Below are 72,089 nucleotides of genomic sequence, written 5' to 3' on the forward strand. Positions count from 1 at the left end.
CAAAAAGCATGCAGTCCCCTTTTGACAACATTGCAGTGCGTCTTGACCTTGTCTGCGATTCACTCTCAAATAATAAGAACATTGCACTCTTGTAATATAAAAAAGTTAGAAAAAATGACAAATGAATAATGCAATCTGTTTGCCTCTCTAATGCAGTGCGGTATTCAGACTGAAGCAGTGCAGTTTTATGTCCGATGCAGTGCGCCTCATCGATTTTGGTGTCATGAAAAACAGAATGTCCACATTTCGGTAATTTGGAAACTGCTCTTAAACCATAATGAATTAGAAAGAGTGTTCTACATGTAAAAGTTGCACCCCGTCGATATGTTTCCAACGATGTATCATTTGCATCATTCCGATGAATGGGTTGAACAAATATATGAAAATATGTTCACTGTCACTCGCCGGTAACCGCACCGTTTTCGAAATTAATTTAAAATCGTAAGGAATCTGAAAAAAAGGTCTACATATGAAAATTGCGCCTTGTACATAGCTTTCCAACGATGTACACGCCTCGTTTCGACAAACGGTTCAAAAACTAGAGCGAAAACAGTATCGAAAATTGCAAAAAATCGAAAGAACAGAATTCCGCGATTTACTAAATTAAAAACTGCTCTTAAACCGTAACGAATTAGAGGAAATAATAGATATGAAAAAGATGCGCCTCCATGATATCTTTCCAACGGCGTATCATTTGTTTCATTTTGATGAGCGGTTTAGAAAAAAAACGCGAACAAACGCTCGCTGCCACTCGTCATCCACCGCACCATTTTCAAAACTGCTCTTAAACCGTTTAAAATCTCGAAAAATGTTCAACATGTCGAAGTTGCGCCTAATCCATAGCTTTTCAATGGTATATTACACGCCTCATTCTGATAAACGGTTAAAAAATTAGAGCGAAAACAGTACCAAAAAAATAACGCGTGCAGTTTTTTTCGACGAGAAGTTCACTCGTATGAGTACTTTGGTTCAAAGAATGGCGTGCACTTGCGTTCAGCGTGCAGTGTGGGAGTGGTGTGCAGAATAGTTATTCTGCTAATATTATATATATAAACGGCCGCACAGGGGAAATAATCATATTTTCAAGCAAACAATATAAATATAGCCTCATAATCAAAATAAAATATTATTTTTACAATGATTCAAGTCATCACTCGAACAACACACCCTTCGAGCACTGCGCCTCTATCAGGCGGGCACCTTCTGTGACCTGCGCCAAGTAGTGCTCGGCCGGATATTGGCCCCCCGCCAGATCCTGAGTCACTATAACGGTGGCCTCCATATCCGTCCAATAGGCTTTAACACGGGCAAGGGCCATCCGTGCACCCTCTATGCACGCCGACCTCCTCATGGCATCGATCCGAGGCACGGACCCAAGAAATTGTTGCACCAAGCCAAAGTAACTGTCCAGCTTAGGCCCCTTTGGCCAAAGATGGTCTATTACAGACCGCATTGCAAGCCCGGACAGCCTGTGAAGCTCCGCTACAGCAACCATCTTGTCACTTAACGGCAGCGGGTGAGTGGGAGCATTGAATTGCGACCAGAAAAGCTTTTCCACTTCTTTGTCACCCTGATCTTCGAAGAACTTGGTAGTGTTAGTTGTACTCCTCGCCAAATCTGCATACGCGTCCACAGGACTCCAGCGTCCATCCAGGGGAGCGTACTTCGGATCGCAAAACTTCGTCCGCAGCAAGTAGGAGCCCCCGACCACAATTTTTCCGGCCTGTTGGAGCTCCTCCTGCGCACCCCTGAGTTCGGTCCGTATCTCCTTGGTGGCATTCAGTGCCTTGTTCAGATCGGCCGAACTATCCTTATGCTCCTTTTTCAGGAGCTCATACCGGTCAGCGGCATTTTTTAACTCAACAGCCATTTCGGCTCTCAATTCCTCGGCCGCCTTTAGGGCAGCTGCATTGCTCACCCGAGCTTGTTCCTTGGCTTTAGCAAGTTCCGCCCTCAGGGCCTCCACGACAGCAGCACCATCTGCAGTCCAAACACATTGCATTAATATCATGCCGCCTTCATATTTCCCCATACAACAGAAGGCGAAGCACATACCTTGTGATGTATCCAGCTGCTCGTTCACCAGCGTGATATCGGCATCAATCGATCCAATCCGCCTTGTTAGTTTGGCAACTTCAACGGACTGGTCGGCAGCTGGACCCATAGGTACCTGCACATATTTACAGCATAGTCATTGATTTATGATCCCCCATTTGCCGCCTAGGGCGGGCAACCAGAGTCTCAGGGGCTACTATCTATATGGAGCACACCTAGTGCGTGCCTCACAACGAAAAAATAATAGTGAATTCTTCACTACATACCTCAAAGCCTCTGAGCAGGCTTGTAAACGCTTCATTCAAACCGCTTGTAGCGGATGAAATCTTCTTGAGCACTTCGCTCATCAGTGAGTGGTGCTCCTCCGAGAGCGCAGCTCGCTCCAGTAGGCCAGTCAGTACGTCCGGTCGGACATCGAACTGTGTCGGACCCTTCCCATCGCTCCCCCGCGTGAGCCAAACGCTCCGGGCTCAGAGCGGCTGACGCATTGGCCTCCGGCTTCGGCAGATCCGGACTCCTCCGTGACGACACCTCGGTGTCGCCCACTTCATGAGTCTGAGAGGCGGGTGGAGTCTCACTCTCCATCATCTCCGGAGGAAGGTCCCCCAAAGACGAACTCTGTCGAGAAGCTGCTAGCCGGACTGCAAAGGACGAATCCTGGTTATTGATCTAGGAGAAACACAATACCTTCAAATTAAACGATTTACTTACGGCTTGGTGGAGGGCTGGCCCGTCGGTGGGCATGACGTGGTGAGGGTGCCCGTAGGGGCAGGGTCCCCTGGGGATACCTTTTTCCCTGGTTTGGGCATCTCCGCCTCCAACTCTTCGGAGGCAGCCCTCTTCTTCCCGCGCGAGGAGGAAGCCTTAGCCTCCCTTTCCTGACTATCCTCCCTACGGGAGGTAACAATTCCCCCGGTTCAGATGCGTAGCGTGTGGAGTTCGGCTTCTTTGTTCTTCCCCTTGTCTTTCCCTAAGGGCATTCTACTAAGTACCCGGTCGAGCATCTTGGCCATAGTGGGACCTGGTGAGCCTTCGGGAAGTGGCGCCGGACACCTGATTCTCTCTGCCCTGCTGAGCCATTCCTGGCCACAGAAGATTTTTAGAATAAACAACTATGGCAGATACAAAACAAGGTGTCCGGTGTCAAGGCTACTTACTTGGGTATCTAGGCGATTGCAGCTTAGGCCCGCATCCTTGGTGGTGTCCGAACATTCTACTTTTGGTCCGAAGAATAATTTGCACATCCCTTCGAGTTTCAAACCAAAGAAGTGCTTAACAGTCCGCGGACCCTCTGGATTAAACTCCCACATCCGGAGAGGCCGGCGTTGACACGGCAACATCTGTCGGATCAACATCACTTGCATTATGCTAACAAGATTTATGTCCCTCTCAAGAAGCTCCCGGATATGGCTCTGCAATACTAGTACATCGCCAGCGGGCCCCCAATTCCGTCCTACATCAGTCCAAGACGCCAGTTGTGACGGAGGGCCCGAGCGGAACTCGGGGGCGGCCACCCACTTTGTTCCTCTGGGAGCCATGACATAAAACCACCTCCGTTGCCATACATCGAATACCTCAGGGAAAGAACCCTCCGGCCATGGGGCATCGGCGTTCCTGCTTATTACGGCACCTTCACACTCCGCATGTTTCCCCTCGATCATCTTCGGCTCCACCTTGAAGGTCTTAAGCCATAAGCCGAAGTGTGGGGCGACATGGAGGAAGGCCTCGCACACTATAATGAACGACGAGATGTGGAGGATGGCGTCCGGAGCCAGATCATGGAAATCCAACCCATAATAAAACATGAGCCCCTCACAAAAGGACCGAGGGTGAGGCCCAAGCCACGGAGGAAGTGAGGAACCAACACAACGCACTCATTGGGCTCCGGTGTAGGGATGACCTGCCCTGGAGCGGGAAGCCTGTGCCGGATATCGGCGGTCAGATATCCGACCTCCCTAAGCTTCGCAATGTCTTCCTCTTGGATCGAGGAGGCCACCCACCGGCCTTGAAGGTTGGATCCGGACATATTGGAGGATTTGGGGGTGTTTGGGCTTAGGTCTTGGGCGTTGGAGCTCGAGGTGCGAGAAGGCGCAAGGGAGGTGGAAAAGAGGCATAGGCCCCGACCCCTTTATAAAGGGGATGAATATCAAGAGTCCTCTACGTACTGCTTGAGGCTTATCTAAAAACACGCGGAGTAATACCAACGGTCGTCGTGGGGTCACGCACGCCCATATTAATGAAAAATCCCGTAATAAGAGGAACACGATCTCTGCCTTGGCAGGGCGTGCCAATAAAACCGCCTCACAATACGAGTCGAGGTGGGGCAGGGAACGCTGGTTCGTGTTGGACCAGGTCACGATGCAAGGGCACGACAAAGATTGCCAGCGGATCAGATTCGTGTTATGTTTCCCACAACGGTATGTGAAAAGTGTTCGACGGTTATCTTGGAGTATTCAGAGAAGGAACCCGCCCTGCAATGTCGAAGACAAGATTGCGCGCCGGACTCATCGTCATTGAAGCCTGGTTCAGGGGCTACTGAGGGAGTCCTGGATAAGTGGGTATCCGGACAGCCGGACTGTATACATCGTCCGGACTATTGAAGCGTGAGGATACAAGACTCAAGACTTCGGCCCGTGTCCGGATGGGACTCTCCTTGGCGTGGAAGGCAAGCTTGGCGATCCGGATATTGTGTTTCCTTCCATGTAACCGACTCCATGTAAACCCTAGCCCTCTTCGATGTCTATATAAACCGGAGAGGATGGTCCTTAGAAGGCCGATCACGATTACAATCATACCATCATAGGCTAGCTCTTAGGGTTTAGCATCTATGATCTCGTGGTAGATCTACTCTTGTACTACCCATATCTTCAATATTAATCAAGAAGGAAGTAGGGTTTTACCTCCATCGAGAGGGCCCGAACCTGGGTAAACATCTGTGTCTCTTGCTTCCTGTTACCATCAGCCTAGACGCACAGATCGGGACCCCCTACCCGAGATCCGCCGGTTTTGACACCGACACCCGCCCCAGTGCTTGGCATCGCGCCTCCAACTGTGTCAGTGGCGTGCGCGGGGACATCACCCCCGCCCGGCACCCAGCAGTCGTGCCTCCATCTCCAACAGTGAGTGCCCAATTTGGAAGATGAGGATCGACGATTTTCCTCCCCGACAAAACATCTCTCCAGTGAAGTTCCTCGCAATGACAGTGGCCAAATCGCATGTCCCTCTCTTTTATCCTCACCTTTCTCCTCGTCCACGTTGTCACATCCCGCTATCGTGGTGGCGGGAGCCGTTACTGAAGAGGTGATCTTTATGGCGAACTTGGGGCTCTAGGAACGTTGATGTAAATGGTGGACACCGCCATGGCGATGGAAAACCTCATCTGAGCACTCTTAACCCCTCTTATCGTTGGCGTCCATGGCCCCATAGGAGCCCAAGGCCTCAACTTTGGACAGTGCCGACTAGTCGGCCCGGGCATCATGTCGGTATTGTGCGGTGATGCGACGCTGGCGCTGTCGTTTGCAACCTGCAAGGCTGACATGGCGATTGCAGTGGTGCTAGGCTTCGCCGCAAGGGGCCCGCTGCCTTTTCATCTAGTGCCTTTTCGACTTGGCATGGAGTATTCATCGGCCCGTGCAACTATCGAAAAATGCATCGCGAGATGGTGATTGGAGCATCACTTCATGTTCGAGGTAAAAACTCTAGTCCCCACCTTTATTGGTCGGGTTCAGAAGTGACGAACTTGGGTAGTTATCTCGTTGAGTACATTTTTCTCTTTGCTATTGTGTTGGACTCCATTTTTTTGTCTCGATAATCAAGATGAAAATTCTTATTCATGACATTCCGGTCGGACGTGGCAGTCGAATAAAACCCAGTGATCTACTCTTGCCATCCAAAGCCCCACACTGAAAACTTCTTGTCTGTGGATCCACAACTTTAGCTGCCATTGGTCGCCGTCATGCACATGATAGAACAAAAATCATCGAAGCCAACTCTTTTTTACCCTTAGGTGCACTAGATATCTATAGATATAAAGGAACCAAAGCTGAATCCGCCCTGTCTCTCCTTCCACCTCCACAAGGACGGAAAGAGAAGGCCTCCGTATCAACCAGTTGTAGCCCACCGTCGAGTTTATTGAAGCACCTCCCGCCAAATCCACCTCCAGCAGTTGGCTTCCACCGATGAATACGACCGATAGAAGAGATGGGAGGCCATTGGACGCAACCTGCATGCGCCCATGAGAAACTTTACAATGGCACTAAGGAAAACACTCGTAAGATAACTAGTAGCATGAAGATACTATGTATAGGGACGACCCAGGCTCCCCTCCCATTTTCACCCTGACCGACGGTGTTGTCCGAGGAGAAAAGGAGAGGAGCCGGGGACTGAAATGAGAGCCATGTCTGCTATTAGCCATTTGGTTATTTCAAGGCTTGTTCTTTTTCTACATATTTTTAAACACCCGTAGAAGTAAAAAAAAGAAGTTACCCTCCTAGAACTGGGATGTACCCTGGAGGCATTATGTGCTGACGCAGTCGGTAATGGCCAATTTGTGACAATTTTTATTGGACTTTAGTTAATAAAAACGCCTGAAATTGCATATAAATCGGTGAAAACCGAAAAACAGAACAAAAAACAACGGAGCCGGACGCATAGAAGCCTTGCCCGACCGCCTGCTCGTGAGTCGTGAGTGAGGCGCTGGAGTTGCCCCACTCCCCCAAAAAAACCGAAGAAGCACTGTACACCTCAAAGCGGGCGGCCTTCAAGATGCCGCCGCCTAACGCCGGCCGTCTCTCCAACCTCGTTCGGCGCTGCGCCGCCGCTAAGGCTCTAATCGCCGGCGCGAAGCTCCACGCACAGGCTCTCGTTGGTGGCCACCTACCCCAGGCCACCCTCGAGACTGACCTGGTCCTGCTCTATTGTCGCTGCGCTGCGCTCCCTAGCGCCCGCAAGGTGTTCGACGCGATGCCTTCTCCGTCCATGCACGCGTACAACATCCTCCTTGCCGCCTCCCCACCCCTCTTAGCTCTCGAACTACTCTCTGGCCTCCTCGACGCCGGTTTCCGCCCTGACTGCTATGCTGTCCCAGCGGCGCTCCGGGCGTGCGCTGAGCTCCAGGACCCGCTTCTTGGCGCCGCACTCCATGGATTTACCGTCCAGTTAGGATTTCTCTCCAATGTTGTTGTCTCCAGCGCACTTCTTGACATGTACGCCAAGGCTGGTCTCCTGGTCAATGCGGTTAGGGTGTTCGACGAGATGCCTGAAAGAGACCCTGTTGTGTGGAATTGCATGGTTACCGCTTATGCAAGGGCCGGGATGACAGCTGAAACCCTTGAGCTCTTCAGAAGGGCTCAGGTGGAGGCGGTGAACATGGCAAGGGATCTGCGGGCTGTGCCGAGCGTGCTAAATGTCTGTGGAAAGGAAGGGGAGATGATGAAGGGGAGAGAAATACATGGTAGGATGGTGCGAAGCCTTGTATTCGATTTGGATATCCCAATTGGGAACGCGTTGATCGACATGTATGCAAAGTGCGGGCGCGTGGACGCGTCACAAGCAGTGTTTGCAGGCATGCAGGAGAGGAATGTGGTGAGCTGGTCGACACTGATATCTTGCTATGGTGTCCATGGAAAGGGAAAAGAGGCATTGCATGTGTACGAGGAGATGTTATCTCAGAGAGTGAAACCGAACTGTATCACCTTCACATCTGTCCTTTCAAGTTGCAGCCACTCAGGGCTCGTGACTGATGGCCGGATGATCTTCGAGTCAATGAGGAAGGTTCATGGTGTAGAGCCCACTTCTGAGCACTATGCATGTATGGTGGACCTCTTGGGGCGTGCTGGAGCCATTGAAGAAGCTATCGGGCTTATAAAGAAGATGCCTATGGAACCTTGTGCTACTGCATGGGGAGCTCTACTCTCTGCTTGCGCCACGCATAATAATGTCGATGTTGGAGAGATTGCAGCATATAGGCTGTTTGAGTTAGAAAAAGGCAATGTCAGTAACTATATCACTCTCTGTGGAATTTATGGTGCAGTTGGTCAGTCTGATGGTGTTGCAGGATTAAGATTAAGGATGAGGGAACTTGGCATGGTGAAGACGCCTGGTTGCAGCTGGGTTGATGTGAAGGGAAGAGCTCATGCCTTTTACCAAGGGAGTGTCCCGAGTTATTTGAGGAGAAAAATGTTTTGGATTTTAGATCGGTTACGTAAGGATATGGGCAATTCAGAATCTGAATATGAGCATGCTGACCAGTAGTACAAGCCGACTTAGCACTGAAGTTGGTATGGTTAAGTCATGTACTACGGCAGTCAGATATTGGTTTGAGGATAAAGTAGTAACCAGCCTTAATTGCTACCATGAGTTCACATGAGCAATTCTTTTATTCAATGAAGGAGTTCTGGTAAATGTGGACGCTCGTGGCCTTGAATATTTTTGTGGCCAATATCTGAACCAAGATGCTGTGAAGATGAAGCGGTGATTGGGTGAGAATGATGCTGGTTCTTCAGTTTGAGGCTACGACTGTCTGCTCTGAAGTGACTTCCACAGTTGTACTAGTGTACCACATATCTGATCTGATTGTATAACACATGAATCACATGTTCTGAAGTGCGGAAAACGCAGTTGCATGCAAAATTTGTTAATGGCGGAAAGCTGGGATACAAGAAAAATTGCAACTGGAAAGAGTGAGCATTATGTTCTTCAGTCATCTGCTTTGAAGCTGACAAAGCACGTCCAAACTGAAGGTAAAATTATGTTATATTTTTATTAAGTTTCAATTCTTGTTGGAATTCTATAGTCTGCACTGAATCTACTGCCACCAGTGATACAAAATTTCATGGCAGAATATGTGGACATCACAAAGAGAATCATTAGGCCCATAGACAGTAGCAAGAAAGAATTTGCTTGGGGGCAAAGCGATGAAGGCAGTGACCAACTGGCCATTTTAATCAAGCCTGTAACCTCCAGAAAGAGATTGGTACAGTCATCATGAGTTTTTGTGCCTGGTTGCATGATTATAATCAGATTTGTAAGCTAATCAGTGGTTCTTTTGCTTAGACCCTTTATCTGTAATTAAGTTCAGTCTTCTGGACAATTTCTTTTCTCTCTGATGATGGGCAAATAAATGAACTATCCACTTATTGCTTTGACTATGGTTGTAGTCACTATGTTGGCTGGCCAGATTTCTGTCAGTATGAGTATTAAGGTACTGCTGTATACTTTGTAAAGTTGTGTACCATTTGGGGTGGCTTTCTTCTTAGTATTACATAGGAATATATAGTATAGCACTGGAATCTTATTTGCTAGCAGGGTAGGGATTCATGGTTAATATTTTCAGTCAAGATCAGAGTATTAATAAAGACAAAAGAGAAATCCAGTTTGGCTACACACTGATATGTATGCTATAAATACTACTCTTTCTATGTTTATACTCTGTACAGTGGTCCAAAGGAAGATACAACTCTTATTGTTTCCATCCAAGTTAACATTGTTCTCGAATGGTAATACTTTGTCACCCTACTATAGAGTTGTTAATGTAAATGGTGCCAAGGTGATCACTTGTCACCTCGTTTATACCGTCCAGATTCACTTCATGACAGCAATTTGGGACTGCCCAAGAACAACAAATATAGTATTTTATATGTATAAGAAAAATATTGTTACTGTCGGCTTTTGGCCTTTGGGGAGCAAAGAGACATCCAGTCTCCAACTGGGGCAGCTTCTGTGTGTTCCAGGTCTTAAACTACCATTGCAATGTATTCTTTGTGTCCTTCGATGCAGATTAGCTTGAATATTTTACTCTTGATGATGCAGTTCTACTTTCTGGACCTTTGTGTCCTTGCACACTGGTCAAGCAGAATTTGTTCAGGAATAACCCTGATTAAGGCAAGGAACTGCCCTGCCGACTGGCACAGCCGGTAGTTGAGCTCACCACAGCATGGTAGCAGGTAACTTTAGTAGAAGTTTGTTACATTGTCTTGAGTAAAAAAAAATCATGGATAAGGTGTGGACGATGAGATGATGTAGGCAGAGTTACATTTGCAAGTGCCCACCAAATTAACTACATCGACATAATTGCTTGTACAAATTACTCTGGAATCTGCGTTCCAGGTTTTAAGGGATGCAATCTAATAATCGTGGTAAAGATCATACTTGCTAACATGCATTACTTTTCCATTCTTTCTGAAGAATCAAGAACTTATTGATCAACTTATACATCCTTGAGAACTGAACTCTTGTAGCAAGACTGAAAAATCCTAAGCTATTTTTTTTCTATATCCAGCTGCTTTTGTAGGTATACTTAGTCGCCAATGGGTGGATAGGTTGTGTTTGGGAGCCTCTGTCCAAGCACAAATGAGCGAAATAGGCCGAGAGCTCGGTCTGGTTGTGCAAATGGCACCATGTGAGATGCGCCCCGCACTGTTGCAAAGGTCAGAAGATTACCATACTCTGTTGTCCAGCCTCCAACCTTGAAAATCAAATAGCAACAGATGTTACATTCATGTTTTATATCATCAAATTTGGCATCTGTAATTCAACTTGTATTCATAGCATAGAAGTATACCTGGCCTTTGCGGAACCAAGTACTGTACGGAACTGTGACAGGCAACCCCATGTCATGAGCTAGCTCTCGCACAAGGGTTCGGGAGCCCAAGAGGGGCACCACAGAGTCTTGATCGCCGCTGTAACGTAATTCACATTGTCATAACAAATTGCACACGGAATGAAACAAATTATCTGAATAGATATACTCGTATATGGGAGTATGAAAAGGTAAGTTATTTACCTGAATATCCAAACTGGTATCTTATGTTCCACTATTCTCTGAAGTAAAGGCAAGATGTTGATGTTACCATCCTTATCGGTGTAATTCAGCACACTGGGACATGATTTTAGATGATCCATGTGAGTTTGAGTTGCAAAGATGAGCAGTTCATTTACTCTGACACTCTCTTCTCTCTTTACATATTTACTGAAAGGACCAACATATGTATTTGGCAGACGTAGCAATAGAAGCACTTACTCACTGCACATGCCCCAGCCATAAGGTAGATGTGTTCTATTAGCATGAAGAGCATGCTGCACTTCTGGAAGATTGAAGTAGAAGTACCTTTCATATGACATGCAAACATCCACTCCTAAACTGATCTTGGTCACCTAAGTTGCACAAAAAACTAGTCACACAACAGCAATCAAAGGTTCTGACGGAAATATCATGTACCATCCATGAGGCAGTGAGCATACATATTTGCGCAGTCGTAGCTCCTGCATCACAATCGATGGGTAACATACGTCAAGAATGACATCATAATTGTTGACGTATTGTCCAACTATAGCATTTGCCTCCGCAATGGCATCATTGCATGACTTGCTCTCATTGTGGGGGCTACCGAATGTGTAATCCTCAAAATCACAACCCTTGTTTATGGCCAGAAATATCTCATCGGATATCATACCATGGGACCAGAAGTACTCATATGTCGCGGGGACATCCCTGTCAAGCTTGAGTAACGGATTCCCGATCTACTCAAGGTAATCTCAGAGTCAACAAAATAGTAGTAGTAAGTACCCCCTCCGTCCCATAATCTAAGAGCATTTTTACACTACACTAGTGTCAAAAGTGCTCTTATATTATGGGACGGATGGAGTAGAACATAGTTGATTCAAGAGATGACCAGGCTATGCTTGACTACTTACAGCTACCCCCTTGATATTGAACTTAAAACCCTTAGATTTCTCATTGTGTGTGAGAAGGACATCGGTGAGTTGCGGTATATAGTGCCCTGCATTATCGTCAGCGCAGAATCACTCGCCGTAGAAGAGAGGCAATCAAAACGCATATTCCTGAAGTAGAACTTGAAATGCTTTCTAACCTGCATAGCTCTCTCCCGAAAGAAGTAAGCTGCTTGATCTGTACTCCGGGAACTTCTTATACCATCCCAACAGAAATTTGTACATATCATTTGCTGCATAATTGAAGAAACATACGGTTAGATTGATGTGTTCAGGCTAACCGGTATTCTGTGATGTCACAAGATCGCATCGGTTTACCGGTCCGCGCATCTCCTGTATTGTAGTCTGATGAAGTGTTGGAGTAGGACCATCCAACTCCAGCGGGCGATTCAACAAATAGAAGATTGGACACTGCAAAAATAACAAAGGTAAAACAACTAAAGAGTTAGTAAGATGTACACTTTCTTTCACTGAAACATGTGATCAGAGAGATGGTTCCCAAAATCCAACCTTTATTCCACGACTTCTTGTTTAAACGAAGGCCTCTGCCATCACCTCTGGGATAAAATGGGCCGAGCTCCGTAAACGCGCCGCCTCCAACCGAAGAACAGCCAGGACCTGAAGGCCAGTGAAATTTTGCAGCAACATGCAGTTAGCAATCACATTTCCATATGTGGTAGTACTGAGATCTTTATCTGCATCATAGTGTAGCAAGGTACTGTTACATCAAAGAAAGAAGCATCTTTTTTTTTTTACCAAATGATGCCTCACCGCTTCTAAAAATCCTCAAGGACCACAACACACAAAGCCCAATGAGGCAAGGGTCCAAGGGAACATGGTGACCTCAAAGATACTCACAAAACTGATTAATTTTTTCCTTGGCAGGTGCGGAGCAGATGACGATTAACGAATGGGAGGAAGTTGTTTGTGTTTCCAGTTCAGGAAACACTACCTGTCATCATATGACCCCTGATGGGTGAACGAGCACTGAACGTGCACGAAAGGTACAGTGGAGGAGGAAAGGTACCAAGGAAATGAGTAGTATAGGATGCTAGATTAACTTCACCGTTCCAGTCATCAGGCCACTAATGGAACAGTGCTATTATTAGCCATGACAATTCCAGCACCATGGTATTTTTATTTTCTTTAAAAAACAACAACTATATAGTTTATTGAAAACTGTTTTGAGAAACCAAAATGATTTCCAGAAACTCTCGAGATCCAGACAGAAAAACAAAGTCGCTGTGAAGGCTGTATGTGTAAGATGTAATGCAGACCAGGTAGAAATTCCTGCGTCGTCCTAACTCCCAACCGCTAAAGTCGAGAGCTAATCAACCGTGCATATAGAAGTACTACTTTTAACACATTTTCTACCAAACTAAGGCAGTGCATGCCACTGTTGCTCCTCGAATCCAGCAAGAAAATTCAGATGCGAACATATTCCCTAATTCTGAAGCAAAACAAAACAAGGACCACGGCGCAAAGGCCAACGCTGCTCGGCAAACTGGCCGAAGAAACTCCAACAGAACGCTCTGGAGATCAGAGAGTGACAGCCCAAGAGCAGAGAGGGCCGCGGAGAAGAGAAGGCATAGGAAGACGAGGAAGCAGCACCGCAGCAGCAGTAGCCAGTAGGTACTGACCTCCGTTGAGCCAGAGCGTGAGCGGCCTGCCGGCGGCGTGGTCCTGCGCCTCGGCGAAGTAGTAGAAGAGGCTCCTCCCGGCCTTGACGTCGACGTCCACGTACCCGGCGAACTGCCTGAACCCCACGGTGGGCTGCCCGGGCAGCCGCCCCACCAAATCCTCCTCCGGGAACCCGAGCACGCAGCTGCTTGCTACCCAAGCAATCATCGCCACCGCCAGCGCTGCGGCTCGCCAGGAGCCCGCCATTGCAGCGAGAGCCTCGAGAGCAACCGGAATTGGCAGAGGCGAGGGAGGAGGGAGGGAAAGAGAGCCGGAGAGGTGGGTTGGGTTCTTGGGTCGAGAGTTCTGGGGATATATACCGGGGGCACGCAGCTTTTCCGCCCCTGACGTGGAAACAGCGCGGATTTTTAGTTCGTAGGTTGTTGCGGGTTTAGGTTTGGCTTCCATTGTTTCCTTTTGTTTAAGATTCTCTGTTAAGAGAAGATGATAAATTGGGTGGTTGCTGGAAAATGCTGTACTAATATTATCTCTTGAATTGAACCCTTATTTGTGATTTTGGATTTGGAGGATGTATATGGTACATGCTGTGAGAAGGTGATGAATCTAGACTATCTTTTGAGTGGAAAAGCCTCATCGTAAATGTTGGGACAGTCCAATTTTTTGCCGTCTGCGATGCCAATGCATAGTGATCCCATTTCGTTATGGCATGGAGTGATGTTTTTGTCCATACTAAAAAAAAATCTTTTAGGATGCGTCAACACTTTCCCCGTTTTTCCCAAAGCAATCAAGACTATTACAGCTTGCACTCGAACATCCAGCGGGGGATATTCTTCTAGCACGTCAAAACAATAGTATCCTTGCGGCCGAGTCAAGAATAGGTGACTTGTTTTTCAGCCGATCTGGTTGCTGTTTTCCTAACCGGGTCGCCGGCCGCTATCTCTTTCGCCGTCGACGGAAACATAGAGGGACCGACGGGGGTCTTGTGGCCGACAACACCCAGCAATCCAGCATGAGAAACCACTTCCAGCCATGGGACCAGAAACGGTCGAGGTTACTTAGAAGTTGATCTAGACCACGTTCTAGCTTATTACGGTTGACAAATAGCACTACACACGTCCTAGTTGATCTTGTTCGTTTTCCTATGTCGACATGGAAAAGGGTCACCAGCACAAGAAGAGCAGCATAGCGAATCACCTGGAATGAATAGTGTACTAGGTAGCCGTTGGGGGGGAGGCCCTGCCCCAGGAGGTGATAAGAAGCCATTTACTCCTATGCAGTTGGGTTGGTCGCCATTCAATCGCCCTGCGTCAGCGGGCTCCGCCCATGGCATTGGCGTGGCACGGCGCCGCAACCACGGCCGCACCCACAGCTCTGCTCATTCATGACGACGACAGATCGTCCTGGATCCCGTGAAACACATTCAGATCCATGAACGCATGGGCGCATACTTTATTTGAGTTCGACATACTATTGTGCGTTCGATAGTCTACACGCACCTTTGTTCGCATGCAAGACTAAATAAGGGCGTCTCAAGGCAAATGTAAAATGAAGACCCCTAAGAGCATCTCCAACAGACGTGCGATCGCGCGTTAAAAAACTTTTACAGCGCCGAAATAGCATTTTTGCGCCGGGAGGGGGGTTGGTTGCTTTTCCAGGCGCTGCAAATTTTAGCGCGCCTTTATAGCGCAGCAGGCGCTGCAAAATATAGCGCGCGCGACCAACCGGTGCTTGGCAAATATCAAACAACACATACCATTTTGACAATATGATGATCTCAGACATAAACAAATATGCAAAATAATGAGTTGGAGCAACATAGCATAGTTCAAATTAAACCCGGGCAAACGTCGGGCCGGGCCGGGTTTCAGGTCGGGCTTGTAAAAGCCCTACCTTCATTTCTCAAGGCCGAGCCTGGCCCGAAGCCCGAAATGCTCCCTGTTTTCAAGCCCGAGCCTGACACGAAATCAAGCCCGAAGCGCGAAAGCCTGACCCGAATGTTGTTTTCAAGTATGCGCACGTGCAAGCCCGACCCGAAATACAGAAAAATGGAAGCATGAGCCCGACCCGAACTATCTTTCGGGCTGCAAAACAAAGCCCGAGCCCGGCTAGAATGTCAAGCCGATTCGGCCCGGACCAGGCTGTCCATGCTCGGGTTTAGTTCAAATGCATGCTATAGTTCAAAATCACCTAAACCACAATCAAGTTCACACAAATGAATGAAACATCAATAATCATGCCACATCTTCCGACTCCTCTTCCGAAGACGATTATTCCTCCTCTTCTTCATTTTGAAGCGCCTCATCGTCATTGAAAACTCGGACGGTGTTGGCACTATCTTCAAAGGCATCATGCGAAGGCATGTGAGACACACCGGAAGCCATGCGTCCACCCATGTCACCCGGAGGTTCTTCCATGCCTTCCATGAGAGACCCAAAACTCATGCCTCACATGTCTCCCATGGTAGCTCCGAAGCCACCCATGTCTCCCGTAGGTGCTCCCATGCCGCACATGGCGCCCATGGCTCCCATGCTTGTTCCCAAGCCTCCCATCGTAGCTCCCATGCCTCCCAAGCCTCCCATGGCGCTTCTTCTTCTTCTTCTTCTTCTTATTCTTCTTCTTCTTCTCTCTTGCTTGTTTATCTCCATTTGGCCTTTTAGGCTTAGAGTAGGCAACCGAGTTTGGTGTAGGGCTCCTCTTGCCGCCATGACTTGATGCCTCCTCCTCCTCATCATCATCCAAATCAATAGTTCACTTGTGTTTCTTACTCTCCTCTAGGACATCGCGGGGCTTCCATTTCTCTTCATCCTTCAACATTTCATAGCAATGGGGTAACACAAATGCTCTCCCTTTCTTGACCTTGCCTTTCTTGGTCTTCTTCTCTTCTCCGCAAAACAAGTTTTTTTGCAATATTAAGCTACAAACAAAAGAACAAGTTACTACTTGAAACACAAAAGATGAAGCATGAACATGGATTAGAAAGAAATGACACTTACCCTATCTCTATTATTAGTGCCACTTGGGTTCATCATGTCAACCGACTTCATTGCCACCGCCTACTTTTGACAATCTTTGTTGATCGTCGACCACAGGGAGCGAAGAGATCTATCGGTGCGCTCAATTCCACTCTTGTTGTGTGCATCAAAGAACTCCTTCATCTAAAACCAATATGTGTCTATAATGGTCCCCTCCAACGGTGGCATCCATAGACACGGTCAACCATGTATTGCATAGCAAGACGTCTTCCTCAATGTTGTAGTTGCACGCCCTTCCTTTCGGTGCATCGACGATACCCTCATCATCCTCATCCACTTCATACTCATGATCATCTTCATGCACTTCATTGGTTTGATACCAATGAGAATTGTGGAGCCAACACCCATAGTTGAAATGTATGTGTCATCATTGAAACTACAAAGTATGCTGAAGAAAACTAATAAAGCTATTCATATGTATACATTTATCTAACAACAAGAAAGAAAAGGGAAAAAATCATACCGTGTGGGCATTTCATCAAACACCTTGTGCGCATCGGCTGCCACTGCAACAAATTGCGAGCTATCTGGTGCTTCGGGCGGCCGGACGCGCTGCAGGTTTCTTCTTCGGGCGCCTAGAAGCATTGTCCACTTTCTTCTTCTTTTCAGACGCCGCCGCCGCTGCCGCATTCAGTCGCTTGGAGACAGAGCCCTGTGGCTTCACGGCGGGCGGCGACGCCATTTTCACCACCCTGCGAGGTCGCCAGGGGCGCCATGAAAAGGTCGCGCACGAGGCCGGTGCTTGGAGGAGGGGCGCCGACTGCGAAGCCGAAGGTCAACCCCTCGCTAGGGTTTGCGGCGGCGGCGGCGACGAAGGGGTCCCCGGTGCAGGGAGGGGTTGGGGGCTGTCGCGCGGCCTTCCATCGGTGCAATTTCGCCGGCGGTGGTGGGAGGCGGGGTTGTCGGGCGGCGGTTGGTTGCTCGCGCGTAAATGTTCACTGTCCAGCGTGCGGGAGCTGGCGCACCAAATACACAGCATGCGATGCCGCTTCCCTCAACGCACTGAACCAACTTTACCGCGCGCGTGATTTTAGCCCGGCTGCTGGAGCGCCAGTTTTGGTCCCGCGCGCGCTTATTCGTTTTTTCCAGTGGGCGGCTAATCTGGCGCGTCTGTTGAAGATGCTCTAAACATGTTCATAGATAGTCATGCGGGCGCGGACCCTCATACCTCAAATATCTCCTACTATCCGTGTCTTTTTTTATCTATTTCATTTTTTTGAATATTGAAAATAATCATTGATAAGTATCATAATGCATCAATAATTTAGAGATAAACATTTCAATGTATTACATTTAAACATAAATATTTTAAGTAAGGGGAACCAGTAGACCCAGCAATATGTCTGCTTGAACAAGAATAATTCAGCACGTGTATATCCAGCGATGGAATGGATACGGGTCAGTGGCCACGCACTGGTGGCTACCAAGGGCTGCTCACTGGTAGATCTCGCTATGGGAGTCGCCGAATCAGGGGAACGTGTGGCTCGATGCAGTACTATGGATCAGGGAGGCTCATTCATTAATGGACAGTATGAGTATGGCAGACAGACCAAGGATCCTGTGCGCCAGCAGGCATTGCCCCGTGCCCACCGTTGGTCAATGACATTTTACTGGTCAACTTATCCATCTACATACTCCTGGGTGAGAGCATGGTTAATAGTATCGGAAATTCACTTAGGCTCATAGGTGTATATGCACCGTTGTCTAAATACACATTTAAAAAAGTTAAAAAAATCAAGAAAAAAATCCCATGTGTAAATCCGGACATTATATGTGTATGCACCAAGTTCCAGTGAAAACGGGCATTTTTTGTGGCTTGTGTAAAAAAGACATTTTTCGATGCTTAATTACAACTATTCACGAGGCATTTTTTTATCTATTTTATACAAGCCACAAAATATGTCTTTTTCACCGAATTTTTGTGTGCGAACATAAGATGTCCGGATGTATACACAGGATTTTTTCTTGAATCTATTTAACATTTTGAATTGTGTTTTTTATACATATCTCATAATAGGTGTATCTACACCTAGGAGTCCAAACGACATTCTCATTATAGCCAACTATCGGCTATATCGAGTTGCCATGTCACATATAGTCGACCTAATAGCCAACATGTATAGTAGCAAGTTGCTAACAAGTAGTAATTTATTAATACATGGCTCATCTTACATTCTCATAATGTTTTTGAAGCCCGTGCTACAGCCGGCTGTTAATCTGCAGCTCGCTTCTCTTCTCTCTCTTATTCTCTCTCATCCAACTCAGTAAAACTATAATAGTTTAATCCTTACAGCATGCTGACTGTATCTTATTATACTTGCTCTGAAATCATGGGCCAACGAACTTTTACGATTGTGCATGTTGTGCTAAATGGATTTTTTTCATGGTAATACATGTCTCATTTACTCCTTCCATTTTCAAATATAAGCCCTTTTAAAGATTTCAATATGAATTACATACAAATGTATTTAGACATATTTTAAAGTATAGATTCACTCATTTTGCTTCGTATATAGTTTATATTGAAATCTCAAATGAAGAGAGTATACCATAAGGATCATAGTACAAGTCACGTACCTATCGACCTAGCATAACTGAAAAAGAAAGTGTAGAAAGTTAGTATTTGTATAAAGGAACACCAGCCAAGAAATAAAAATACAAACAAGACTGAAGAATCCTCTCAGCTTGACACCGGCGTCTATCACCCGTCTGTGGCACCACCACAGTAACCACTAAAGGACAAAAATATTGATGGATCACCTCCACAACCAAACTGGACGTGGCTCTATCGCTGATATGCACTTTTGCGGACCTCTAAGGTGGCTCACCAAAGACGAAACCATTACCGTTGAACGAATCAGACCGGGGCAACACCCCAGACACGCCATCGAACTCCAGGTTTGACAACCCCCACATGACTAAGACGTTGAAGGAGAGAACCATATCTGCCATCGACGAACCACGAACCCAGCACACGTTCCACCATCTTCTAGATGTCGTCGATGCATACCATAATCTGCATCCACTCTTGGACTACCTCCCAAACTCTATGTCGCGCTGGAGCAAATGTCGTCGCAACCACAGAGCCCAAGGACACATGTCAACCATGAGGATGCCGTCGCCGTCGCACCATCTTTACTTGAACAGACTGGTTTCAAATCCATCCCCAACCATAGGACCGATCGCCTTGTCGAAGTAGGATCTAAAGAATTTTTATTCAGCACCGCCATTGCCGTCGTCGAAGCCACAATGACGAACATCCTACAAACCTAAACTATGAGAGTCTAAAAACTATCCACACCCGTGGATCCGGTAACCCCCTCGCCATTGACAATCGAGGTCACCGGCGGAGGGGAGCCATCGGAGTGCAACAACGGGGGAGACTCCTGGCGGCGATGACGAGTCGCCTTTTCTTTCTTTGGAGGAAAGAAAAGTGAACCATGCATCATATTTGTTCGGCAACATTTGTGTATGTGCTAAACGGAGTTTTTTAGGACATTAGGTTAATAATGGGTAGTATCATAAATTAGAATCATGTATATGATACTGGTGTATGATACTATCTTCGTAGTGCATATTATCATAAATTAGTACCTTAGATGATCTTATTTATTATCATGCAATACATATATTACTACAATATTTATTATGGTACGATATCATGATATGATACTCGACCCTCCTTTTGCTCATTTAATTCTATGACACCTCATAAAAATTACCTAGTTGGCATGCATGATACTAGTTATGTACTCTCATTACAGGCAGCCTTACCAGAGTCCAGTACTAGAGTATTGGATAACAAAATGCATTTGTTTTCTGTAGTCTTCACTAGCCTTCCAACCTTTTACATGAGCACTTTAACTATGCCTGCTAGAATTCCAGAATGAATCAATAAATAGGCATCGTTTCTAGAGAAAATAGGGCATGGAGGATAGAGGCACTACCCTCATTGCTTGGGAAAAGATTTGCCTTCCCAAAGACCGAGGTGGGCTTGGAGTACTTGACCTTGAAATCCATAATAGATGTCTGCTCATGAAACATTTTCACAATTTTTTCCTTTGTGAAAATCTACCCAGCGTCAAGCTCATTTGGGATACTTATGATCCTAATGGGATTGTTTCTAATAGGCTAGTGGTTCCTTCTAGTGGGAAGGGATTTCTAAATTAATCCCTCAGTTCAAGCAAATGGCCAAATGAATTGTTGGAGAGGGCAATTCTATCATGATCTAGCAAGATGTTGGGTCAATGGAATTTTAAGGGAAAGCACACTGAATTATATACTTTCACTATCAACCATAATACTTTTGTTTAACAGTTTGCCCAGACACCAGGTCCCATTGACTTCTTCCACACCCCCATTGTCTTCCTAGGCTTTCCTACAACTCGAGGACCTCCAATGTATTACACAATTAATTCAGTTGATAGGGGTCCCTGACAAATGGAAGTACCCACGGGGAAATTCTTCATATCCTTCCATCAATATGTATAAGAGTTGCAGTGCAAGAACTCCTGCCCCACCGACTTTTAAGAGACTTTGCAAAAATGTTGCAATGCCGAGATACAAAATATTCTTCTAGTTGATTCTCCATGACAGACTTAATACAAATAATCTTCTTCATAGAAAAACCTTTCATCTACCTTCTTGTAATTGTGAGCTATGCCAATCTGAACTGGAGGAAACTATTTTGCACCTTCTCTGGGACTGCCCTTTTGCCTTGAATTGCTAGAGGAGACTAGAGGAGATGAACTGGGGTGAATATATCCTTTTTGAAGCATCTCATCCAACTACTTCTTCAAATCACCAATTCAAACGAAGGCACTCGATAATACTTCTTGTAGATTGGTGTTGTCCTAGGAATAAGATCTATAGAAAACTCAAACTCCTAGCCAGGTGGCATTCCTGATAGTTCTTCTGGAAATACTTATGGAAATTCACTGACCACTGGAATCAACTCCATACCTGTGGCGATAGCTGCATAAGCTATACCTCTCTTTCACATGGTTCTACTGGCAAAGAACGGAGCTGGTTGTCCCGAGGGATTTACCAATGTAACTTCTCTGGTTGCACAATTGATACAAACTTGATGTTTTTTTTAACCAATCCATCCCAAGAATAACATCCAACTTCTAGGATTCAATGGATACCAGAGATGCGGGGAAAATGATTCCATTGATTGATATTTCCATGCCCTAGCATATGATATTTGTCCTGAGCATGGATCCGGGGGATTGTACCACCATTATTTTGTCCAAAAGAGTATAGGAAAGCTGATGTTGGGCAACAAAACTCCACAAAATAAAAGAATGGGAAGCCTCGGAATCGAATAAAATTGTTGCAGGTTTGTTATTAATAGGAAACATACCAATGACCACCTCAGGTGCTTCTTGGGCTTCTTCTACAAAGATATGATGGACTTGCCATTGAGTATACTTCTGGTTGGGAAATTGTCCCACATTATTGACTTGCGGCTTGAGGTTCTTGGGGCACTGTCCGGCATAGTGCCCATTTGGCCACAGGAGTAACATGCGTTGTTACGCTGACAGTCTTCCTTCATGGGGGTCATAACAATATTGTTGAGCGATTCTCAGTCTTGGTGTTACCCTACTGGCAGTTTGGCTTGAACTCAAATTGGGGTTGCTGCCAAGTACGAGTCTTCTGGGAAACCTGCCCTTCCTTCTTGGGTTCAAACCTGCCTTTGTGGTCTTCATACGCAGACTTGTGATCATTGGCCAGCTTGTGTTCCCTTTCTGCAATGAGTGCCTTGTTCACCAAAGTTTGGAAGTCGGGGAAGTCCAACATATTGAGTGCACATCAGAAGGTATGATTGAGTCCTCCAAGGAACCGATCTATCTTCTGCTCTTCGGTGGCTACATAATGAGTGGAATAACAGGCCAAATGATTGAACTTGTTTAAATATTTTTCTCACAGTTGAGTTCCCTTGAGTCAGGGGAAGGAACTCTCGCTGCTTGACCTTTATGATACCGGCAGGAATATAATACTTGCAGCATTTATCTTTGAAGTTATCCCAAGTAACTTCATCTTCAGCAGGCCACATAAGTTTGGTGTTGTCCCACCAGATAGCAGCGGGCCCTTCGAGGTAATGAGTGGCGAAGGGTACTTTGACAGTTTCGTCAGTACGAGCAATTTCTAGCTTCATTTCAATGGTCCTCAACTAGTCATCGACTTCCATAGGATCTACTGCTTGACTGAAACTTGGCGGCTTGGTCCTCTGAAAATCTGACAACTTGGAGTGTGTACCATTATGATTATTCTGTCCAACCGTAGTCTGCAAGCTTCTCAAGAATTCCATCATGTCCTGATTTATCTTCTCCTCAAACATCTGCATGATCTTCTCTGTTGTGGGTGCTTGAGGTGGAGGAGTGGGTGTCTGTCATGGTTCTGGAGAATGTCCTGCTTGTCTGGCAGATCGACGAACTGGGATGTCATCGCAACCATGACTGCAGCTATCACACCTTGTCATCCTATATTTGTTTCCCAATATGAAGCATCGAGATGAGCAACATCCATAAAGGGAAAAATGAGAAGGCAAAGCAACAACCCCCAAAAGGCGAGGGAAAAACCAAGGTGGATAAAATAAAGCAACATAATTATACATAGCATCACACATCATACAAGGAAATACAACATCATAGATGGTACCACTCCGCTACATGCATACGATAGTACATCAACGTCATACTCGTCTACTCGTGATTGCAGTAATCGCACCGACAAGCTGAAGGTCCTGCTGGTGTCTCCTCGGTCTCGGACTTGGAATAGAACTTATGATGCTAAGAGAGACCTCCAAAGCAAAGGAAAGATGACGACGCTAACAAGATGGCTCTCCCTCAGAGTCTAGAACAGGGCAGCTCCGTAACATCGGAGTGGCTGGGGTAGCGAGAAGTATAGCCCACTCGGCTAGAGACTCATAAGGATGTTTATGGGCTTTACTTTACACTTTTATATCATTTTTGGGACTAACCTACTAACCGGAGACCCAGCCCGAATTGCTGTTTTTTTGCCTATTTCAGTGTTTCAAAGAAAAGGAATATCAAACGGAGTCCAAATGGAATAAAACCTTCGAGAGCGATCTTTTTGGAACAAACACAATCCAGGAGACTTAGAGTGCATGTCAAGCAGCAAACGAGGCGGCCACGAGGGTGCCCGACATGCCCTAGGGAGGTGGGCGCGCCGCCCACCCTCATGGGCCCCTTGTGGCTCAACCGACCTACTTCCTCCTCCTATATATATATCCACGTACCCCGAGAACATCGAAGAGCACCACGAAAAACTATTTCCAACACCGCAACTTTCTGTATCCGCGAGATCCCATCTTGGAGCCTTCGTCGGCGCTCCGTCGGAGGGGGAATCGACCATGGAGGGCCTCTACATCATCTCCAAGGCCTCTCCGATGAGTTGTGAGTAGTTTACCACAGACTTTCGGATCCATAGTTATTAACTAGATGGCTTCTTCTCTCTCTCTTTGAATCTCAATACCAAGTTCTCCTCGATCTTCTTGGAGATCTATTCGATGCAACTCTTTTTGCGGTGTGTTTGTCGAGATCCGAGGAATTGTGGGTTTATGATCAAGTTTATCTATGAGAAATATTTGAATCTCCTCTGAATTCTTTTATGTATGATTGGTTATCTTTGCAAGTCTATTCGAATTATCAGTTTGGTTTGGCCTACTAGATTGATCTTTCTTACAATGGGAGAAGTGCTTAGCTTTGGGTTCAATCTTGCGGTGTCCTTTCCCAGTGACAAGAGGGGCAGCAAGGCACGTATTGTATTGTTGCCATCGAGGATAAAAGATGGGGTTTATATCATATTGCTTGAGTTTATCCCTCTACATCATGTCATCTTTCTTAATGTGTTACTCTGTTCTTATGAACTTAATACTCTAGATGCAGGCAGGAGTCGGTCGATGTGTGGAGTAATAGTAGTAGATGCAAAATCGTTTCGGTCTACTTGTTGCGGACGTGATGCCTATATACATGATCATGCCTAGATATTCTCATAACTATGCACTTTTCTATCAGTTGCTCGACAGTAATTTGGTCACCCACCGTAATACTTATGCTATCTTGAGAGAAGCCACTAGTGAAACCTTTGGCCCACGGGTCTATCTTTTATCATATAAGTTTTCAATCTATCTTTATTTGCAATCTTTACTTTCCAATCTATATCATGAAAATACCAAAAATATTTATCTTGTTTTATTATCTCTATCAGATCTCACTTTCGCAAGTTACTCTGAAGGGATTGACAACCCCTTTATCGCGTTGGTTGCGAGGTTCTTGTTTGTTTGTGTAGGTACGAGGGACTTTTGAGGAGCCTCCTACTGGATTGATACCTTGGTTCTCAAAAACTGAGGGAAATACTTACGCAACTTTGCTGCATCACCCTTTCCTCTTCAAGGGAAAACCAACGCAGTGCTCAAGAGGATTTTTGGCGCCATTGCCGGGGAGGTCTTCACTGAAGTCAAGACATACCAAGTACCCATCACAAACTCATCTCCCTCGCATTACATTATTTGCCATTTGCCTCTCGTTTTCCTATCCCCCACTTCACCCTTGCCATTTTATTCGCCCTCTCTTTCCCGTTCGCCTCTCTATCTCGCTTGCCTTTTGTGTGCTTGTGTGTTGGATTGCTTGTCACGATGGCATAAGATAATACCAAATTGTGTGACTTTTCCAATACCAATAATAATGATTTCCTTAGCACTCCGATTGCTCCTCTTAATGATGCCGAATCTTGTGAAATCAATGCTGCTTTGTTGAATCTTGTTATGAAAGATCAATTCTCTGGCCTTCCTAGTGAAGATGCCGCTACTCATCTAAACAACTTTGTTGATTTGTGTGATATGCAAAAGAAGAAAGATATGGATAATGATATTGTTAAATTGAAGTTATTTCTGTTTTCATTTAGAGATCGTGCTAAAACTTGGTTTTTGTCTTTGCCTAAAAATAGTATTGATTCATGGAATAAGTACAAAGATGCTTTTATCTCTAAGTATTTTCCTCCCGCTAAGATCATCTCTCTAAGAACGATATTATGAATTTCAAAAAACTTGATCGTGAGCATGTTGCCAAATCTTGGGAAAGAATGAAATTAATGATTCGCAATTTCCCTACACATGGTTTGAATTTATGGATGATCATACAAAATTTCTATGCCAGATTGAATTTTGCTTCTAGAAATCTTTTAGATTCGGCCGCGGGAGGCACTTTTATGGAAATCACTTTAGGAGAAGCCACTAAACTCCTAGATAATATTATGGTTAGTTATTCTCAATGGCACACCGAAAGATCTACTAGTAAGAAAGTTCATGCAATAGAAGAAATTAATGTTTTGAGTGGAGAGATGGATGAACTTATGAAATTGTTTGCTACTAAGAGTGCTCCTATTGATCCTAATGATATGACTTTGTCTACTTTGATTGAGAATAATAATGAATCTATGGATGTGAATTTTGTTGGTAGGAATAATTTTGGTAACAATGCTTATAGAGGAAACTTTAATCCTAGGCCGTTTCCTAGTAATTCCTCTAATAATTATGGTAATTCCTACAATGACTCTTATGGAAATTTTAATAAGACGCCCTATGATTTTTAGAATAGTGTTAAAGAATTTATGATCTCTCAAAAGAATTTCAATGCTTTGCTTGAAGAAAAATTGCTTAAAGTTGATGAATTGGCTAGGAACATTCATACACTTTCTCTTGATGTTGATTCTTTGAAACTTAGATCTATTCCACCTAAGCATGATATCAATGAGTCTCTCAAAGCCATGAGAATTTCCATTGATGAGTGCAAAGAGAGAACCGCTAGGATTCGTGCTAAGAAAGATTGCTTTGTAAATGCGTGTTCTTCTAGTTTCCATGATAATAATGATGAAGATCTAAAAGTGATTGATGTGTCTCCTATTAAATCTTTGTTTTGCAATATGAATCTTGATAATGATGGGACTGGAGATGAGTCAACTTTAGTTAAAAGGCGTCCCAATGATTCGGAGTTTTTAGATCTTGATGCTAAATTTGGTAAAGGTGGGATTGGAGAGGTCAAACTTTACATATTAATGAACCCAGTATTATGGATTTCAAGGAATTTAATTATGATAATTATTCTTTAATAAATTGTATTTCTTTGTTACAATCCGTGTTGAATTCGCCTCATGCTTATAGTCAAAATAAAGCTTTTACCAAACATATTGTTGATGCTTTGATGCAATCTTATGAAGAAAAACTTGAATTGGAAGTTTCTATACCTAGAAAACTTTATGATGAGTGGGAACCTACTATCAAAATTAAAATTAAAGATCATGAATGCTATGCTTTATGTGATTTGGGTGCTAGTGTTTCCACGATTCCGAAAACTTTATGTGATGTGCTAGGTTTCCATGATTTTTGACGATTGCTCTTTAAACTTGCATCTTACGGATTCCTCTATTAAGAAACCTATGGGAAGGATTAATGATGTATTATTGTTGCAAATATGAATTATGTGCCCGTACATTTTATCGTTCTTGATATAAATTGCAATCTTTCATGTCCTATTATTCTTGGTAGACCTTTCCTTAGAACGATTGGTGCAATTATTGATATGAAGGAAGGGAATATTAGATTCCAATTTCCATTAAGCAAAGGCATGGAACACTTCCCTAGAAATAAAGTCAAATTACCTTATGAATCTATTATGTGAGCCACTTATGAATTGAATGCCAAAGATGGCAATACTTAGATCTATTCTCGCTTTTATGCCTAGCTAGGGGCGTTAAACGATAGCGATTGTTGGGAGGCAACCCAATTCTATTTTTGTTACTTGCTTTTTGCTTCTCTTTAGTAATAAATAAATCATCTAGCCTCTGTTTAGATGTGGTTTTATGTTTTAATTAGTGTTTGTGCCAAGTACAATCTATAGGATAACCTACGGTGTTAGTTAATTTGATTCTGCTGAAAAATAGAAACTTTTGCACGCACGAGAATAATTTTAATAAATAACATAAACGTGATTTTTAGTTGATTATTTTTGCAGTAGATCAATAGACAAATTTCCCATGACTTCCTAGTTTTGTAGGATTTTTAGAGTTACATAAGTATTCTAAAGTTACAGATTGCTACAAATGTTCTGTTTTTGACAGATTCTGTTTTTCGTGTGTTGTTTGCTTATTTTGATGCATCTATGGCTAGTATCGGGGGGTATGAACCATAGAGAAGTTGGAATACAGTTGGGTTAACACCAATATAAATAAATAATGTGTTCATTACAGTACCTTATGTGGCAGTTTTTCTTTCTTGCACTAACCGAGCTTATGAGATTTCCTGTTGAGTTTTGTGTTGTGAAGTTTTCAAGTTTTGGGTAAAGATTTGATGGACTATGGAATAAGGAGTAGCAATAGCCTAAGATTGGGGATTCCCATGGAACCCCAAGATAATTCAAGGACAACCAAAAGCCTAAGCTTGGGGATGCCCCGGACGGCATCCCCTCTTTCGTCTTCGTTTATCGGTAACTTTACTTGGAGCTATATTTTTATTCACCACATGATATGTGTTTTACTTGGAGCGTCTTGTATGATATGAGTCTTTGCTTTTTAGTTTACCACAATCATCCTTGATGTACACACCTTTTGGGAGAGACACACATGATTTGGAATTTATTAGAATACTCTATGTGCTTCACTTATATCTTTTGAGCTTGATAATTTTGCTCTAGTGCTTCACTTATATCTTTTTAGAGCACGACGGTGGCTTAATTTTATAGAAATTTTTGATATCTCATGCTTCACTTATATTATTTTGAGAGTCTTATAGAACAACATGGTATTTTCTATGGTTATAAAATTGGTCCTAGAATGATGGGCATCCAAGTTGGGTATAATAAAAACTATCATAGGAAGTGAATTGGATGCTATGATCAATTTGATGCTTGATAATTGTTTTCAGATATGGAGGTGGTGATATTAGAGTCATGCTAGTTGGGTAATTGTGAATTTAAAGAATACTTGTGTTGAAGTTGGCAAGTCCCATAGCATGCACGTATGGTAAAAGTTGTGTAACAAATTTGTTGCATGGGGTGCTCTTTTGATTGCCTTCCTTATGTGTGGAGGTCGGGATCGCGCGATGGTTAACTCCTACCAACCCTTCCCCTAGGAGCATGCGTAGTAGTACTTTGCTTCGAGGGCTAATAAAACTTTTGCAATAAGTATATGAGTTCTTTATGACTAATGTGAGTCCATGGATTATACGCACTCTTACCTTTCCATCATTGCTAGCCTCTTCGGTACCGTGCATTGCCCTTTCTCACCTTGAGAGTTGGTGCAAACTTCACCGGTGCATCCAAACCCTGTGATACAATACACTCTATCATACATAAACCTCCTTATATCTTCCTCAAAACAGCCACCATACCCACCTATTATGGCATTTCCATAGCCATTCCGAGATATATTGCCATGCAACTTTCCACCGTTCCGTTTATCATGAGACACATCATCATTGTCATATTGCCTTGCATGATCATGTAGTTGACATCGTATTTGTGGCAAAGCCACCATGCATAATTTTTCATACATGTCACTCTTGATTCATTGCCCATCCCGGTACACCGCCGGAGGCATTCATATGGAGTCATATCTTGTTCTAGTATCGAGTTTTAATTCATGAGTTGTAAATAAATAGAAGTGTGATGATCATCATGATTAGAGCATTGTCCCTTATAAAAAATGAAAGGCCAATAAAAAAAGAAAGGCAAAAAAAGGCCCAAAAAAAGAGAAGAAAATAAAAAAAGGGGGGACAATGTTACTATCTTTTTCCACACTTGTGCTTCAAAGTAGCACCATGTTCTTCATATAGAGAGTCTCATATGTTGTCACTTTCATATACTAGTGGGAACTTTTCATTATAGAACTTGGCTTGTATATTACAATGATGGGCTTCCTCAAAATGCCCTAGGTCTTCATGAGCAAGCAAGTTGGATGCACACCCACTTAGTTTCTTTTGTTGAGCTTTCATACATTTATAGCTCTAGTGCATCCGTTGCATGGCAATCCCTACTCCTCATGTTGACATCAATTGATGTGCATCTCCATAGCCCGTTGATTAGCCTCATCAACGTGAGACTTTCTCCTTTTTTGTCTTCTCCACACAACCTCCATCGTCATATTCTATTCCACCCAAAGTGTTATATCCATGGCTCATGCTCATGTATTGCATGAGAGTTGAAAAAAAGCTGAAGTGCTTTAAAAAGTATGAACCAATTGCTTGGCTGAAACCGGGGTTGTGCATGATGGGAGTATTTTTGTGTGATGAAAATGAAACATAGCCTAACTATATGATTTTGTAGGGATAAACTTTCTTTAGCCATGTTATTTTGAGAAGACATGATTGCTTTATTAGTATGCTTGAAGTATTACTATTTCTTATGTCAATATGAACTTTTGTCTTGAATCATTTGGATCTGAACATTCACGCCACAATAAATAAAATTACATTGAGAATTATGCTAGGTAGCATTCCACATCAAAAATTCTGTTTTTATCATTTACCTACTCGAGGACGAGCAGGAATTAAGCTTGGGGATGCTTGATACGTCTCCAACGTATCTATAATTTTTGATTGTTCCATGCTATTATATTACCCGTTTTGGATGTTTATGGGCTTTACTTTACACTTTTATATCATTTTTGGGACTAACCTACTAACCGGAGGCCCAGCCCGAATTGCTGATTTTTTTTTGCCTATTTTAGTGTTTCAAAGAAAAGCAATATCAAACGGAGTCCAAACGGAATGAAACCTTCGGGGGCGATCTTTTTGGAACAAACGCAATCCAGGAGACTTGGAGTGGACATCAAGCAACAAATGAGGCAGCCACGAGGGTGCCCGGTGCACCCTAGGGGGTGGGCATGCCCCCCACCCTCGTGGCTCAACCGAACTACTTCTTCCTCTTATATATATCCACATACCCAGAGAACATCCAAGAGCACCACGAAAAACTATTTCCACCGCCGCAACCTTCTGTATCCGCGAGATCCCATCTTGGAGCCATCATTGGTGCTCCGTCGGAGGGGGAATCGACCACGGAGGGCCTCTACATCATCTCCATGGCCTCTCCGATGAGTTGTGAGTAGTTTACCACAGACCTTTGGGTCCATAGTTATTAACTAGATGGCTTCTTCTCTCTCGTTGAATCTCAATACCAAGTTCTCCTCGATCTTCTTGGAGATCTATTCGATGTAACTCCTTTTGCGGTGTGTTTGTCGAGATCCGATGAATTGTGGGTTTATGATCAAGTTTATTTATGAGAAATATTTGAATCTCCTCTGAATTCTTTTATGTATGATTGGTTATCTTTGCAAGTCTCTTTGAATTATCAGTTTGGTTTGGCCTACTAGATTGATTTTTCTTGCAATGGGAGAAGTGCTTAGCTTTGGGTTCAATCTTGCGGTGTCCTTTCCCAGTGACAGCAGGGGCAGCAAGGCACGTATTGTATTGTTGCCATCGAGGATAAAATATGGGGTTTATATCATATTGCTTGAGTTTATCCCTCTACATCATGTCATCTTTCTTAATGTGTTACTCTGTTCTTATGAACTTAATACTCTAGATGCAGGCAGGAGTCGGTCGATGTGTGGAGTAATAGTAGTAGATGCAGAATCGTTTCGGTCTACTTGTTGCGAACGTGATGCCTATATACATGATCATGCCTAGATATTCTCATAACTATGCAATTTTCTATCAATTGCTCGATAGTAATTTGTGCACCCACCGTAATACTTATGCTATCTTGAGAGAATCCACTAGTGAAACATATGCCCCCCGGGTCTATCTTTTATTATATAAGTTTTCAATCTATCTTTATTTGCAATCTTTACTTTCCAATCTATATCATAAAAATACCAAAAATATTTATCTTGTTTTATTATCTCTATCAAATCTCACTTTTGCAAGTTACTATGAAGGGATTGACAACCCCTTTATCGCGTTGGTTGCGAGGTTCTTGTTTGTCTGTGTAGGTACGAGGGACTTTTGAGGAGCCTCCTACTGGATTGATACCTTGGTTCTCAAAAATTGAGGGAAATACTTACGCTACTTTGCTGCATCACCCTTTCCTCTTCAAGGGAAAACCAACGCAGTGCTCAAGTGGTAGTAGTCATAGTCGAGGTGTCAAACAGGTGAATCTCGTTGTGTTGCAAGTCGGTGGAGCCTCCACGAACTGGATCTCTTGGTCAGGTGTAGATGCAGTCCCGCCCTTGGAGGAGTGGGTGTAGGTGTCCACCAAGGTGCTATTGTGCATAATGACCTCCTCATGGTACTCATACACACCGTCTACAAGCTGCTCTCGATACACCTGGTACACAGGGTCATCACCGTCGGGTAGAGTCGTTGCCACCTGCTGCGAAGCAGGTGCGGAAAAGTGGAAGGTGTCAGCTTAGGCTGATACGGATATGGAATTAGTGCCATCTACACTCACAACATTAGTTGGTCAGCAGCAAAAGTAAACTATATGCATGCAATGCAACAACCAAGTGCAAATGCACACTCAAATCACCACAAAGGCTCCTATCTACCGCTTTCTAATGTGTCGGCTGTCTAGGGTGTCCTACAGTCAGCACGGCTCTGATACCAAGCGTTGTGGCACCCCGCCTCAGAGAAACCAGTTTACCTTGCATTGCCAACCTAGAGATCAAGTCTTTTGGCAACACACAACAACTTGGTACAGAAAATAACCGCTTTATTGATCTCTTGTGGATACATAGGTTCGATGATTACATGACAAGCGAGGCCAAGCGGCACACACGGTGCGGTTGCACTTATGTACATTATTTAGTAGACAACTTAGGGGCCTCGACAATAGGGAAACTCCTACTCGGCAGTGGAAGAACAAGGTAGCGAAACTTCACTTCACAAGGACACTACTAGGAAACGGCCTAGAATGCAAAGTACTGGTAGACATCAACTCCTTGCACGGCTTCTCTTGCATATAGCATGACATGCCATGTGAGTACTTTGAATGTACTCGCAAGCTCACAGCAAACAAAGCAAACATGACAAACAATAACAAGGCATTTAACATATTAAAGCATGAGCATGAACATGATGCTATCATTTATGATGTGTACGTGGATTATTGTCTTCTTTCAAAACTTCATCACACTTATCAGATTCACGAATTTCAAGCAAAACCTCATAAAGATAATCTAGTGCACTCAACTCACTAGCAATTGGTTCATCATAATTGGATCTCTTAAAAAATTAGTGAGTGAATGAGGATCCATATCAATAGATTTTTAGCAAGCGAAGATGCAAGAAAAATAGAAGACACATGGCACAAGCAAAGATAGCAAACAAAAGAAGAACGAAAGAAGGCCGAATAAAAAAGACTAATCTTTTTGAAAATCGTTTTAGAATTGGGGGAGAGGAAGGATAATGTAATGCAAGAGATGAGAGTTTTATGATGGGTACTTGGTATGTCTTGACTTGGCGTAGATCTCCCCGACAACGGCGCCATAAATTCTTCCTTCTACTTCTTGAGCTTGCGTTGGTTTTTTCCTTGAAGAGGAAGGGTGATGCAACAAAGTAGAGATAAGTATTTCTCTCAATTAGAGAACCAAGGTATCAATCCAGTAGAGACAACACACAAATCACCAAGACCTGCACAAACAATCGAACAACTTGCACCCAACACGATAAAAGGGGTTGTCAATCCCTTCACGGTTACTTGCAAAAGTGAGATCTGATAGAGATAGAATAAACTAAACAAAATATAAAGTAAATATTTTTGGTTTATAGATTCGAAAGTAAAAGATTGCAAAATAGTAGATCGGAAACTTATATGATAGAAAATAGTAGATCGGAAACTAATATGATGGAAAATAGACCCGGGGGCCATAGGTTTCACTAGTGGCTTCTCTCAAGATAGCAAATAATACGGTGGGTGAACAAATTACTGTCGAGAAATTGATAGAATAGCGCAAAGTTATGACAATATCTAAGGTAATGATTATGAAATATAGGCATCACGTTCGTGTCAAGTAGACCAAAACAATTCTGCATCTACTACTATTACTCCATACATCGACCGACTCCTGCCTGCATCTAGAGTATTAAGTTCATGAAGAACAGAGTAACACATTAAGTAAGATGACATGATGTAGAGGAATAAACTCAAGCAATATGATGTAAACCCCATCTTTTTATCCTCGATGGCTACAATACAATACATACCTTGCTGCCCCTACTGTCACTAGGAAAGGACACTTCAAGATTGAACCCAAAGCTAAGAACTTCTCCCATTGCAAGAAAAACCAAACTAGTTGGCCAAACTAAACCAATAGTTCAAAGAGAATTACAAAGATATCAAATCATGTATATAAGAATTCAGAGAAGATTCGAATAATATTCATAGATAAGCTGATCATAAATCCACAATTCATCCGATGTCGACATACACACCGCAAAAGAAGATTACATCGGATAGATCTCCAAGAACATCGAGGAGAACATGGTATTGAGAATCAAAGAGAGAGAAGAAGCCATCTAGCTACTAGCTATGGACCCTTAGGTCTGAGGTAAAAAACTCACGCTTCATCAGAAGGGCAATAGAGTTGATGTAGAAGCCCTCCATGATTGAATCCCCCTCCGATAGGATGCCGAAAAAGGCCCCTAGATGGGATCTGATGCAGCTTGAACTACGTCGGTATTTCCCCAAAGAGGGAGGGATGATGCAACACAGCAACGGTAGGTATTTCCCTTAGTGATAAGACCAAGGTTACCGAACAAATAGGAGAACCAAGCAACACTACGTAAACGGTACCTGCACACAGAGAACAAATACTTGCAACCCGACGTGTTAAAGGGGTTGTCAATCCCTTTCGGGCAACGGTGCCAGAAATTAGCGAGTTGACGGGAGATTAATTGTAATAAATTGATAGATGCAATATAAAAGCAAATAAAATTCAGCGAGGTATTTTTTGTTTTTGGATTAATAGATATGAAAATAAAAGCAAATAAAAATAGATCTCGAAGGTAGATATAATAAAGAAGAGACACGGGGGCCGTAGATTTCACTAGTGGCTTCTCTCGAGAAAAATAGCATACGATGGGTAAACAAATTACTGTTGGGCAATTGATAGAACTTCAAATAATCATGACGATATCCATGCAATGATCATTATATATGCATCACGTCCAAGATTAGTAGACTGACTCCTGCCTACATATACTACTATTACTCCACACATCGACCGCTATCCAGCATGCATCTAGTGTATTAAGTTCATGGAGAAACAGAGTAATGCAATAAGAACGATGACATTATGTAGACAAGATCTATTTATGTAGAAATAAACCCCATCTTGTTATCCTTAATAGCAACGATACATACGTGACGGTTCCCCTTCTGTCAGTGGGATCAAGTACCATAACATCGAACCCATCACAAAGCATCTCTTCCCATGGCAAGAAAAATCGATCTAGTCGGCCTAACTAAACCAAAGATTCGAAGAAGAAATACGAGGCTATAAGTAATCATGCATATAAGAGATCAAAATACTCAAATAACTTTCATGGATAAAAACATAGATCTGATCATAAACTCAAAGTTCATCGGATCCCAACAAACACACCGCAAAAAGAGTTACATCAAATAGATCTCCAAGAGAGCATTGTATTGAGAATCAAGAGAGAGAGAGAGAGAGAGAGAGAGAGGAAGCCATCTAGCTACTACGGACCCATAGGTCTACAATGAACTACTCACGCATCATCGGAGAGGCACCAATGAGGCTGATGAACCCCTCTGTGATGGTGTTTAGTTTGGATCTGGTGGTTCTGGAACTTGCGGGGGCCGAAATTGATTTTCGTCGACTCCCCTAGAGTTTCTGAATATTTGGGTATTTATAGAGCAAAGAAGCGGTGCGGGAGGCGGCCGAGGTGGGCACAACCCACATGGGCGTGCCTGGGCCCCCAGGCGCACCCTGGTGGGTTTTGCTCCTCTGGGAGCTCCCCTCAGGTACTTTCATGGCCCAATAGGTGTCTTCTGGTCCAGAAACAATCCACAAAAAGTTTTGCTGCATTTGGACTCGTTTGCTATTGATTTCCCGCGATGTAAAAAACAAGCAGAAAACAGCAACTGGCACTTGGCACTATGTCAATAGGTTAGTCCCAAAAAATGATATAAAGTTGCTATAAAATGATTGTAAAACATCCAAGAATAATAATATAATAGCATGGAACAATCAAAAATTATAGATACGTTGGAGACGTATCAGCATCCCCAAGCTTAATTCCTGCTCGTGCTCGAGTAGGTAAATGATAAAAACAGAATTTTTGATGTGGAATGTTCCCTAACATGTTCATCACATATTCTTTTCTTTGTAGCATGGACATTTGGACTTTCATATGATTCAAAGCAATAGTCTAGTTTTGACATGAAGACTTTAATACTCAAGCATATCAACAAGTAAGCATGTCTTTCAAAATATCAACACTAAAGCAAGTTATCCCTAGCCCATTATGCTCAATCATTGATCCATTCATGAAACACACTCGCATATTAGCTACGCCCAATGCTCAAGTACGATCATAGTGCCCCTTAGTTGGTGCTTTATAAGAGAAGATCGAGACTCAAGTAAAAATAAAAATTGCATAAAATAAAGAAAGGCCCTTCGCAGAGGGAAGTAGGGGTTTGTAGAGGTGCCACAACTCAAAGCAAAAAAATAGAGATAAATCATTTTGGGTGGCATGCTTTTCCTGTCAACAAAAACAATCGAGTATTTCCCAATACTTTCCATGCTAGATATATCATAGGCGGTTTCCAAACAGAAAATAAAGTTTATTCCTTTTTCCACCATACTTTACTTTCCATGGCTAATCGTATGCACGGGTGCCTTCCATACCAACACTTTCCAAGGAATTTATTATTTGACAACATAAAGTAAATTCATTTTTCATTTCGGGACTGGGCATCCCTAATACATTTGTCGTAGTCTCATGCAATGACAAATGAATAAACAGTCATCTTGAGAATAACACATCTAGCATGGAAATATATCATCCACCCCCTACCGTTTCATGAGCGGTACGAGCACACAAAAGAGAAATATATTTTGAAAATTAGAGGTGGCACATACAAATTTGCTTAGAACGGCAAAATAATACCGCATATAGGTAGGTATAGTGGACTCATGTGGCAAAAACTGGTTTAAAGGATTTTGGATGCACAAGTAGTGATCATACTTAGTGCAAATGAAGTCTAGCAAAAGATTGTGAAGCATCCAACCAAGAAATGAAAAATCTCATAAGCGAGCATTAAGCATAACTAACACCGAATAATTTACCACAAGTAGGATGTAATTTCATTGCATAACTATTAACTTTCGTGCTTGCATAGGGAATCACAAACCTTAACACCAATATGCTTACTAAAGCATAATTACTCATCAGCATGACTCACATACTACTATCATAATATCTCAAAATTATTACAAAGAATCAAGTTTATTTTGTCCAATGATCTTCATGAAAGTTTTTATCATATCCCTCTTTAATATCTATCACTTTGGGACTAATTTCATATGTTGCTTTTGATAGCTCAAACAAATATAAGTGAAGAACATGAGCATAAAAAAATTCTTCTCTCAAAATAATTTAAGTGAAGCAAGAGAGAATTTCTTAAAGATTTTAATAACTCTAAAATAAATCTAAGTGAAGCATGAGAGCATTTCTTCAAAAATAGTAAAACACACCATGCTCAAAAAGATATAGGTGAAGCACCAGAGCAATTCCATAGCCCATAAAGATTTAAGTGGAGCATAGAGAGCAATTCTAACAAGTCATAGCATAATTTTGGCTCCCTCAAGTAGGTGTGTCCAGCAAGGATAGATGACATAAAACACAAAGCAAAACAAGTAAAGACTCATATCATACAAGACGCTCCAAGCAAAACTCATAATATGTGACGAATAAAAATATAGTTTCAAGTAAAATACCGATGGTTGTTAGAAGAAAGAGGGGATGCCACTCGGGGGCATCCCCAAGCTTAGTTTGTTGATACTTCTTGAATATTATCTTGGGGTTCCTCAGGCATCCCCAAGCTTAGCATTTTGCTAATCCTTATTCCTTCATCCATCACAATCTCACCCAAAACTTAAAAACTTCAATCACACAAAACTCAACAAAACCTTCATGAGATCCGTTAGTACAACAAAGCAAATCACTACTATAAGTACTGTTGCAAACCAATCATATTTTATTTTTGCATTATATCTACTGTATTCTAACTTTGCTATAGCTTATACCCTCCAATATAAACCATAGATTCATCGAAATAAGCACACAACGCAAATAAAACAGAATTTGTCAAAAACAGAAAATTCTGTAGTAATCAGAGAACTTTGTATACTTTTGTAACTCCAAAAATTCTGAAAAATTAGGAAAATGTGGTAAATTTGTATATCAATCTTGTATAAAACTTTCAGAGCAAAAGCACGTTTCTGTGATTTATGAAAATTATTTTTCTGACCACAAAAGTTTCTGTTTTTCAACAAGATCAAATCAACTATCACCCAACATGATCTCAAAGGCTTTGCTTGGCACACACACTAACTAAAACACAAAAAACACAATCATAAGAGAGGCATAATTGTGCAAACACTCAAGAATAGAAATAAAAAGACAAAAATAAATTTTATTCATTGGGTTGCCTCCCAACGAGCGCTATCGTTTTATGCCCCTAGCTAGGCATAAGATTTCAATGATGCTCAAATGAAAGATAGTAATTGAAACACAAAGAGGGCATCATGAAACATATGAAAAACACACTTAAGTCTAACATACTTCCTATGCATTGGAATTTTATAAGCAAGCAAATTATCAAGACAAGAAACATCTAACATATGCAAAGAAGAGGAATAAAACATTGACAATCTCAACATAACGAGAAGTAATTTAGTAACATGAAAATTTCTACAACAATATTTTCCTCTCTCATAATAATTACTTGTGGGATCATACTCAAATTCAACAATATAGCAATCACATAAAATTTTCTTTTGATGATCCACATGCATGCAAAGTTGACACTCTTCCAAAATAGTGGGATTAACATCAATAAAGTCATGACCTCTCCAAGCCCACTTTTATCAAAAATTTCATAAGATTGATCATTCTCCAAAGTAGTGGGATCATTATTAGCTAGAGTTGATACTCTTCCAAACCCACTTTCAATACTATTGCAAACATTATTATCAATAGCATAATCATCATGAGGCATAAACAAATTTTCAAGATCATAAGAAGCATTATCACCCCAATCATGATCATTGCAACAAGTAGGGGACATAGCAAAATTAGCATCCCCAAGGTTGGGGTTTTGCATATCATTAACACAATTGACATTAATAGAATTTATAATAACATCAGTGCAATCATGCTTTTCATTGAAAGAGATATCATGAATCACTTTATCAATTTCTTTTTCCGACACTTCACCACAATCTTCAAATTCATGAATTTCAAGCAAAACTTCATAGAGACAATCAAGTGCACTCAACTCACTAGAAATTGGTTCAACATAACTGGATCTTTTGAAAAGATTAGCAAGTGGATGAGGATCCATATCAATAGATTTTTAGCAAGCGAAGATGCAAGCAAATAGAAGGCACATGACAACACAAGCAAACATGAGATCCGACGAGAAAAACTGAGCAAAAAAAGGACGAATAAAACAGTGAATTTTTGTGAAGTGGGGGAGAGGAAAACGAGAGGTAAATGGCAAATAATGTAAATTGCAACGGGATGATGTCTCCCTGGCAACGGCCTAGAAATTGGTGACTTGTCGGGAGACTATCTTGACTTGATCCTCCCCAGCAACGGCGCCAGAAATTCCTTTTGATGCGGCTTGAACTACGTCGGTATTTCCCCAAAGAGGAAGGGATGATGCAGCACAACAACGGTAGGTATTTCCCTCATTGATGAGACCAAGGTTATCGAACCATTAGAAGAACCAAGCAACACTACATAAACGGTACCTGCACACAAAGAACAAATACTTGCAACCCGACGTGTTAAAGGGGTTGTCAATCCCTTTCGGGTGACGGTGCCAGAAATTGGCGAGTTGATGGGAGATTAATTGTAATAAATTGATAGATGCAATATAAAAGCAAATAAAATTCAGCGAGGATTTTTTGTGTTTTTGTATTAATAGATCTAAAAGTAAAACCAAAAAAATAGATCTCGAAGGCAAATATAATAAAGAAGAGACCTGGGGCCGTAGATTTCACTAGTGGCTTGTCTTGAGAAAAATAGCATACGGTGGGTAAACAAATTACTGTTGGGCAATTGATAGAACTTTAAATAATCATGACGATATCCAGGCAATGATCATTATATAGGCATCACGTCCAAGATTAGTAGACCGACTCCTGCCTGCATCTACTACTATTACTACACACATCGAACGCTATCCAGCATGCATCTAGTGTAGTAAGTTCATGGAGAAATGGAGTAATGCAATAAGAACGATGACATGATGTAGACAAGATCTATTTATATAGAAATAGACCCCATCTGGTTATCCTTAATAGCAACGATACATATGTGTCGGTTCCCCTTCTGTCACTGGGATCAAGCACTGTAAGATTGAACCCATCACAAAGCACCTATTCCCATGGCAAGAAAAATCAATCTAGTTGGCCTAACTAAACCAAAGATTTGAAGAAGAAATACGAGGCTATAAGTAATCATGCATGTAAGAGATCAGAAGACTCAAATAAGTTTCATGGATAAAAACATAGATCTGATCATAAACTCAAAGTTCATCAGCTCCCAACAAACACACCGCAAAAAGAGTTACATCGAATAGATCTCCAAGAGACCATTGTATTGAGAATCAAAAGAGACAGAGAGGAAGCCATCTAGCTACTACGGACTCGTAGGTCTACAATGAAGTACTCACGCATCATCGGAGAGGCACCAATGGGGATGATGAACCCCTCCGTGATAGTGTTTAGATTGGATTTGGTGGTTCTGGAACTTGCAGCGGCTGGAATTGATTTTCATCGACTCCCCCAGGGTTTTTGAATATTGGGGTACTTATAGAGCAAAGAGGCGGTGCGGGAGGCGGCCGAGGGGGGCACAACCCACCTGGGCGCACCTGGGCCCCCAAGCACGCCCTGGTTGGTTGTGCTCCCCTTGGAGCTCCCCTCAGGTACTTTCATGGCCCAACATGTGTCTTCTGGTCCAGAAAAAAACTACAAAAAGTTTCATTGCATTTGGACTCCGTTTTATATTGATTTCCTAGGATGTAAAAAACAAGCAGAAAACATCAACTGGCTTGGCACTTTGCCAATGGGTTAGTCCCAAAAAATGATATAAAGTTGCTATAAAATGATTGTAAAACATCCAAGAATTACAGTATAACAGCATGGAACAATCAAAATTTATAGATACATTAGAGACATATCAGAATCTCACGGGTACAGAAGGTTGCGGCGGCGGAAAAGTATTTTCATGGATGCTTCTGGTGGTTTGGGGATATTTGTGAATATATAGGGCCAAGGGTTAGATCAGAGGAGTCTCGAGGAGGCGGCAAGACAGGGGGCGTGCCCTCCACCCTTGCCGCCGCCTCGCGTCTCTTATGACTTCATCTCCAAGTCTTCGCGGTGTCTTCTGGTCCAAGAAAAATCATCACGAAGGTTTTATTCTGTTTGGACTCTGTTTGGTATTCCTTTTCTGCGAAGCTCAAAACAAGGAAAAAACAGAAACTGGCACTGGGCTCTAGTTTAATAGGTTAGTCCCAAAAATAATATAAAATAACATATTAACGCATATAAAACATCCAAAACAGATAATATAATGGCATGGAACAATCAAAAGTTATAGATACGTTAGAGACGTATCAGTAGCCCAATCCTTTTTGTAACAAAGGACAGGCCGGAACGGTATCTTATAATAAGCAAAGCATTCTTGAGGGCACACGGGAATTTCATCTGGTCACTTTCATCATGTTGGTTTGATTCGCGTTCGCTACTTTGACAATTTGATATGTGGGTGGATCAGTGCTTGAGTGTTGTTCTTAGTTTAACAAGCCTCCCACTTATGATTAACCCCCTCGCAAGCATCCGCAACTACGAAAGAAGAATTAAGTTACAATCTAACCATATCATTAAATATATGGATCCAAACCAGTCCCTTACGAAATAGCGCATAAACTTGGGTTTAAGCTTCTATCACTCTTGCAACCCATCATCTAATAACTACTCCACAATGCATTCCCTTAGGCCCAAAGATGGTGAAGTGTCATGTAGTCGACGTTCACATAACACCACTGAGGGAATCACAACATACATATCATCAAAGTATCGAACAAATATCAAATTCACATGATTACTTGCAACATGACTTCTCTGTGGCTTCAAGTACAAGGGCAACTACTCATAAATAATATTCATGCTCAAGATCAGAGGGATATTAAATAGCATAATGGATCTGAACAAATACTCTTCCATCAAAATAAACCATCTAGCATCAACTACAAGATGTAATCAACACTACTAGTCACCCACAGGTACCAATCTAAGGTTTTGATACAAAGATTGAACACAAGAGATGAACTAGGGTTTGAAATGAGATGGTGATGTTGAATATGTTGATGAAGATTGGCCTCCCAAAGATGAGAGGGTTGTTGGTGATGATGATGGCTTCGATTTCCCCCTCCCGGAGGGAATTTTCCCCGGTGGAATCGCTCCACTTGAGGGCAAAAGTGCTCCTCCCAAGTTCCGCCTCGAGACGGCGGCGTTCCATCCAAAAGTCCTCACTTGATTTTTTTTCTAGGTCAAAAGACCTCATATACGAGAAGATGGGCACCGAAGGTGGGCCTGGGCCCCCGCTACCCACAGGGTGCGCCTGGAGAGGGTGACGCGCCCTGGTGCCTAGTGGGCACTTGGGTGGCCCCCTCAGGTAGTTCTTTTCTCCAGTATTTTTTATATATTCCAAAATAGTTCTCCGTGAAATTTCAGCTCATTTGGAGATGTGCAGAATAGGTATCTCTGACATAGCTTTTTCAGGTCCATAATTCCAGGTGCCGACATTCTCCCTCTTTGTGTAAACCTTGCATATTACGGGAGAAAGGGCATTAGAATTACTCCACAAAGTGTAAAAGTGCATAAAAATACTATAAATAACAGTAGGAAAACATGATGCACAATGGACGTATCAAGGAAATAATGGAATAGATCCATGGATATTTAATTGGTAGGGATTAGGAGGATACTCATCTGACATAGTGTCATCATCCCCTTGTTTTGCTTGTTATTCCATGATCTGCACCACCTCGACTTTCTCGTCAAGGTCTTTCTTCTTCAGACATGGTTCGTCCTTGAGGCTTAGCTTCCTCAAGTCTTCCCATCCCAAGGGCACGACATCATCCAAGTTGGGGATGAGGATGATGAGAGCACAAGTGGATGAGGTCTTATTGCTCATGGTGGTGGTTGGACTTGTGATTTGTAACTAAAAGTTTTTGGATGGAGATGGGAAGCAAAAGAAATATGATATTAGATGGTTTAGGGCTTAATGAAATGCCCCTTCCCTCCTTACAAAGGCTAAGCTTACAGGTAATCATGAGATCAAGGATAAAAAGATAGTTAGAAGGAAATCAAAACAAAATCAGGAAAGGATCGCGAGAACAGACCAAAAGACGGCCTTCCATACGGGTGCTCGTGCTCGTATGACCGCTCGTTTGGTGTGCTACCGATCTCTCTCTCTCTCTCTCTCTCTCTCTCTCTCTCTCTCAGCTGTTACGGCGACCAAATCAAGCAAGCGCTTATACAGGCACTTGCGGTCGTTTGATACGCAGTCGTTCGTTCTGTGGTTGCCCTCTTTGCCGAGGACAACTCAAACGACCGCTCAAATGGGCGATGCCGTCCATAGTAAATGTCTTCTTTCATGTTGATATTTTATCCACTTCCGTCTGTCATCCGTGCGACCGCCCAAATGGCTGCCTACGATCGTTTGGAATGTCGTCTTTCTCCCTGTTGATCGCAGCGTCAGCTTCTCCCTTAGAAATTTTCCTCCTCCTAAAAGGTTAGTGACAAAGCTTCAACCTATTGACGAACATTCCAACTACTCAAACTTAAGTTTTAACAAGGCTAAGGAAATAGAATCCTAATCTCTAGACTTATATTTACATTCATCTTGCTGGGGTATTATTTCATACCTTTTGTTCCATCCAAAGGGCTTCGACTTGCTCAAGAGTGAGAAAACTTACCTCTTCCACCTCTCGGTCTTCCTTTTGTTTATCTGTGAGGTACAGCTTCAAGTGTTGCCCATTCAAAATCCAGGGTCCATCTTTTCCTCCTTTTAGCCTAACCGCTCCGGAGTTATATACCTCCTATATCTCATAGGGTCCTTCCCAACGGGACCTGAGCCTCCTTGGAAACAACTTTAGACGGGAATTAAATAGGAGGACCTTGTCCCCAGCAGTGAAAGTTCGTTTTAGTATCTTATGATAATGCCACATCTTAACCTTCTCCTTGAACAATCTGGCACTCTCATAAGCACTATTACGAAGCTCTCCTAGAGCATGTATATGTAGCAATCTTTTCGCTCCGGCTTCCTTAAGATGAAAATTAATATTCTTGATAGCCCAAAAAGCCTTATGCTCTAGCTCCAAAGGTAAATGACAAGCCTTACCATACACCATTTTATATGGTGACATTCCCATGGGATTCTTGTAGGCTGTGCGGTATGCCCATAATGTTTCGTTTAGCTTACCTGCCCAATCTTTTCTGGATTTCTGCATTATCTTCTACAATATAGTTTTTATCTCTGGCTGGAGAGTTCCACTTGACCACTAGTTTGTGGATGATATGTAGAAGCTACTCAGTAAGTTACCCGTACTTACGGAGTATCCTTTCGAAAATTCCCTGTATAAAATGAGATCCACCATTAGTGATAATAATTTTAGGAACTCCAAACCTGGGTAAGATGATGTCCTCTATCATCTTCAATGAAGTGCGTCAGCACGTTTGGTTGGTAAGGCTTCAACCCACTTGGTAACATAATCTACAGCCACAACAATATGAGTGTATCCATCTAAAACAGAAAAATGTCCCAAATAGTCCAATCCCCAAACATCAAAGGGTTCACAAACTAGACTATAATTCATGGGCATTTCTTGCCTTCTTCCTATGTAACATGTGCACTGACACGCATCACAATTTTTAACAAACATTTGAGCATATCTAGAAAGATTTGGCCAATAGAATCTAGATTGAAGCACCTTGGTGGCGGTCCTGTCACCAACATGATGTCCTGCATATGGGCTGTTGTGGCAACCTTCAAGTATAGCATTCATCTCATGCTCTGGAACACAATGCCTTATCATGTCATCTGGTCCATGCTGATAAAGGAAAGGATCATCCCATAAATAATACTTCATATTACGGAAGAACTTTTTCCTCTAATGATAACTCATATCACGTGGCATGTACTTTACTACAAGAAAGTTAGCATAATCTACAAACCAAGGTTCTATGTTTTAATCATAGCCAAACTCTCACTAGCAAATGGTTCATTTATAGGGATTGGATCATATGGTATCCTTTCCATGTGTGACAGATGATATGCCATCGGATTATCTTCTCCCTTATGGTCTACTATCTGCAAGTCAAATCCTTGAAGTAGTAATATCCATCAACTAAATCAAGACTTAGCGTCCTTCTTTGCAAGGAGATAACGAAGGCACGATGATCCGCATGAACTATCACTTTAGAATTAATAATGTAAGGATGAAATTTATCACATGGAAAGATAATCGTAAGCAGCCCTTTCTCAGTAGTAGCTAGATGTATTTGCTCCTCATCCAAGTTCTGACTAGCATAAAAGACAACATTAAGTTTTTTATCATCTCGCTAGCCAAGGACAGCTCTAACAACACAATTTCTAGCATCACACATAATCTCAAAGGGTTCATCCCACTTTGGAGGTTGGATGATAGGAGCTGTGATTAAAGCATCCCTCAGTTTTTCATATGCATGCACAAAAATTTTGTCAAAAGAGTATGGCATGTCTTTGTGCAAGAGGTCAGTTAAAGGTTTTGATATTTTGGATAAATCTCCGATAAACCTTCTGTAGAAACTAGCATGTCCCGTAAAATTTTGCATACTGTCGTGGTTTTGTCATGACAAATGTCCTAGTGTGAGGACTTTAGTCATGAGGCCAACGCATCTAACTGATAGCTTGAGAGGGGTTGAGTGGGACGAGAGACACGATATTTTACCTAGGTTCAGCCCCTCATGGTGGAGGTAAAAGCCTACATCCTGCTTGATTGCTATTGATAATCATGACGACATTGGTTACAAGGGCGAGGTTTAGCTACCTCTGTCTCGAGAGCATCTACTTTGATCTTGTCTAAGACTTGTCTGTCTCAAAACTTGTCCCTCTTGGGGTGCCCTGCCCCTCCTTATATAAGTTGGAGGGATGGCTTACATGACTAGTCCTAGTAGGATTAGGACTACTCTATTACAAGTGGAATCCTAGTCTTGCTTCTTGCTTCCATTATAAGGAAAATATTCCTTATGCCTTTCCTCTTAAGCTGGCCCACCATAACATGAGTCGGCCTTCCCATGAGCCACTTTATGGGCCTTTGGGTCTTATCGTTCATTTGACCCGCCCGCCAGGTCATTAAGGAGTCGCAAAGCTCCAGCAGGTCATCTGTGAGTCGCCAAGTCCGGGCGGGTCACCAGTGAGTCGCCAAGCTCCAGCGGGTCATACATCAGGCCAGGTTACACCGCGAGGTATAGCCCTGACACATGCCTTTTATGTCCTAGGGGTAAGGTAAATTCTCTATTACCTCAAATCTTTCTTGGTCTATCTCGATGCTCTTTCCCAAGACTGTGTCCCAACACTACTCCTTCTATGACCATGAAGTGACTCTTCTCCCAGTTTAGCACAAAACATGCTTCTTCACATCTATGCAAAACTTCTGTAGGATTATAGAGACAATTAATTAGCGAGGGATGTACCATGGAAAACAAAGTTGTCCATGAACACCTCGACAATTTTTTCCAATAAAATCATGATTTTTTTTAGAAATGCAGTTCTGAAATGAAGGGGGTCCATTACATATACCAGATGGCATTCTACGATATGTGTATGTACTGTACGGGCAGGTGAAGCTAGTCTTTCTTGGTCTTCAGGTCAGCCAGGTATTTGTGAAAACCCAGAATATCCATCAAGATAGAAAAAATAAGAGTTGTTGATCAACCTCTCCTGTATTTCATTCATGAATAGTAGCAGGTAATGACAACATCAGTGGGCTCCAAAGTACAAGGAGAAAGCTCATTATAGATTTTTGCATAAAGACTGCAAAGAATATTATTGATTGGGGAACCAGGGTCACACAACCCAAAATAGGATTTGCACTCGAAGGAACATGATAAAATTTGTTTACCTACATTCTTACCTTCAGTACACCCTTCAAGATAAGAAGTTGTGTCTTTGTCTAGGTGGACTTGTTTGTTCACAACTGGTATAGGTGTAGCAAGTTCTTTTACTATATCAACATAAGGTGGCGTCCCGCATTGTTCTAACTTGACATTCTTCTTCCCCTTAGCTGAAGTTGTTCCCTCTGGCTTCTTGTTATTTGGCTTATGATAAGGTTCTCTCCATCTCCCAGGTGGAGTATTTTTCTTTGTTATAGCCTCCACCATGCGAATGGCTTTAGACTCCCTGTTGTGCTTCAAGTACTTTTTCTCTGGTAGACCCAAGAACTTAGAAAAATCTTTCAAAACATGCAACATGGGGTCTGTTACAATATTTAACTCATGACGTAAGTCTTTTACTTTCAAAGTTCTAAGGAAAGATTTAATGCTATCATAAACAGGATCAACCTAACTCTTTTCCTTTGAACAAAGGTACCAATTATCAACATTATATACCTTATCCTGTCAAGTAAGCCCAAGCCTTCGATATTTCAGTTCCTAGAAAAGAACCTCTAGAAGCAACATCTAAAGCTTGTTTACTTTGTGAGTCAAGTCTAGCATGAAAGAAGTTAACAATTAAATAAACAGGATAATGGCGTTCAGGACATGCAAAGAGTATTTCATGATACCTTATATATGCATCGACCAATTTCTCTCATTCTCTTTGTCCAAAGCAGTTGATTTTCCTTCTTAATGTATATAACTGGGGCCAATAATGAGTGAGGAATGATTTCACCAATTCTTGCCAGTTCCTCAAGATGTTCATTGGCTGGCATTCTAACCAATCGTGAGCTCCTCCATATAATGAATAAGGAAAGATTTTTGCCTTTATTATTCATTAGTCAAGTCCTGCAACTAAAGATTTCCACATGCAAGCTCATTATTTTTAATATGCTTATACGACATTCACTTGAAGGAATATGCCCTAGAGGCAATAATAAAGTTGTTATTTATATTTCCTTATATCATGATAAATGTTTATTATTCATGCTAGAATTGTATTAACAGGAAACTTAGTACATGTGTGAATACATAGACAAACAGAGTGTCACTAGTATGCCTCTACTTGACTAGCTCATTAATCAAATATGGTTAAATTTCCTAGCCATAGACATGAGTTGTCATTTGATGAACGGGATCACCTCATTAGAGAATGATGTGATTGACTTGACCCATTCCGTTAGCTTAGCACTTGATCATTTAGTATGTTGCTATTGCTTTCTTCATGACTTATACATGTTCCTATGACTATGAGATTATGCTACTCCCGAATACCGGAGGAACACTTTGTGTGCTACCAAATGTCACAATGTAACCGGGTGATTATAAAGGTGCTCTACAGGTGTCTCCGATGGTTTTTGTTGAGTTGGCATAGATCGAGATTAGGATTTGTCACTATGATTGTCGTAGAGGTATCTCTGGGCCCTCTCGGTAATGCACATCACTATAAGCCTTGCAAGCAATGTGACTAATGAGTTAGTTATGGCATGATGCATTATGGAATGATTAAAGAGACTTGCCAGTAACGAGATTGAACTAGGTATTGAGATACCGACGATCAAATCTCGGGCAAGTAACATATCGATGACAAAGGGAACAACGTATGTTATTATGCGGTTTACCAATAAAGATCTTCGTAGAATATGTGGGAGAATATGAGCATCCAGTTTCCTCTATTGGTTATTGGTCGGAGACATGTCTCGATCATGTCTACATAGTTCTCGAACTCGTAGGGTCGCACGCTTAAAGTTCAGTGATGGTCGGTATTATGAGTTTATGTGTTTTGATGTACTGAAGGTAGTTTGGAGTCCCGGATATGATCATGGACATGATGATGAGTCTCGAAATGGTCGATACATAAAGATTGATATATTGGATGACTATATTCGGACACCGGATGAGTTCCGGGGGTCACCGGATATTTATCGGAGTGTCGGGAGGTTATCGGAACCCCCGGGGGATCTAATGGGCCAACATGGGCCTTGTGGGAGAGAGAGGAGAGGGCCTAGGGCTGGCCGCCGCCCCCCCTTGGGAATCCGAATTGGACAAGGAGGGGGCGGCGGCCCCCTCTTTCCTCCCTCTCCCCCTCTCCTTCCTTCCCCCTTCCTCCTTCCTAGTTGGACTAGGAAAGGGGAGTCCTACTCCTACTAGGAGGAGGACTCCCCCTCTCCTTGGCGCGCCCCAAGGCCAGGCCGGCCTCCCCCTTGCTCCTTTATATACAGGGCAGGGGCACCCCATAGACACACAAGTTGATCATTGATCTCTCCTAGCCGTGTGTGGTGCCCCCTCCACCAGAATCCACCATGGTTATATCGTTGTGGTGCTTAGGCGAAGCCCTGCGTCGGTTGCATCATCATCACCGTCATCACGCCGTCGTGCTGACGAAACTCTCCCTTGACACTTTGCTGGATCAGAGTTCATGGGACGTCACCGATCTAAACGTGTGCAGATCGCGGAGGTGTTGTACGTTCGGTACTAGGATCGGTCGATCGTGAAGACATACGACTACATCAACCACGTTGTCATAACGCTTCCGCTTTCGGTCTACGAGGGTACGTGGACAACACTCTCCCCTCTCATTGCTATGCATCACCATGATCTTGCGTGTGCGTAGAATTTTTTTGAAATTACTACGTTCCCCAATAGTGGTATCAGAGCCAGGTTTATGCGTAGATGTTATATGCACGAGTAGAAAACAAGTGAGTTGTGAGCGATAATAGTCATACTGCTTACCAACATGTCATACTTTGATTCCGCGGTATTGTTGGATGAAGTGGCCCGGACCGACATTAAGCGTACGCTTACGCGAGATTGGTTCTATCGATGTGCTTCGCACACAGGTGGCTGGTGGGTGTCAGTTTCTCCAAATTTAGTTGAATCGAGTGTGGCTACGCCCGGTCCTTGTTGAAGGTCAAAACAACACATACTTTATGAAAAATCGTTGTGGTTTTGATGCGTAGGTAAGAACGGTTCTTGCTCAGCCCGTAGCAGCCACGTAAAACTTGTAACAACAAAGTAGAGGACATCTAACTTATTTTTGCAGAGCATGTTGTGATGTGATATGGTCAAGACATGATGCTAAATTTTATTGTATGAGATGATCATGTTTCGTAACAAAGTTATCGACAACTGGTGATACGTCTCCAACATATCTATAATTTTTTATTGTTCCATGCTATTATATTACCCGTTTTGGATGTTTATGGGCTTTATTATACACTTTTGTATTATTTTTGGGACTAACCTATTAACCGGAGGCGCAACCCAAATTGTTGTTTTCTTGCCTATTTCAGTGTTTCGAAGAATAGGAATATCAAACGGAGTCCAAACGGAATGAAACCTTTGGGAGAGTTATTTTTGGAACGAAAGATATCCAGGAGACTTGGAGTAGACGTCAGGGAAGCAACAAGGAAACCACGAGGCAGGGAGGCGCGCCCTACTGATACGTCTCCAATGCATCTATAATTTATGAAGCATTCATGCTATTATCTTATCTATTTTGGATGTTTATGGGCTTTATTAAGCACTTCTATATTATTTTTGGGACTAACCTATTAACCGGAGGCCCAGCCCATATTGCTGTTTTCTTGCCTATTTCAGTGTTTCGAAGAAAAGGAATATCAAACGGAGTCCAAACGGAATGAAACCTTCGGGAGCGTGATTTTTGGAATGAACGTGATCCAGGAGACGTGGAGCTGAAGTCGGGGAAGCTTCAAGGTGGCCACGAGGCAGGGGGCGCCCACCCTCCTGGGCGCGCCCTCCACCCTCGTGGGCCCCTCATGGCTCCCCCGACCGACTTCTTTCGCCTATATAAGTCCATATACCCTAAAAACTTTGGGGACAACAATAGATTGGGAGTTCCGCCGCCGCAAGCCTCTGTAGCCACCAAAAACCTCTTGGGAGCCCGTTCCGGCACCCTGCCGGAGGGGTGGATCCCTCACAGGTGGCCATCTTCATCATCCTGGCGCTCTCCATGACGAGGATGGAGTAGTTCACCCTCGGGGCTGAGGGTATGTACCAGTAGCTATGTGTTTGATCTCTCTCTCTCTCTCTCTCGTGTTCTTGACTTCGCACAATCTGGATGTATCCCGAGCTTTGCTATTATAGTTGGATCTTATGATGTTTCTCCCCCTCTACTCTCTTGTAATGGATTGAGTTTTCCCTTTGAAGTTATCTTGTCGGATTGAGTTTTTAAGGATTTGAGAACACTTGATGTATGTCTTGTCGTGCTTATCTGTGGTGACAATCGGATATTCACATGATCTACTTAATGTATGTTTTGGTGATCAACTTGCGGGTTCAATGAATCTATGCATAGGGGTTGGCACACGTTTTCGTCTTGACTCTCCGATAGAAACTTTGGGGCACTCTTTGAAGTACTTTGTGTTGGTTGAGTAGATGAATCTGAGATTGTGTGATACATATCGTATAATCATGCCCACGGATACTTGAGGTGACAATGGAGTATCTAGGTGACATTAGGGTTTTGGTTGATTTGTGTCTTAAGGTGTTATTCTAGTACGAACTCTATGATAGATTGAATGGAAAGAATAGCTTCCTGTTATTTTACTACGGACTCTTGAATAGATAGAACAGAAAGGATAACTTTGAGGTGGTTTCGCACCCTGCCGTAATCTCTTTGTTTGTTCTCCGCTATTAGTGACTTTGGAGTGACTCTTTGTTGCATGTTGAGGGATAGTTATATGATCCAGTTATGTTATTATTGCTGAGAGAACTTGCACTAGTGAAAGTATGAACCCTAGGCATTGTTTCCTAACATTGCAATGCCGTTTACGCTCACTTTTACCGTTAGTTACCTTGCTGTTTTTATATTTTCAGATTACAAAAACCTATATCTACTATCCATATTGCACTTGTATCACCATCTCTTCGCCGAACTAGTGCACCTATACAATTTACCATTGTATTGGGTGTGTTGGGGACACAAGAGACTCTTTGTTATTTGGTTGCAGGATTGTTTTAGAGAGACCATGTTCATCCTACGCCTCCCACGGATTGATAAACCTTAGGTCATCCACTTGAGGGAAATTTGCTACTGTCCTACAAACCTCTGCACTTGGAGGCCCAACAATGTCTACAAGAAGAAGGTTGTGTAGTAGACATCACCTACCCCCCTGGGCGTGCCCCCACCCTCGTGGGCCCCTCGTGGCTCCCCTGACCGACTTCTTTCGCCTATATATATCCATATACCCTAAAAACATCGAGGAGCACAATAGATCGGGAGTTCCACCGCCGCAAGCCTCTATAGCCACCAAAAACCAATCGAGACCCTGTTTCGACACCCTCCCAGAGGGGGGATCCATCACCAGTGTCCATCTTCATCATCCCGATGCTCTTCATGATGAGGAGGGAGTAGTTCACCCTCGGGGCTCAGGGTATGTACCAGTAGCTATGTGTTTGATCTCTCTCTCTCTCTCTCTCTCTCGTGTTCTTGAAGTGGTATGATCTTGATGTATCGCGAGCTTTGCTATTATAGTTGGATCTTATGATGTTTCTCCCCCTCTACTCTCTTGTGATGAATTGAGTTTTCCCCTTGAAGTTATCTTGTCGGATTGAGTCTTTAAGGATTTGAGAACACTTGATGTATGTCTTGTCGTGCTTATCTGTGGTGACAATGGGATATTCACGTGATCTACTTGATGTATGTTTTGGTGATCAACTTGTGGGTTCCATAACATTGTGAACTTATGCATAGGGGTTGGCACACATTTTCGTCTTGACTCTCTGGTAGAATCTTCAGGGCACTCTTTGAAGTACTTTGTGTTGGTTGAATAGATGAATCTGAGATTGTGTGATGCATATCATATAATCATGCCCATGGATACTTGAGGTGACATTGGAGTATCTAGGTGACATTAGGGTTTTGGTTGATTTGTGTCTTAAGGTGTTATTCTAGTATGAACTCTATGATAGATCGAACGGAAATAATAGCTTCATGTTATTGTAACATCCCAAATTTTCAACTTGGAATGTTATACAATAGATCATCATTGCATATCATATTTTATTGCTTTTCGGCCTGATCCAGAAATTCTACGCAACTCGAGGACCCTCGGAGAGAGTTGGGATTTTCGTTATTTTCATATTTGAGTTTTCTCAAATTTGAAAATAGGATCATTTGATTTTATTTATTTTATCTTCAATTATTTCAATTATAAAACTATGAGAGAGGGAATAAAATGACTTTCCCAAAATAAAAAAATACTGAGGATTTAATAAAAAAATCAAATAAGATTTTATTTCGGAGTTTTTGGCTATTTTATTTGATTTAGGAAAATTGCATGTTTTTTTAAAACTGCATTTTAGGGCCAAGAAAATGTTCATCTCGTTCTAAATATTTTATTTAGACGATGAAAATTTGTTTTGGCATTTTTAGATTTTTATTTATTTTTGTAGGATTTTTTTCTGTTTGGCGGAATTGTTTAAAAAAAAGTTCCGTGCGCCCGACTAGTCCAAAGGCCCAGCCGAGCCAGGCCAGGCCCGCGCCGCCGCCGCCTTCCGCGCTGCCGCCAAGTCCGGCAGGGGCACGCCTCCCGAGGCCGACCCTGACCCGGCGCCCCTGCCCCTTCCCCAAGCCGGACGCCGCCCCCACCCCTCCTCCATAAATAGCCGCCGCCGCCCCACACCGCCACCCGACCCGCCTCGCCTTCCGCCGCCGCCATTCATGCCGCCACCGCCGTTGCCGCTGCTTCCGCCGCCGCCGCTGCTTCCCACCGCCGCCCGGAGCCCCGGACCTTGCCGGAGCCGAGCCGAGGTAGCCACCCCGCCGCCCCAGTTTTCTAAAGAAAACCGATCCGTTTTTTTAGAAAATCCTAGGTTTATTTTTTTTAGATCGGTTCATTTTTTCCGGTTTATTTATTTAGCGAGCGTTCGCTCGTTCATTCGTTTTAACATGCGAGTTCACCGTTTAGTTTCAGTTAACAAACATCCGTTCGTTAAACCGTTCGTCAGTTTTTCTTTTTCTCGGATTTTCCGCGATTTTTCCATATCGTGATTTCTGATCCGATTTTCGTTTTAGTTTTTCTTTGTGCTCGTTTATCGGAATCAAGCGATTCAAGCGCCTAGAGTTTCGTCTCGAAACCCTCTTTCCGTTTAACCAACTCAAACAAGTTTTTGCTTCTGTAAAATTTGACTTAGGTCCAGATTAGTAAACGAAGTTTGTTTCTTTCGTCGTTTGACTTTCGTTGCTTCGTTTGATTTGATTCTTTTTGCAAACCGGAGTCCTTAAGTTGAACTTTCTGGTTAGATCTTTTGTTTGAGTTTTACCTGTGCATTAGATGAGTACTTATTGTATGCTTGTTTGTTTGCGATAGAATACCCGGAGTGCGCCGCTTGCTACTTCGAATCCCTAGGTTTCACGGATCATCAGCAAGGCAAGTAACACTTTGATCATACCTCTTTACTACCTAGTTTTATTGCATTAGATCAATCCTCAAACAATTGCATGATTAGGATCTGATTAACATGTGGGTATGAGAAGTAGATGAGGTAGTACCTATTACCTATTTTAATATTAAACCCTTGGGAGTTACTTCTACATTTGCTTATATTGCCATGCTATGCTAGTAGACGTGGATTGGGTGAGTGTATCCATGACAGATGTGAGATTGTTATTTAATGGTTTGTTTAAGGTGGCAACTTAAACACACATCTGGGTGGATTGAGGCACCTGGGTATTCCAGCGATTGTCTGTTTTCTTTATGGACCGCCACCCACGCTCAAAGGGATCATGAGATTATTCATGCTAGAAACTTCCGTGTGCAGCCACAAGCTGCTATGGGCTCTAGCATAGTTGATTAAGTCGTGCGAACTCTTACAGTGGTAGACTAGCAGATGTAGGGGAAAGTAGGTGTAACTGTCTACCCGATCGTAAGGTGCTAGTGCTTCTGAAAGACTATGTCTCGGTCATCCGTTTCTCAAACACCATGTAGTGCGAGAAACCCAGCGGAGGAGATCGAGTCTTGTGGGGAAAAGTGTGCAAACCTCTGCAGAGTCTATAAACTAATCATGGTTAGCCGTGTCCCCGGTTATGGACATCTTGAGCATCTAGTACTTGGATTATCATGTGAATCTCATCATGTTACTTTAATTAATTTTGTTGGGTTTAATGATGATGCTTAATTGGGATTGAGAGGATGTCTATCTTCTCAATGTTTAACAACCACCATGATAGTTAAATAAAATTTATTCCTTTGTAGTAGGAAAAAATTGGCTTTATGCAAAACGGTAACCATAGAGCTGTCCACCAGCCATATATGCATGTAGTATAGCATATTTCTGTTCATTACTCTCTATGTGTTACATTGCCAGCATATTCCATGTGCAGACCCGTTTTCGGGCTGTAACGTTCATGTCGCAGACTTTTCAGACGATGAGTAAGGTGCCTTAGGTCGTGGTCTTATACTCGGTGATGCCGTTGGAGTTGATGGACTCACTTATCTTCCAAGCCTTCCGATGTTATCGTTTGTTTGATGGCCTTAAGCCATATTTATTGTAATAGTTCTCTTTTGAGATATTTGATGTAATAAGTGTGTGATTGCTACTCTGTTATAAATCCTTCAAGTACTGCGTGTGTCAGCATTGCTGATCCAGGGATGACACTAAAGCACAGAGATCAGTCTGTTTGAGGTTTGGTCGCTATAGCTATTTTACTATGAACTCTTGAATAGATCAATCAGAAAAGATAACTTTGAGGAGGTTTCGTACCCTACAATAATCTCTTTGTTTGTTCTCCGCTAGTAGTGACTTTGGAGTGACTCTTTGTTGCATGTTGAGGGATAGTTGTATGATCCAATTATGTTATTATTGTTGAGAGAACTTGCACTAGCGAAAGTATGAACCCTAGGCCTTGTTTCGAAGCATTGCAATACCATTTACGCTCACTTTTACCATTTGTTACCTTGCTGTTTTTATATTTTTAGATTACAAATACTTATATCTACCATCCATATTGCACTTGTATCACCATCTCTTCACCGAACTAGGGCACCTATACAATTTACCATTGTATTGGGTGTGTTGGGGACACAAGAGACTCTTTGTTATTTGGTTGCAGGGTTGTTTGAGAGAGACCATCTTCATCTTACACCTCCCACGGATTGATAAACCTTAGGTCATCCACTTGAGGGAAATTTGCTACTGTCCTACAAACCTCTGCACTTGGAGGCCCAACAACGTCTACAAGAAGAAGGTTGCGTAGTAGACATCAAGCTCTTTTCTGGCGCCATTGCTGGGGAGCTGAGTGCTTGAAGGTATATCTTTAGATCTTACAATCGAATCTTTTTGTTTCTTGTTTTATCACTAGTTTAGTCTATAAAAGAAAACTACTACAAAAAAATAGAATTGAGTTTGCCTCATACGCTTCATCGTTTTAATATCTTTTGTGAGAATGAAGGAAAGGAAAATTGTGCTCAAGTGCTAGAAGAAGAAGTCTATAAAATGTTGTTGGAAATATGAGCAATTTACCGAATGATTTTATTAACAGAAATACTAGATAAAGCATGACTAGTATAGCAGTAATAAAACCAGCCATACGATTTGACAAAGAGAAGGTAAATAATATCTGCATATATGAGCTAGAACCTATCATCTCTATAGCAGACAGTAGATCAAGATGCATATATGAGGTAGATCCTAACATGTCTAGGGCAAACACTAGAACAAGGAACTGTGGCAGGACCTCTAACAGGAAAAACAAGAACATGTAGGGGCAACAGCCGGAGCAGAGGCACTGGTCTTGGGTTCATTGTCCTCCATGTCGTCGAGGAGGTTGTCGACGTCGGGGAAGTAGTCGTCGTCGGGGAAGAAGTCGTTGGAGTCCGGGGCATCCATAACGAAGAAGTTAGCAGTCGCGCAGAGCACTCCCCAAAAACCTTATCACCCTTCTCCTGTACAAGACTCAAAAGGTGCGGTTTCGGAGGCCTACTGTCCCGACATGCGGTGCACGCCGCAAGCCGGGATGAGGAAGATCGTAGGAGCAGCGCAGTGTTTAGGAACCGGTGGCGAGAGGAAGAATGAGTTCTGCTGCGTCTCTCTGAGAGGAGAGACCTCCCTTTTATAGGCGCAAGAGAAGGAGGCGACAGAGGAGCGACGGAAGGTGAAACGAAGAGACGAAGACGAAGCAAACAACCAGCAGTCGAAGGGCTGCACCGTTCGCATTCAAACTCCACTATCGCAAAAACTTTTCAGCTTCCGTGTGACCTTTCGTATACCCGTAGTGCATGGCAAAAATTTAGACATCGACTCGGCTCATTCCCGCAACCCGCGGCGCGGCGCGGCGTGACGAGGCGTGGCATGGCGAGGCGGGCGGCGGGGGAGGAGCGCGCGTGGATGTCCCTCTTGTTCTCATGCTCATACAAGTGGGGAAAGAGCCTCCCTTATAAAGAGGTCCAACTCCCTCTAAACTAGCAATGTGGGACTAAACTTTAGTTCCACCTCTTGCCTTGCACGAATGGGCTGCGTGGGCCTCTAGGATTTATTAGGAATTTCTGAAATTGCTATTGGTCTAGGGCCAAATAGACAAAAATTCCAGCAATCCCCCACCAGATCCCAGGGGCACAAAAAATTTTCCTTTGGTTCCAAAACATTGTTTTATATACCGGTACTGCAGTGGAGACTATTAAGTTGAACTTCCACCTAGAACACTATGCTACTCTAGTAAGCAACTTGAACAGTGGACTGGGCCTTGAACTACAAGTTTTCTGTGAATCTAGCTTCACATAAAACCTTGACCTATGCGTGGCTACCGTGGGTCTTCCCCACGGGTGTAGATTATGCGTCATACTCCGAGACCTTTCATGAGTTTACTAGAGATAACCCTACTCTCATAGATTGCAACGTTTAACAATCAGACTCATATAGGTGCGTTCTTCAAAAGATGTTCTGCAGGACAACATCTCTGCTTCAAAGAGCCACTTAGAACACATTAAGATATACATCAACCTGCCATGCAGATTAGGAGAGTATTGCATCTTCATGGAGTGGTATTTTAACAGTAAGGGTACTCTCCTCCCAGTTGACCAACAACTTGTCTTCCACATCTAATTCATGGGATCTCCGATCACAAAGAATAGGTTACCACTGTGAACAACTCATATTGTGGGTCTCACACCCATCTCCCTCGATGCATTATCTATCACATTACGTGATAGACCCTTAGTGAAAGGATCTGCCAGATTTTTAGACGTTTGGATATAATCCAATGCAATAACTCTGGAGTTTCTCATTTTTCTGACAGACTTTAACATTCTCTGAACGTGTCATGATGACTTCATGTTATCCTTTGAGCTGTTCACTTTCGTGATCATAGTTTGATTGTCGCAGTTCATAAGGATACCCAGTAGAGGTTTCTCAACAATCGACAAGTCATTAAAGAGCCGGTGAAGCCAATCTACTTCGACCGTAGCTGTATCTAGTGCTGTGAGTTCTGCTTCCATTGTTGACCTCGTTAAGATGGTCTGCTTGCAAGACTTCCAAGAAACAGCGCCACCTCCATGAGTGAATACATATCCACTCGTGGCCTTTATCTCATCAACATCTGAGATCCAGTTTGAGTCACTATACCCTTCAAGCACCTTTGGGTGCCCAGTGTAGTGAATTCCATAATTCGCAGTGCCTTTAAAATAACGCAAAACTCTCTCTAGAGCTTTCCAATGCACATCTCCTGGTTTTGAGACAAACCGGCTCAGTTTGCTAATAGCAAAAGAGATGTCAGGTCTTGTAGCACTGGCTAAGTACATAAGCGAGCCAATAATCTGAGAATATTTCAATTGGTCTCTAGCAATTCTTCGATTCTTTCGAAGCAATACACTAGCATCATATGGTGTTGGAGAGGGCTTGCAGTCACTGTAGCCAAAGCGACTCAAGATCTTTTCCACATAATGAGATTGAAGCAATGTAATCCCACCATCATCGTCTCTCAACAACTTGATGTTCAGAATGACATTAGCCACTCCTAAATCCTTCATCTCAAAACAGCGAGATAGGAAATCCTTGACCTCCGTAATAACATTCAGATTTGTTCCGAAAATCAGTATGTCATCAACATACAAGCAAAGCATAACTTCCTCGCCCCCACCATGGCGATAGTACACACATTTGTCAGCTTCGTTCACAACAAAGCCTGCAGCTGTTAAAGTTCTTTCGAACTTCTCATGCCACTGTTTGGGTGCTTGCTTGAGTCCATACAAAGACTTCAACAACTTGCACACTTTCCCTTCCTAACCATCTATTAGAAACCCATCTGGTTGTTCCATATAAATTTCCTCGTCCAATTCCTCATTTAGGAAAGCAGTCTTAACACCCATTTGATGAACGAGAAGACCATGCGAGGCAGCTAGTGAAAGTAGAACTCGAATAGTGGTCAGTCGAGCCACAGGTGAGTAAGTATCAAAGAAGTCTTCACCTTCCTTTTGGGTATAACCCTTAGCCATGAGCCGAGCCTTGTAATTTTCAATAGTACCATCAAGCCTAAGCTTCTTCTTGAATACCCATTTGCATCCTATAGGTTTGCACCCATAAGGACGATCAGTTATCTCCCAAGTTTCATTCGCCAAGATGGAATCCATCTCGCTATGAACTGCTTCCTTCCAATAGTCAGCATCTTCAGATGCATAGGCCTCTGAAATAGAACTGGGAGTGTCATCTATGAGATACACAAGAAAATCATCACCAAAGGACTTTGCAGTCCTCTGTCTCTAGCTCCTAGTAGGAACTTAATTGTTCTCCTCCACAGGACTTTTAAAGTGTTCCATCGAAAAGTCAGGTTTAGTAATTGTAACTAGTTCCTGATTCGATGAACTAGGCATCTCCTGATTAGATGAGGTAGCCATATCCTTCATGGGAAAGATATCTTCAAAGAAAGTCGCATCATTCGACTCCATGATCGTACCGACATGCATGCCAGGTACCTTAGATTTTAAAACCAAGAATCTATAACCAATGCTATGAAAAGCATATCCCAGGAAAACACAATCCACAGTTTTTGGTCCCAGCTTTCGCTTCTTTGGAATTGGCCATTGACTTTCGCCAAACAACCCCAAGTTCGTAGATAAGAAAGCTTTAACCTTTTGTTCTCCCATTCCTTGAATGGAGTTATCTCTTTGTTCTTTGTGGGAATTCGGTTTAGGACATGGCATGCAGTCAATATCGCCTCCCCCCATCATGCCTTGGAGAGACCCGATGTGTCTAACATGGCGTTAACCAAATCAGTTAGAGTACGGTTCTTTCTTTCCTCCACCCCATTTGACTGAGGTGAATAGGGAGGCGTCCTGTCATGGATTATACCATGTTCCACACAAAAGGAATCAAATTCATTTGAGAAATACTCTCCACCACGATCGTACCTAAGCCTCTTGATTTTTCGATCAAGTTGGTTTTCCACTTCAGCTTTGTAGATCTTGAAAAAGTTCAAAGCCTCATCCTTAGATTTCAGAAGATACACACGACAATATCTAGTGGAGTCATCAATTAATGTCATGAAATATTTATTTCCACCTTTTGTTAAAACACCATTCATTTCACATAGATCTGAATGTATGAGTTCTAGTGGTGCAAGATTTCTCATTTCCGCAGTCACATGAGACTTACGAGGTTGTTTAGCTTGCACACACACTTGACACTTAGATCCCTTGACAGTGGTGAAACTAGGTATTAAGTTTAACTTTGCTAACTGTGTCATGCAACCAAAGTTAACATGACGAAGACGTGAATGCCACACATTTGATTCACTATTGTTGCAAACATGATTAACAACTTTATTGCAAACGTCTGACAAGGATAAACGAAACAGGCCTCCTGACTCATAGCCTTTACCGACAAAGGTTCCATACTTGGATATTACAAATTTATTCGACTCAAAGACAAACTTGCAGCCATCTCTACACAGAAGAGATCCGCTAACAAGATTTTTATTGACGGAGGGGACATAATGCATGTTCTTCAGCCGCACGATCTTCCCTGAAGTAAACTTGAGATCGACCATGCCAACACCACGAACAGAAGCACTTGAACCGTTGCCCATCAGCACGGTTGAAGTCCCTGCAGTCTGATAAGACAAAAACATGGAAATATCACAGCATACATGCACATTAGCACCCGTGTCAATCAACCAATCAGGAGAATGACATACTGAAAGAATAGTGGGAAATATACCATACCCAGCATCCTTCATGTCAGTGTCTCCAATGACAACATTGGTGGTCTTGCCGCCTTTCCCAGGATGACGCTTGTCATAGCGATTAGGGCAACTTGGAGCCCAATGATCAGGATCTCCACACACATGACAAACACCTTTCTTCTTGTCATTCTTCTTCTTGAAGTTCGTGTGCTGCACAGCCTTGTTCTTCCCATCAAACTTTGCTTTACCATCAAAAACTTGCCCTTGTTCTTGAACTTGTGGGGCTGGAAGTTCTTCTTCTGTACCAGATTGGCACTAGAACCTCCCTCAATACCTCGAGCATGGTTGTCCTTTGCTCTCACATTTTCTTCCACATCAAGAGTACCAATGAGATCCGGAACGGAAAACTCCTGCCTCTTATGCTTCAGTGAGGTAGCAAAGTTCCTCCACGTGGGAGGAAGCTTAGTGATGATACCTCCGGTAATAAACTTGTCCGGTAGGATACAATTGAAGTGCTCAAGTTCTCTAGCAAATGACTGTATCTCATGAGCTTGCTCAACCATGGAGCGCTCTTCAGTCATCCTGTAGTCATAGAATTGCTCCATGATGTATAGCTCAGTGCCAGCATCCGAGACCCCAAACTTGGCCTCGAGTGCGTCCCACATATCTTTTCCATTATCAATTGACGCATAAGCATCAACTATGTTCTCACCAAGAACACTCAAGAGAGCAGCCTTAAACAAGGTATCCATTTTCTGAAAAGCTTGTGCCTGTTGGGCATCTTGCTCTCCTTCAGGTTTGCCAAGAGTGGCGTCATAGCAACTCATGGTTTGAAACCATAAGACTGCTCTCACGCGCCACCTCTTATAGTGGATACCCTCAAACATAGGAGGTCTTATGGAAGCAGCAAAACCACTTGGGGTAAATTGCCTATCATAAGGTTTTTGGATTGTTGGAAATATGAGCAATTTACCGAATGATTTTATTAACAGAAATACTAGATAAAGCATGACTAGTATAGCAGTAATAAAACAAGCCATGCGATTTGACAAAGAGAAGGTAAATAATATCTGCATATATGAGCTAGAACATATCATCTCTAGAGCAGACAGTAGATCAAGATGCATATATGAGGTAGATCCTAACATGTCTAGGGCAAACACTAGAACAAGGAACTATGGCAGGACCTCTAACAGGAAAAACAAGAACATGTATGGGACATCAGCCGGAGCAGAGGCACTGGTCTTGGGGCCAGTGTCCTGCATGTCGTCAAGGAGGTTGTCGACGTCGGGGAAGTAGTCGTCGTCGGGGAAGCAGTCGTCGGAGTCCGGGGCGTCCGTGACAAAGAAGTCAGTAGTCCCGCAGAGTGCTCCCCAAAAATATTATCACCCTTCTCCCGTATAGGACTCAAAAGGTGCGGTTTCAGAGGCCTACTGTCCCGACCTGCGGTGCATGCCGCAAGCCGGGATAAGGAAGATCGTAGCAGTAGCGCAGTGTTCAGGAACCGGTGGCGAGAGTAAGAATGAGTTCTGGTGTGTCTCTCTGAGAGGAGCGACCTCCCTTTTAAAGTCTCAAGAGAAGGAGGCGAGAGGGTAGTGACGGAAGGTGAAACGAAGAGACGAAGACGAAGTGAACAGCCAGCAGCCGAAGGGTTGCACTGTTCGCGTTCAAACTCCACTATCGCAAAAACTTTTCAGCTTCCGTGTGACCTTTCGTATACTCGTAGTGCGTGGCAAAAAGTTATACATCGGCTCAGCTCATTCCCGCAACCCGCGGCGCGGCGCGGCGCATCGTGACGAGGTGTGGCGAGGCGGGTGGCGGAGGAGGAGCGCGTGTGGATGTCCCTCTTGTTCTCAGGCTCATACAAGTGGGGAAAGAGCCTCTCTTATAAAGAGGTCCAACTCCCTCTAAACTATCAATGTGGGACTAAACTTTAGTTCCACCTCTTGCCTTGCATGAATGGGCTGCGTGGGCCTCTAGGATTTATGAGGAATTTCTGAAACTACTATTGGGCTAGGCCCAAATAGACAAAAACTTCAGCAAATGTTTGGCACAAAATTTTTGAATGATGAACATGATTGCAATGTTGTTAGTATGAACTCTTTGAATATCCATAGTACTAATGATGATTGCACTAGTCATGATGAAAATGTCTCTTATAAGCATGTCAACTTTTGTGGAGTGCATAGAGTTTGCAAGTACACACCAAATAGGGAAAATAGATTTTGCAAGAGGCATAAGTATTTAGAAACTAAATGGTTGCAAGAAAGGCTAGATGTTTGTGCTGAAAATATAAAATTTCTTTGCCATACTTGTGAACTTTGCAATGAACATGGTCATTTAAATCTCCAATGCAAATTGTTTCATGATCGAATTGTGTCCAAAAATTGTGATGACTTTATTTCCCTTGCACATCATAATGAACTTAGTTTGGTTTTGGGTTATAAAGAAATGAAACGTATAACTAAGCATATTCCAGAATAACATTGAGAAATTCCTTGATATTGATCTAGAGGAAATTTATATGTATTGCACGGTGAATTACATTGAAAATCCTTATATTGCCAATTACAAAATGAAAACAAAGAAAATAGAACAGTAAGAGAATACTAATGAAAGGGAAGAGACTTCCCAATATCCTCCTATTGTTTCTTATGATGAATCAGGTAACGAGGAGGAGCTTTCTATTCAACCAATCTCATTAATAAGGAGCTCAAAAAAGAGGGTTAAACCCACACATGATGTGAAGAAGAAAAATAAAAGACGGAGAAGCAAAGGTAGAAAGGTATCCCTCCCAAATGATGTTGCTCCTATTACTCATTGTGATGATGATAATTGCCATACTATTGGTGCTACCCATACTATTAATGATGAGAGTGATTATGCTTATGATATGAAAAGGCCCAAGCTTGGGGATGCTATGTTTGATGAGAATGACATGTTTGAGAATATATTTGCTGCAATTAATGTTTGTCCTAAGCTTGGGAATGCTACATTTAATGAAGATGATATTTTTAGCCTCCCAAGTTTTGATGAGCAAATTTATTATGATGATAGCATGCCTCCTATTTATGATGGTTATATTGATGAAAGTGGGTTTGGAAGAGTGTCAACTTTAGGAAGTAATGATCCCACTATTTTGGAGGGTTGTTGAATCTTATAATATTTATGAATGTGGATTTGGAGAGGTCATGACTTTATTTAGTGATGAATCCACTATTTTGGAAGAGGTTTCAATTGATTATGATGAGAACAAAGTTGCTACTTATGATGATTATTGTGATGAAACTTATGCTATAAAAAGTATTAATGATTATAAAACTTGTCATGATCATGATTACCCTTTTTCTGAATGTTACTCTTTTAATGTGGAAATAATTTATAGTATTCGAGTTTCTTATGATACTCCCACTATTCATGAGAAGAAATTTGCTTATGTGGAGAGTAGTAAATTTTCTATGCTTGTAGATCATGAAAAGAATGCTTTGTGTGATGGTTATATTGTTGAATTCATTCATGACGCTACTAAAAATTATTATGAGGGAGGAATATATGCTTGTAGGAATTGCAATAATGTCAAGTTTCCTCTCTATGTGCTTAAAGTTTTAAAGTAATGCTTGCTTTGCCTTCCTATGCTAGTTGATTATTGTTCCCAAAATTGGTTTGCTCACAAAATCCCTATGCATACGAATTGGGTTAGACTTAAATGTGTTAGTAATATTCTTCATGATGCTCTCTTTATGTTTCAATTCTTATCTTCTATGCGGGCATCATTGAAATAATCATGCCTACCTAAAAGGCATTAAAGAAAAGCGCTTGTTGGGAGACAACCCAATATTTACCCTTACTGGTTTTGTATGTCCACATGATTATGCTACTGTAGTAATCATGTTTTATAGCTTTTGTTTCAATAAAGTGCCAAGTAAGACCTTTAGGATAGCTTACGGTGATAGTTGTGTTGATCCTGCTGAATATCAGAAACTTTTACGCCCAGTAAATTAGTTTTCATAATTCATAGAAATGCGGGTTTGATGTGATTCTTTTTGAGCTGGATTAGTACACATATTTCTCAGGCTTTCCTAATTTGGTAGAAGTTTTGGAGTTCCAGAAGTATACGTTTGATACAGATTACTACAGACTGTTCTGTTTTTTACAGATTCTATTTTCTATGTGTTGTTTGCTTATTTTGATGAATCTATGAGTAGCATTGGAGTGTATTAACCATAGAGAAGTTGGAATACAGTAGATATTACACCAATATGAATTTAGAATGAGTTCACAGCAGTACCTAAGTGGTGGTTTATTTTCTTATACTAACGGAGCTTACGAGTTTTCTGTTGAGTTTTCTGTTGTGAAGTTTTCAAGTTTTGGGTAAAGATTCGATGGACTATGGAATAAGGAGTGGCAAGAGCCTAAGATTGGGGATGCCCAAGGCACCCCAAGGTAATATTAAAGGACAACCAAGAGTCTAAGCTTGGGGATGCCCCGGAAGGCATCCCCTCTTTCGTCTTCATTCATCGGTAACTTTACTTGGAGCTATATTTTTATTCACCACATGATATGTGTTTTGCTTGGAGCGTCATTTTGTTTTATTTTGTTTTGCTTGCTGTTTGAATAATATCCCAAGATCTGAAATTCTTAAATGTTAGAGAGTATTCACATAGTTGCATAATTATTCGACTACTCATTGATCTTCATTTATATCTTTCGGAGTAGTTTGTCATTTGCTCTAGTGCTTCACTTATATCTTTTTAGAGCACGGCGGTGGTTTTATTTTGAAGAAATAGATGAACTCTCATGCTTCACTTATATTATTTTGAGAGTCTTAAATAGCATGGTAATTTGCTTTGAAACTTTCGCATAAAGTGCATTGAATACTATGAGAAGTTTGATACTTGATAATTGTTTTGAGGTATGAGGATGGTAATATTAGAGTCATGCTAGTTGGGTAGTTGTGAATTTGAGAAATACTTGTGTTGGAGTTTGCAAGTCCCATAGCATGCACGTATGGTAACCGTTGTGTAACAAATTTGAAGCATGAGGTATTTTTTTGATTGTCATCCTTTGTGTGGAGGTCGGGATCGCGCCATGGTTAACTCCTACCAACCCTTCCCCTAGGAGCATGCGTGTAATGCTTGGTTTTTATGACTTGTAGATTTTTGCAATAAGTATGTGAGTTCTTTATGACTAATGTTGAGTCCATGGATTATACGCACTCTCACCTTTCCATCATTGCTAGCCTCTTCGGTACCGTGCATTGCCCGTTCTCACCTTGAGAGTTGGTGCAAACTTCGCCAGTGCATCCAAACCCCGTGATATGATACGCTCTATCACACATAAACCTCCTTATATCTTCCTCAAAACAGCCACCATACCTACCTATTATGGCATTTCCATAGCCATTCCGAGATATATTGCCATGCAACTTTCCACCGTTCCGTTTATTATGACACGCTCCATCATTGTCATATTGCTTTTGCATGATCATGTAGTTGACATCGTATTTGTGGCAAAGCCACCTTCATAATTCTTTCATACATGTCGCTCTTGATTCATTGCATATCCCGGTATACCGCCGGAGGGATTCATATAGAGTCATATTTTGTTCTAGTATCGAGTTGTAATCCATGAGTTGTAAGTAAATAGAAGTGTTATGATCATCATTATTAGAACATTGTCCCTTGAAAAGAAAGGCCAAAAAAGGAGAAAGGCCAAATAAAAAAAGGCTCAAAAAAAGGGGGACAATGTTACTATCTTTTTTCACACTTGTGCTTTGAAGTAGCACCATGATCTTCATGATAGAGAGTCTCCTATGTTGTCACTTTCATATACTAGTGGGAATTTTTCATTATAGAACTTGGCTTGTATATTCCTACGATGGGCTTCCTCAAAATGCCTCAGGTCTTCGTGAGCAAGCAACTGGCAGGAGCCATATGGTTGTCGCTTTATTGTATGCAATGCAATTGCCCTGTAATTGCTTTACTTTATCACTAAGCGGTAGAGATAGTCGTAGAAGCAATAATTGGCGAGACGACAATGATGCTACAATGGAGACCAAGGTGTCGCGCTGATGACGATGGTGATCATGATGGTGCTTTGGAGATGGAGATCAAAGGCACAAGATGATCATGGCCATATCATATCACTTATATTGATTGCATGTGATGTTTATCTTTTATGCATCTTATTTTGCTTAGTTCGACGGTAGCATTATAAGATGATCTCTCACTAAATTTCAAGGTACAAGTGTTCTCCCTGAGTATGCACCATTGCGAAAGTTCGTCGTGCCGAGACACCACGTGATGATCGGGTGTGATAAGCTCTATGTTCACATACAACGGGTACAAGCCAGCTTTGCACACGCAGAATACTCGGGTTAAACTTGACGAGCCTAGCATATGCAGATATGGCCTCGGAACACTGAGACTGAAAGGTCGAGCGTGAATCATATAGTAGATATGATCAACATAGTGATGTTCACCATTGAAAACTACTCCATCTCACGTGATGATCAGACATGGTTTAGTTGATTTGGATCACATGATCACTTAGATGATTAGAGGGATGTCTATCTAAGTGGGAGTTCTTAAGTAATATGATTAATTGAACTTTAATTTATCATGAACTTAGTACCTGATAGTTTTTTGCATGTCTATGTTGTTGTAGATAGATGGCCCATGTTGTTGTTCCGTTGAATTTTAATGCATTCTAAGAGAAAGCTAAGTTGAAAGATGATGGTAGCAATTATGCGGACTAGGTCTGTAACTTGAGGATTATCCTCATTGCTGCATAGAAGAATTACATCCTGGAAGCACCGCTAGGTGCAAGACCCGTTGTAGGAGCAACACCGGACGTTGTGAACATCTGGCAGAGCAAAGGTGATGACTACTCGATAGTTCATTGTACCATGCTTTACGGCTTAGAACCGGGACTTCAACGATGTTTTGAACGTCATGGAGCATATGAGATGTTCTAGGAGTTGAAGTTAATATTTCAAGCAAATGCTCGGATTGAGAGATATGAAGTCTCCAATAAGTTCTATAGCTACAAGATCGAGGAGAATAGTTATGTCAGTGAACATATACTCAAAATGTCTAGGTATAACAATCACTTGATTCAATTGGGAGTTAATCTTCCGGATGATAGTGTCATTGACAGAATTCTTTAATCACTGCCACCAAGCTACAAGAGCTTCGTGATGAAATATAATATGAAAGGGATGAACAAGACAATTCCCGAGCTCTTCGCAATGCTAAAGGCTGCGGAGGTAGAAATCAAGAAGGAGCATCAAGTGTTGATGGTCAACAAGACCACCAGTTTCAAGAAAAAGGGTAAAGGGAAGAAGGGGAACTTCAAGAAGAATGGCAAGCAAGTTGCTGCTCAAGTGAAGAAACCCAAGTCTGGACCTAAGCCTGAGACTGAGTGCTTCTACTACAAAGGGACTGGTCACTGGAAGCGGAACTGCCCCAAGTATTTGGCGGATAAGAAGGATGGCAAGGTGAACAAAGGTATATGTGATATACATGTTATTGATGTGTACCTTACTAACGCTCGCAGTAGTGCCTGGGTATTTGATATTGGTTCTGTTGCTAATATTTTCAACTCAAAATAGGGACTACAGACTAAGCGAAGATTGGCTAAGGACGAGGTGATGATGCGCGTGGGAAATGGTTCCAAAGTCGATGTGATCGCGGTTGGCATGCTACCTCTACATCTACCTTCGGGATTAGTTTTAGACCTGAATAATTATTATTTGGTGCCAACGTTGAGCATGAACATTATATCTGGATCTTGTTTGATGCGAGACGATTATTCATTTAAATCCGAGAATAGTGGTTGTTCTATTTATATGATTAATATCTTTTATGGTCATGCACCCTTGAAGAGTGGTCTATTTTTATTGAATCTCGATAGTAGTGACACACATATTCATAATATTGAAGCCAAAAGATGCAGAGTTGATAATGATAGTGCAACTTATTTGTGGCACTGCCGTTTGGGTCATATTGGTGTAAAGCGCATGAAGAAACTCTATTTTGATGGGCTTTTGGAATCACTTGATTATGAATCACTTGGTACTTGCGAACCATGCCTCATGGGCAAGATGACTAAAACTCCGTTCTCCGGAACAATGGAGCGAGCAACAGATTTATTGGAAATCATACATACTGATGTATGTGGTCCGGTGAATATTGAGGCTCGCGACGGGTTTTATTTTCTCACCTTCACAGATGATTTGAGTAGATATGGGTATATCTACTTGATGAAACATAAGTCTTAAACATTTGAAAAGTTCAAAGAATTTTAGAGTGAAGTGGAAAATCATCGTAACAAGAAAGTAAAGTTTCTACGATCTGATCGTGGAGGAGAATATTTGAGTTACGAGTTTGGTCTTCATTTGAAACAATGCGGAATAGTTTTGTAACTCATGCCACCCGGAACACCACAGGGTAATGGTGTGTCCGAACGTCGTAACCGCGCTTTATTAGATATGGTGCGATCTATGATGTCTCTTACTAATTTACCGCTATCATTTTGGGGTTATGCTTTAGAATCGGTTGCATTCACGTTAAATAGGGCACTATCTAAATCCGTTGACACGACGCCGTATGAACTGTGGTTTGGCAAGAAACCAAAGTTGTCGTTTCTGAAAGTTTGAGGCTGCGATGCTTATGTGAAAAAGCTTCAACCTGATAAGCTGGAACCCAAATAGGAGAAATGTGTCTTCATAGGATACCCAAAGGAAACTGTTGGGTACAGCTTCTATCATAGATCCGAAGGCAAGATATTTGTTGCTAAGAATGGATCCTTTCTAGAGAAGGAGTTTCTCTCGAAAGAAGTCAGTGGGAGGACAGTAGAACTTGATGAGGTAACTGTACCTGCTCCCTTATTGGAAAGTAGTTCATCACAGAAATCAGTTCATGTGATCCCTACACCAATTAGTGAGGAAGCTGATGATAATGATCATGAAACTTCAGATTAAGTCACTACCGAACCTCGTAGGTCAACCAGAATAAGATCTGCACCAAAGTGGTACGGTAATCCTATTCTGGAGGTCATGTTACTTGACCATGATGAACCTACAAACTATGAGGAAGCGATGATGAGCCCAGATTCCGCGAAATGGCCTAAGTCCATGAAATCTGAGATGGGATCCATGTATGAGAACAAAGTGTGGACTTTGGTTGACTTGCCCGATGATCGGCAAGCCATAGAGAATAAATGGATCTTCAAGAAGAAGACTGACGTTGACGGTAATGTTATTGTCTACAAATCTCGACTTGTTGCGAAAGGTTTTCGAGAAGTTCAAGGAGTTGACTACGATGAGACCTTCTCACCAGTAGCGATGCTTAAGTCTGTCCGAATCATGTTAGCAATTGCTGCATTTTATGATTATGAAATTTGGCAAATGGATGTAAAGACTGCATTCCTGAATGGATTTATGGAAGAAGAGTTGTATATGATGCAACAAGAAGGTTTTATTGATCCAAAGGATGCTAACAAAGTGTGCAAGCTCCATCGATCCATTTATGGACTGGTGCAAGCCTCTCGGAGTTGGAATAAACGTTTTGATAGTGTGATCAAAGCATATGGTTTTATACAGACTTTTGGAGAAGCCTGTATTTACAAGAAAGTGAGTGGGAGCTGTGTAGCATTTCTAATATTATATGTGGATGACATATTACTAATTGGAAATGATATAAAATTTCTTGATAGCATAAAAGGATACTTGAACAAGAGTTTTTCAATGAAAGACCTCGGTGAAGCTGCTTATATATTGGGCATTAAGATCTATAGAGATAGATCAAGATGCCTAATTGGACTTTCACAAAGTACATACCTTGATAAAGTTTTGAAGAAGTTCAAAATAGATCAAGCAAAGAAAGGGTTCTTGCCTGTATTACAAGGTGTGAGATTGAGTTAGACTCAATGCCCGACCACTGCAGAAGATAGAGAGAAGATGAAAGATGTTCCCTATGCTTCAGCCATAGGCTCTATCATGTATGAAATGTTGTGTACCAGGCCTGATGTGTGCCTTGCTATTAGTTTAGCAGGGAGGTACCAAAGTAATCCAAGAGTGGATCACTGGACAGCGGTCAAGAACATCCTGAAATGCCTGAAAGGACTAAGGATATGTTTCTCGTTTATGGAGGCGACAAAGAGCTCGTCGTAAACGGTTACGTCGATGCAAGCTTTGACACTGATCTGGATGACTCTAAGTCACAAACCGGATACGTATTATTATTGAACGGTGGAGCTATAAGTTGATGCAGTTCTAAGCAAAGCGCCGTGGCGGATCTACGTGTGAAGCGGAGTACATAGCTGCTTCAGAAGCAGCAAATGAAGGAGTCTGGATGAAGGAGTTCATATCCAATCTAGGTGTCATACCTAGTGCATCGGGTCCAATGAAAATCTTTTGTGACAATACAAGAGCCATTGCCTTGGCGAAGGAATCTAGATTGCACAAGAAAACCAAGCACATCAAGAGACGCTTCAATTCCATCCGTCATCAAGTGTCGGAAGGGGACATAGAGATTTGCAAGATACATATGGATCTGAATGTTGCAGACCCGTTGACTAAGCCTCTCTAACGAGCAAAACATGATCAACACCAAGACTCCATGGGTGTTAGAATCATCACAATGTAATCTAGATTATTGACTCTAGTGCAAGTGTGAGACTAGAGGAAATATGCCCTAGAGGCAATAATAAAGTTGTTATTTATATTTCCTTATATCATGATAAATGTTTATTATTCATGATAGAATTGTATTAACCGGAAACTTAGTACATGTGTGAATACATAGACAAACAGAGTGTCACTAGTATGTCTCTACTTGACTAGCTCGTTAATCAAAGATGGTTAAGTTTCCTAGCCATAGACATGAGTTGTCATTTGATGAACAGGATCACATCATTAGAGAATGATGTGATTGACTTGACCCATTCCGTTAGCTTAGCACTTGATCGTTTAGTATGTTGCTATTGCATTCTTCATGACTTACACATGTTCCTAT

At 42.4% G+C, this 72,089-nt stretch overlaps 2 protein-coding genes across 3 annotated transcripts; one reads left to right on the plus strand and one right to left on the minus strand.

Moving 5' to 3' along the window:
• Positions 1 to 6,717: 6,717 nt before the first annotated feature.
• On the plus strand, positions 6,718 to 9,218 carry LOC119295356 (pentatricopeptide repeat-containing protein At3g12770-like). 2 transcript variants are annotated; one of them, XM_037573766.1, is made up of 2 exons: positions 6,718 to 8,795; positions 8,874 to 9,218. In XM_037573766.1, exon 1 carries the CDS (start codon positions 6,820 to 6,822, stop codon positions 8,305 to 8,307), a length of 1,488 nt encoding a protein of 495 aa, XP_037429663.1. In that variant the 5' UTR covers positions 6,718 to 6,819; the 3' UTR covers positions 8,308 to 8,795; positions 8,874 to 9,218. The 2 variants fall into 2 exon arrangements, with proteins under 2 accessions (XP_037429663.1, XP_037429662.1); XM_037573765.1 differs by having other exon boundaries at positions 8,895 to 9,218.
• Positions 9,219 to 10,067: 849 nt separating this feature from the next.
• LOC119295357 (serine carboxypeptidase-like 42) lies at positions 10,068 to 13,759 on the minus strand. The gene is made up of 10 exons (XM_037573767.1): positions 13,425 to 13,759; positions 12,295 to 12,402; positions 12,103 to 12,195; positions 11,925 to 12,017; positions 11,749 to 11,834; positions 11,296 to 11,574; positions 11,075 to 11,208; positions 10,838 to 10,930; positions 10,616 to 10,733; positions 10,068 to 10,519 (listed from the first exon to the last, which is right to left on the minus strand). The coding sequence occupies exons 1-10, from the start codon at positions 13,669 to 13,671 to the stop codon at positions 10,352 to 10,354; spliced, it is 1,419 nt and encodes a 472-aa protein (XP_037429664.1). The 5' UTR covers positions 13,672 to 13,759; the 3' UTR covers positions 10,068 to 10,351.
• Positions 13,760 to 72,089: the final 58,330 nt, after the last annotated feature.

This window comes from Triticum dicoccoides, chromosome 4B (assembly GCF_002162155.2).
Source record: "Triticum dicoccoides isolate Atlit2015 ecotype Zavitan chromosome 4B, WEW_v2.0, whole genome shotgun sequence".
Classification (NCBI taxonomy): Eukaryota; Viridiplantae; Streptophyta; class Magnoliopsida; order Poales; family Poaceae; genus Triticum; species Triticum dicoccoides.

Bases quoted from the DNA above. Each gene is read 5' to 3' on its own strand.
- LOC119295357 (XM_037573767.1), bottom strand. From the start codon at position 13,671: ATGGCGGGCTCCTGGCGAGCCGCAGCGCTGGCGGTGGCGATGATTGCT. The intron at 11,575-11,748 runs GTAAGTAGTCAA...TACCTTGAGTAG, and splicing joins TCAATATCAAGGGGGTAGCT to ATCGGGAATCCGTTACTCAA. The intron at 10,520-10,615 runs GTATACTTCTAT...TTGATTTTCAAG, and splicing joins CTTGGTTCCGCAAAGGCCAG to GTTGGAGGCTGGACAACAGA.
- LOC119295356 (XM_037573766.1), top strand. From the start codon at position 6,820: ATGCCGCCGCCTAACGCCGGCCGTCTCTCCAACCTCGTTCGGCGCTGC.